This window comes from Pristis pectinata, chromosome 37, assembly GCF_009764475.1.
Source record: "Pristis pectinata isolate sPriPec2 chromosome 37, sPriPec2.1.pri, whole genome shotgun sequence".
Classification (NCBI taxonomy): domain Eukaryota; kingdom Metazoa; phylum Chordata; class Chondrichthyes; order Rhinopristiformes; family Pristidae; genus Pristis; species Pristis pectinata.
In genome coordinates this window covers 11,685,036-11,741,441 of record NC_067440.1, presented here as the reverse complement: position 1 = coordinate 11,741,441, position 56,406 = coordinate 11,685,036, and the positions used below count along the sequence as shown (strand labels likewise).

The following is a 56,406-nucleotide window of genomic DNA, read 5'->3' as shown; positions in this document are numbered from 1 at the left end:
AATCCTCTGTTACGCAGCTGCTGGGGATGAACCGTGACAAGGACCCTTGCATCTTTCGCCACACCCTCCTCGCAAACCCACAGCCCGCAAAGAGGTGGGCGACCATCTCGTCTCCAGCGCAGTCCTCCCGGGGGCAGCACGCGCTGGGAGTGAGGTTCCGACCATGCAGGAAGGATCTGACTGGGAGGGCCCCTCTCACCGCCAGCCAAGCGAGGTCTTGGAACTTGTTGGTGAGTTCTGGCGATGAGGCATTCTGCCAGATGGTCTGGACAGTCTGCTCAGGGAACCACCCCACAGTATCCATTGAGTCATTCTCCTGCAGTGTCTGAAGGATGTTCCATGCTGACCACTGCCTGATGGACTTGAGGTCAAAGGTGTCGGTCTGGAAGAACTTCTCCACGAAGGACAGGTAGTGCAGCAGTGTCCAGCTGACTGGGATGTTGTGTGGCTATGGGGCCAGGCCTATCCTTCGCAACGGCAGGGACAGGTAGAACCTTGGTACGTAGTGACACTTGGTGCCCACGTACTTGGATTTCACGCACAGCCTGATGCAGCCACAGACGAAGGTGGTCATCAGGATGAGGGCGACACTGGGGACACCTTTACCCCCATTGTCCAGGGACTTGTGCATGGTGACCCGTCGGAAGAGGAATAGATAGAGTGGACAGCCAGCGTCGCTGTTTGTTTCAGTGAATCAGTTTGGCAGGCATGGTAGTGTAGCAGTTAGTGTAACACTTTACAGCACCAGTGACCCAGGTTCAATTCCTGACGCTGTCTGTAAGGAGTTTGTACGTTCTCCCTGTGTCTGCGTGGGTTTCCTCCAGGTGCTCCAGTTTCCTCCCACATTCCAAAGACGTACAGGTTAGGAAGTTGTGGGGATCTTATATTGGTGCCGGAAGCATGGCAACACTTGCAGGCTGGCCCCCAGAACACTATGCAAAAGATGCATTTCACTTTTTTTTGGATGTACATGTGACTAATAAAGATCTTTGAACTAAAGTTTAAAATCTGTGCCTTCTGTCCTTGAACTGCTAACTTCTGCGAAGGTCCTGACATTAAGTGGCATCTTTTTAGATTCCTTAAGACAGAAAGTCATCTTTGTCTACCAGTGGTAAACATGTACCAGAATACAGACTACTGGTTGTAGTCTCCTCCTTTGCTTTAACTGAGCTTCTCTCTCGGCAGACTACAGGAGATATAATATAGTTATCAGCTTGAGCTGTGAACCACTTGAGAGATTTATTGAGCAGTAAAACCACAAAGCAGAGGCAATAAACACAATCAACATAATTACAAGAGTTAGTCACTCATTTATTCCTGATAAAGGCACCAATCACTATACATAACAGATAAAGAATATTTGCTTATATCATATTTTGTGACACCATGCATTTTACTCCCCTCTCTCTCTCTCTCTCTCTCAAGCACAAGCTACCTTACAGAGCTACCTTACATAAGCAGTGAAGTAAAGCCTGATGTTTTGAGGCGTGGCATAAAATTTACAATTCAGGAACAGGCCATTGGCCCCATCTAGCCCATGTTGGTACTTCTGGTTCACATAAGCCACTTCCACTCTCCATCTCCCTCAACTCCATCTCCTTCTCTTCCTTGCTCTCGTGTTCGACCAGCCAACGCCTCTCTGGGGAATGTTCCAGATTGCCGCCTGGTCTCTGGGGAAAGAGGTTTCTCCTAATTTCCTGACTGAATTTCTCAGTAACCATCTTATCTCCATGGTCCACCAGTTCTACTCTCGCCTGAGGCAGGAGATGAGCAGTCCTGGGCCCAGCACATAGATGCAATCAGAAGGAAGGCACACCAGCATCTTTAGGTACTACCAAAGGTGGGGATGGATGTGCCCGTGATGTATTGGGCTGAGTCCACTGCTCTCTGCAGCTTCTTATGTTCCTGCGTATTTGAATTTCTGTACCACACCATAATGCAACAGTCAGGATATTCAACAGTACATCTGTAGATGTCTGTTCGAATGTTTGGTGACAAACCAAACCTGCTTAACCTCCCAAGAAAGTACAGGAAGTCCTCAAGAAGGCAATATCCATCATCAAAGATCCCCATCATCCGGGCCACGCCGTCTTCTCACAGCTACCATCGGGCAGGAGGTACAGAAGCCTGAAGTCCCACACCACCAGGTTCAGGAACAGCTACTTCCCTTCAACCATTCGGTTCTTGAACCAACCTGCACAACCCTAATCACTACCTCAGTACAGCAACACTGGGACCACTTTGATCGATTTGTACTAAAGTAGACTTATATCCTAATTGGACACTTGACCTCACGATCTACCTTGTTGTGACCTTGCACCTTATTGCACTGCACTTTCTCTGTAGCTGTGACACTTTACTCTGTACTGTTATTGTTTTTACCTGTACCACATCAATGCACTCTGTACTAATCCAACGTAACTGCACTGTGTAATGAATTGACCTGTACAATCGGTATGCAAGACAAGTTTTTCACTGTACCTCGGTACAAGTGACAATAATAAACCAATACCAATACCAATGGACTTTGTTTTTTTGTTCTAATTGTGTTTTCTTGTAAAAATCGTGTATAATTTATGTTTAATTTATGTCTTTCTTGTGAATATTGCTTTATGATGCTCTGTGCCTGTGATGTTGCAACAAGTCAGTTTTTCACTGCACCTGTGCACACGGGTGCATATGACAACAAACACAACTTTGACTTTGAAGTGGAAACATCTTTGTCTAAATCCTTTCCTAGTTTACTGATATGTATAACCTGCTAGTTCTGGGATCACTCCTGTGAATTTTCTCGGTATCCTTTTTATATGCTGACTAGAAGTATACTCAGTGCCCCAAGTGCAGTCTGTGCAATGATATTGTCCTTCAAATCAGTAGGAAAGGAAAGCTAAGGAAATCGCCAATGTCTGGGATGGGGCAACAGTGTCATGGAGTCATACAGCACGGAAACAAAGTCCTTTGGCCCAACTCGTCCATGCCAACCAAGTTGCCTCACTGAGGAAGTCCCACCTGCTTACGTTTGGCCCTTATCCCTCCAAATCTTTCCTATCCAAGCACCTGTTTACGTGGCTTTTAAATGTCATAATTGTACCCACCCCTACCAATTCTTCTGGCAGCTAGTTCCATCTACCCACCAACCTCTGCATAAAAAAGTTGTCCCTTTTAAATTTTTCCCCTCTCACCTTAAACCTCTGCCCCCTAGTTTTGGACTCCCCTATCCTGGGAAAAAGACTTTGACCACCCACCATATCTGTGCCCCTCGTCATTTTATAAATCTCTACAAGGTCACCCCTCAGCCTCCTACGCTGTAGGGAAAAAAGGTCCCAGCCTATGCAACTCAAACCCTCCAGTCCCGGTAACATCCTTGTGAATCTTTCCTGCACCCTCTCCAGTTTAATGACAGCCTTCCTGCGGCAGGGCGACCAGAACTGTGTACAGCACTCCAGATGTGGCCTTACCAACGTCTAATACAGCTGTAACAGGATGTACCAGCTGAAAGTCCCAAGTGGGGGAGGTAAGCTTACATATTTACTAATTATGAAGCAAAAGGAGGACATTCAGCCCATTAGATCCTGGTCAGCCTCATCAGTGCTATCCCCCTTTCATTTCCCTGTAACCCAGCACCTTAATTTCTCTCTCTTTCATGCAAATTAACTCCCCTTTTGATTATTTTTGCCACCTATCTATGCTAGAGGGGCAATTTACAGAAGCCAATTAACCCACCGACCCACACGTCTTAGGGCTTTGGGAGGGAACCGGAGCACCCGGGGAAAACCCGCGCAGTCACAGGGAGGACGTCCAAACTCCACACACGGACAGTGCCGGAGGTCGGGATCAAACTGGGGTCTCTGGGGCTGTGGGGCTGCAGCACTAACCACTGGGCCGCTGCAACACTCAGTGCTGCATGCTGAAAGTTTCCTTTATTCATTCACAGGGTATGGGTGTCATTCGTAAGGCCCAACCCTGAGCTTTTACTGAGTAGCTTGCTGTCCCATTTCAGAGGGCAATAAAGAGTTAACGATGTTGCTGGGTCAGGAGCCACACAAAGGCTGTCCTGACTACAATGGCAGATTTCCTTCCCTGAAGGATGCTCATCAACCAAATGGACTTCCACGACATTCCCTTAGTTTCCATTGTCTCCATTATTGATGCCAGCTTTTTATTCAGGTTTATTTAAGCTCCCAAGATTTTGTGGTCTGTGGAGCACTAAAACAGATCAGGAACATGTTGAGAATACTCAAGGGGTCAGGCAGCATGCACGGGGAGTTGATGTTTCTGGTCAATGACCTTTTATCATAACCCTTCTAGGGCATGAGTCCAGTGACAGAACCAACATGGCACTCTTTTGTATTATGTATCATGGAAGGGGTAATGTAACATATGGGTGACCATTAGTGGGCTAAATGGCCTTTGATATGACCTCTGTTTTGTTATGTTGACAGTGGTTATACTTATGTTAGTCATTCTCTGGATAGTGGGCATTGCATGTTGCCTTAAGGCATGTGTTATCCATTGGAGTCCACCTGCTATTGGGATGGGAGATCCAACACCCACCAATGATGAAGAAACAGCCAATGTATTTCCAAGTCAGGGTAGCTTGTATGACTTTTAGAGCCCTGGGTTGCAATGGGAAATGACATCAGCATTGACCAGCTCATGAATTTGACCCTTACCCTTTTCATCAGTGTGTTAAATAATTTTAACTGCGTAGTGTTCAGTTGACACATCTACATTTTTGCTTGGTCACAGAAAGACCGGTCCAACAAATGAACAACAGTTACTTTTCTACCATTGGTCTTATTTTCTCTTTTACACAGGATTGCCATGGCAACCTGCCTTCCTTTGATCTTTGGATCACATCCAGCCCAGTAAGCTCTTGTTCTCTGGCTGATCTTCACTTTGTAATGGAATATCTTAAGGTTAATGGGACCTCAATGACCAATTTTTATTGTTTATCTTGGATAATGTTTATGAACATCTTCAGCAAAGGCACAAGGCAGCATGGGGTGGGGATATTATTAACCCATGTAGTCCTTAAGGAGGCCATATGGCCCAGCATGTTCATTCTGCACTTTCCAATCAGCTCCACCTCCCTAGTGCACTTACACCATTGCGCCCCCCCAACACACACACACACACACACACACACACACACACACACACACACACACACACACACACACACACACAGCGCCCGAGGTCAGGATCGAACCGGGGGTCTCTAGAGCTGCGAGGCAGTGGCTCTACCTGCTGCACAATTGTGCTGAGGTGTGCATTAGAGGGCAGAGGAACCAGATTCCAGCCAGTCATGATGGCTCAAGAGAAATTGAGGGCGCAAGGACTTTAAAGAACCAAAGGACGCTGTGCGCTCTCCTGAGGGATCCACCTTGGTTCTCATCTACAGGTTGCCCCTTGGAAATGCAGCCAGTTCCCACAAAGTCCAGCTCTACATTAACCCCTTCTCTCTCTGTGGTCTCCAATTTGTCCAACTTGTAGTCCTGGATGAGAGGAAGATTCCTCCAATTAAGTGCTGGGAATTCCTAAGTCCCCACAACAACTGCAACCCCACCAGACCCCCTCCCCCTTCACTTCATCCCTCTCCAGGGTACCAGTCTGAGGTTGTTGGATTGTGCCCAGTCTTGGTCAGTTAATTGGCTGCAGTAAATTGTCCTTTTTTGTAGGTGAGTGGTAGAATCTGGGGGTGTTGACGGGAATGTGGGGAGAATATGTAATAAGGACAATTAGTGAGGGGAGTTGGATTGCTCTGTGAGATTCAATGGCACAAATGGCCTCTTTCTGTGGATAATTGGTTTGCAGGTTTGACCTTGAGGTGAGTTTTGCACCACACGTCAGTGGCAGCACCAGCACCACCTCTGTACCAATAACTGTCTCCATACCTGCTGCTGCTGCTCTGCTGCTGAAACCCTCACCTATGCCTTACCTCCACACCTGACCCACCTCTGTAAGAATAGGAGCAGGAGAAGACCATTCAGCCCACCATTCAATAAGACCGTGGCCATCCTAACTGCAGGTTCAAACTCCGCTCTTCTGTCTTTCTTCATTCTCTGACAGTTCAAAGATCTCTCTCCCTGAGCCTTGAATAAACTCAATGACCCAATATCCACAGGGGAGTCTGGTGGAGGAAGATAGATCTTTGAATATTGTTAAGGCAAAGTTCGATAGATTCTTGACAAGGAGGTGAGTGGGGCTGGGCGGGAGTGTGCTGACAATCAAATTAGCCAAGATCTTATTAAATGGCAGTGCGAATGACCCACTACCCCTAGTTTGTATGTTAAACACCCACTGTTCTGCTTTCAATGTTGTTTAGAGTCAACGTATTTAGAGTTGTTGGTGGGAATTCTTTCTCAAGCTCAATACTGAGCATCACCACAAAGGGTGGTCACAGGTTCAACGCTGCCCGCATTGGGCGGACATGTTCATCGAGTCATAGACTCACGAGTTATACAACACAGAAACAGGTCCTTTGGCCCAACTCGTCCATGTCGTCCAAGGTGTCTCCCTGAACTAGTCCCATTTGCCCGCATTTGGCCCATATCCCTCTAAACCTTTCCTATCCATGTACCTGAGACACAAGAGATTCTGCAGATGCTGGAATCTGAGTCCTGATCAAGGAGCTCGACCCGAAACATCGACCGTTTATTTCCCTCCATGGATGCTGCCTGACCCGCTGAGTTCCTACAGCATTTTGTGTGTGTTGCTATCCATGTACCTGTCGAAATATCTTTCAAACGTTGTAATTGTACCCGCCTCTACCACTTCCTCTGGCAGCTCGTTCCACGTACCCACCACCTTCTGTGTGGAAAATTGCCCCTCAGGTCCCTCTTAAGTCATTCCCCTCTCACCTTAAACCTCTGCCCTCTAGTTTTAGGCTTCCCTACTCTGGGGAAAAGACTGTGATCATCCACCTTATCTGTGCCCCTCCTGATTTTATAAATCTCTATAAGGTCACCCCTCAGCCTCCTACAGTGCAGGGAAAACAGTCCCAACCTATCTAGTCCCTCCTTATAACTCAAGCCCTCCAGTCCTGGCAACATCCTTGTGAACCTTTGCTGCATGAATCAATAAACCAATTGACCAATCACATCCAGCTTAATCACATCCTTCCTATAGTGTGGTGACCAGAACTGCGTACAATACTCCAGGTGCAGTCTCACCAACGTCCTATACAGCTCTTGGAGGCTACATCACACGAACCTTCTCCTCCACCCAAACGCCTCAACCTCTGGAGCACAGCATCCATTTCAGAAGCCAATCAGAACACACGGAGATGCTTCCTTACCCAATCAGATGATCTTCTGTTGGCAATCAGACACCCCTTTCTCCAACCCACCCACCCCCAATACTTATTATAAGGGGAAATATTCATAGAAAATGAAAATAATTTGTTTTCCTTAAGTGCAAAGATTTTGTTTTGTGCTAGGTTTTGGAACGAGGGTAGAGTAACGTTTTGTTCACAGTGCAGGGTGCTGGTGAGACCCTAGCTGCAGCACCTTCTGTAGATTTGGTCTCCTTGTTTAAGAGGGATGTGCTTGCAATGGAGGCACTTCAGAGGAGGTTTACTGCAGTGATTGCCGGGAAGAGGAGGTTGTCTCATGAGGAAATGTTGAGCAGATCAGGCCCATACTCACCGGACTTTCTAAGAATGAGAGGTGATCTTATTGCAGTGCAAGATTCTGAGGATGGATGATTCTCCTCATGGGAGAATTTAGAACTAGAGGGCATAGTTTCATAATAAACAGTCTTCCATTTATCTTTCTATTTTATAACAACACAGAAGGAGGCCATTTGGTCCATCAGGTCCATGCCAGCCATCAGTCCCATTCCCCCTCTCCTTATTTCTCCGTATCCCTGCATCTTGTTCTCTCTCTCACACGCTCATCAACTTCTCTTTCTTTTCACCGTCAATCTACAATTTACAGCGGCCAGTTGCAGGACTTCACCTGTCACCTGCCAGCCTGTGTCCCTCCCCCTCCCCCTCCCCCAACCTGCTTCTGCCCTCTTCCTTTCCAGTCCTGATGAAGGGTCTTGGCCCAAAATGTCGACTGTTCATTTCCCTCCATAGATGCTGCCTGACCTGATGAGTTCCTCCAGCATTCTGTGTGTTGCTTGTACACGCCAACCACATTGTCAACCTAAGCTAGTCCCATTTGCCTGTGTTTGGTCCACATCCCTCTCAACCTTTCCTACCCATCCAAGTACATCCGTACTTGTCCAAAAGTCTTTTAAACATTGTAATTGTACCCACTTCTACAGCTTCCTTTGGCAGCTCGTTCCATATACCCACCACCCACTGTGTGAAAAACTTGCCCTTCAAATCTTTCTCCTATCACCTTAAACCAATGCCCTAGTTTTAGCCTCCCCTACCCTGGGAAAAAGACTGTGCCCATCTACATTACCATTGCCCCTCTTGAGTTTATAAACCTCCATAAGGTCACCCGTGGTCCAGGGAAAACAAGCCCAGCCTCTCCTCTGCTCCTGATTGTTAGACCTGAGCTGAGTTGGGTGGGATGAGTCTCAGCTGTGATGCCTTCCACAGGCAAATAGCTGCAGCTGCAAAGAGCCTTACCATAAGATATTGGAGCAGAATGAGGTCATTCAGCCCATCGAGTCAGTTCCACCATTCAATCATGGCTGAGTTTTTTTCTCCACCTCATTCTCCCACCTTCTCCCCATGACTCTTAACCCCCCTCACCAATCAAGAACCTGTCAATCTCTGCCTTAAATACACCCAATGACTTGCCCTCTGTGGCAACGAATTCCACAGATTCACCGCCCTCTGGCTGAAAAAATTCCTCATCTCAGTTCTAAAGGGACGTCCCTTCATTCTGAGGCTGTGCCCTCAGATCCTGGACTCTCCTACTGATGGAAGAATCCTCTCTACGTCCACTCTATCCAGGCTTTTTAGTATCCGGGAGGTTTCAGCGAGATTCCCGTGCCCCCTTGCCCCCCCCACATCCTGAACTCCATCGAGTCTTGGGGCCTTGTGGAGATCAGGAGATGGAATAACATACAGCAAACAATGCACACTACATATCCCTCTTTATATAACACTTAGATTGTATGGCCATCGTTATAATACATTTGTCTTTCAGAACGTGACAATTAGATCTCCACAAGGTAAGTATTTCAGAAATCAAAATGGATAGTGTTCCATTGAGCAGAGGACATCTGCTTCTGGTTTAGGTGTGCACCATATTAATGGCCCAACTCTGGTTTTAGGATCCCCATCCCTGTGACCCAGTCCACGTGTCAGTGGGTGAGGCTGTGAGCTAACCAGTTCAATGATAAACAGTAACAAGCAAATAAACATGTGGAAGATGAGAGGCACAACCATTGAGCTTTGAATCCATGACAGTCAATGAACCAAGAGTCCAAGGCTCTGCTGACTTTCTCTCTCTCTCTCTCTCCCCCCTCTCTTATCTGAGTCACAAGGTCAAGCCCCCACTTCAGAGACTTGAGCACAGGAAAATCCCGATGACCTTTCCCGAGGGAGTGCCGCACTGCCTGAAGATGCTGCCTTTGGAGCGAGGAAATAGTCTGAGGATCCGTCCGTCCTCTGGGGATAACGAAGCCCATGATGTCTCTCTGAAAGCAGAGTTGGGGGAGCGGAGGGCAGTCCTCTTTGAGCTCCTGGTCAACTACCTCAACCAAAAAAAGGCCACCGGGAAGGAAAGCAGATCATCTGTTTGCCAGTTGCGGGAGCTTGCTGTGCACAAGTAAGGACCATCCCCCCACCAGCTCATGCGGTTGGCCAGGAAATGGCAGAAAACAGAATGCCTCCTAACTCTTTAAATAATGGCTTCACGTTTAACTGAGCTGAGACTTGTTTTGTGATGTCCTCCAGTTGTGAGAAGCTCCACAACGCTCTGAAAAAGTCATTGGGGGTGGGTCAGGGTGGGGGTTAGGGGGATGGTGTCGGGAGGGGTCGGAGGTAACAGGTCCAACCAATCCCCATGAAGCCGCCTCCTCCCCAACACAAGAACGCGGGTCCCAGTAAGACTGCGGCACTTCACGCACTGCGTCAATTAAACAGCAGAGAGTTCCACAAAGTCAATTTTTCACGTTGGATAGAAAACAAAGAGGAATATCGGACGGGATGGGGCCGGGGAACCACTCAGGAGGAAGTCGTCCGTCCTCGGGAGGGGCAGGGGCAGGGGAGGGGTGAGGGGACAGATTCCCTCCGGAGTTCTCCTTGACAGGCCCAGCTCAGGCTGGCGACGTCAGATGGTTGAACGGTTTGAAGATGTTCCACGAGGACTTAGAATCATCGTTCTTCTTGGGCTTCAGGCAGTTCTGGGGCCACTTGTCCTTGGTGAGAAAGTAGAGGAGGGCATTGAGCCAGGCGTTGAAGCTGGCCAGCGGCCTGGTGACCTTGTAGCAGATGGTGACCACCCTCTTGGTGGAACAGGCCACGTCCGGCACAGCCTTGTTGATCAGGAAGATGGTCTTGGTCACATGGAACGGCAGGAAGCAGAGGGCGAAGAGCAGGGTGATGGTGAGGATAGTCTTGATGGACTTCCTCCGCTTTTCCAAGCCCGGCACAGCCGACTTGAACTCCTCGTTGTTGATGGTCTTGAAGATGGTCTTTATCACACGGGAGTAGCACCAGGCGATGATGGAGAAGGGCAGGAAGAACCCCACCGAGTGCAGGATGATCCCATAGGGGACGTAGTGCGGGTATTCGGTGTCGAGGGCGTCATCCCAGCAGTTGGTGGCGTTGTTGGAGTCTGCCGTCTTGGCGAAGTGGAAGATGGGGCTGGTCAGGGCTAGCACCACCAGCCACACCAACACGCACACCACCCTGGCGGTCTTCTTCGTCTCCATGGTGATGGTCTTCATGGGGTGGCAGATGCCCAGGTAGCGGTGGAAGCTGATGCAGGTGAGGAAGAAAATGCTGCAGTAGAGATTGAAGTAGAAAAGGAATCGCACCAGGCGGCAGGTGAAGTCACCAAAGACCCAGACATCGTGCATGATGTAACTGGCAATGAGGAAAGGCAAGGACAGGCCGTACATGAAGTCCGTCAGGGCCAGGTTGAACATATAGATCAGCGAGCAGTTCCACTCCTTCCGTCTCTTGAGGATGCTGCACAGGATGATGGAGTTGAGGGCCAGGCTGAGAATGCACGTGTAGGTGTAACACACGGGCAGGAAGACGTACTTGTAGGACTCGTCGTTGTTACAGGAGTTCGAGGCGCTGTGGTGGAGGTCTTGGCTCGACCCATTATCAACCAGCGGGCTTGTGACATTCTCGTACATCTTCTAGGTGCTGCCGCTGGTGGTAAGCATCGCCCAGCGGGTGATGGCAGGTGGCAGGTCAACGGGACACCTGTGGGCAGAGAGGAGAGAGGTCAGGGGGCATTTCCACCACTTGGCCCTTCCTGGCCGGAGGTCAGTGTTGCGAAGGAGGGGATTCGGCAGCCAACTGGGGCTCAGGAAGATCCCACAAACAGCAAGGTGGCAATGCCAGGACCTCCTGCCTTCAGGGACCAGGTTCAGGAACAGCGACTTCCCTTCAACCATTCGGTTCTTGAACCAACCGGCACAACCCTGATCACTGCCTCAGTACAGCAACACTGGGACCACTTTGCACTACAATGGATTTTTGGTTTTTTTTTGTTCTAATTGTGTTCTTTCTTGTAAAAATTGTGTATAACTTATGTTTAATTTATGTTTTTATTGTGAATGCTGCTTATCTGATGCTCTGTGCCTGTGATGCTGCTGCAAGTAAGTTTTTCAATGCAGCTGTGCACACACGGACTTGTGCAGATGACAATAAACTCGACTTTGACCTTGAGCTGCCAAGATGGCCCCTCTCACTGCCAGCCAAGTGACGCCGAGGGAGGGGTAACTGTCAGTCCCAGGGCCCTCAGGAGAAAGATGCAACTCCCTTACATCCAGAGCAGTCCGAGCTTTAATTCATTGTTTCACAGGGAAAACAGCCCCTCCCACAGAGCAGAGCTCCCTCCTCACCACCGGTCCCACAGTGTGGTGCTCCCTCATCACTGCCCCTCCCACTGTGTGGTGCTCCCTCCATCCTCTCTCTCCCTCTCCCTCCCTCCCTCACTCTCTGTCTCTCACCCTTACTCTTTCCCCCCTTTCTCCTTCTCTCCTTCCTACTTTCTCTCTCTCCCCCTCACCCTCTGTCTCGTTCATCCCATCCCTCAGCTGCCGAGGGACCTGGGGACTGCTCATGCCCCAGCTTTACTGTTGCACAATATTCAGTGATGAATAACAGGTGTATTTCACTCAGTTTGAACACGACTGCAAACTGTTAAAATGTAACCCAGTAACTGTTCAAACTCGGTGGTGAGTAACCAAACAAAAAAAATTACTTCTAAACCCTGCTTTAAAATGAGTTTTGTTTTGGACCAATATATGATATGCAGGGAAAGTTGGTTCAAAGTTTGTGGGGTCAACACCAGTCGAGCTCTGTGAAAGACACGTGTTACTCATCACTGGCTCACTGAATATAGTCATGGAGAAAGGCCTTTCGGCCCATAGGTGTCCATGCCGACCAAGATGTAAACTCAAGCTAACCCCATTTCCCAGCACTTGGCCCATATCCTTCTAAACTCTTGTCACCTGTCCACAAACTTGTTAAATGTATCTACCAATAATCTTGCTCTGGCTCCACCTACCACCCACTATGTGAAAAAAGTTGCCCCTCAGGTTCTTAGTAAACCTTTCACCTCTAATCTTAAAACGATGTCCTCTAGTTTGCAATTCCCCAACCCCAGAAAAAACACCGCCCACCCTATCCATGCCCCTCATGATTTTATACACCTCTATGAGATCACCCCTCAGTCTCCTATGCTCCAAGGAGCAAAGTCCCAGCCCGGCCAACCTCTCCCTATAACTCCGTCCCTCAAGTCCTGGCAACATCCTCGTAAATCTTTTCTGTGCTCTTTCCAGTTTAATCACATCCTTCCTAGAGCAGGGTGACTGAAACGGAACACAATACTCCAAGTGCGGCCTCTTTACAATTGCAACATAACCTCCCAATTTCTATATTCAGTGCTCTGGCTGATGAAGGCCAGCGTGCCTTCACCACCCTGTCTACCCGTGACCCCACTTTAAGGGAACTATGCACCTGTATTCCAAGGTCCCTCTGTCCTGCAACAGCACCCAGGGCCCTTCCATTCCATTTAAAAGTCCCAGCTTGACATCCTTCCAAATGTAACACTTTGCATTTATCTGAATTAAATTTCGTTTGCCATTTCTCAGCCCACCTACTCCGCTGATCAAGGTCCTGCTGCAACTCTTGATATTCCTGTTCACTGTTTACGACACCTATTTTAGAGTCATCAGTATTGCCTGATAGTATTGCAAGGAATGGTCAGTTCCTATCTCTTCAGCGGGACAATGAAGGCTAAGAGAGAGTGTGAGGGAGAGGGAGGAGGGTGAGACCGAATCCTTTTGTAGTCGCTTAGCTCAGTGGCTGCGACCATAGTCTGATGTTAGTGGGGTGAGCAAGGTGGGGTGTCTAAAGCACCAGGGGTAGAACACAGGGCAGATTCCACCCCTTTCTGTCACCGCCTCCACAGGGAAGACAATTCTCTTTGCAACCAACAGCGACTCACAACAACCAACTCACTTCTCTGGGTTATGGGTTTGGACCACACTGGAGGTATTCGATCACAAAAACCTAGGGTGAAGTATCGTGTTGAGGGAGCGCCACAGTGTGGGAGGGGCAATACTGAGGGAGGGTCACACTGTGGGAGGGGCAGTACTGAGGGAGGGTCACACTGTGGGAGGGGCAGTACTGAGGGAGCGCCACACTGTGGGAGGGGCGGTGAGGAGGGATGGAGAGCCGCACTCTGGGAGGGAACATTATATAGAGCATTCTATAGTGTTATCCTCTAAAAGAATGGGGCAGATGTGCCTGAGTCCTAAAGCTGATATTCATCTCTCAGCCTACGTCTCTCAATCGCTGTTGCAGTTTGTGGGAGCTTGCTGTGCACCAGTTGGCTCCTGTTTCTTACATTGCAGCTGTGACTAAACCTCTTGTGCTGGGATACACTTTGAATCCATGTTTTTCGAGAAGACCTGAAGCCATTGTCTCAATCCTGGCCACACGGATACATGGCCTTTCAATCCACAGCCATGAGTTCAAGTCCTACCAGGGATCCTAAATTCAGATAACTAAATAAATCCAGCAAATAAAACTGAAAGAAATAGACTTTAATTAAAACTGTCACCTTTCTTCCAAAGTTAAAAAACACCCAGTCTGGACAAAGAAATAAACAGCTGGAGGAACTCAGCGGGTCAGGCAGCATCTGTGGAGGGAAATGGACAGTCAACATTCCGGGTCGAGACCCTTCATCTGGATTTTCCCTCCTCAGATGCTGCCTGACCCGCTAAGTTCCTCCGGCACTTTGTTTTTTGCTCCAGGTTCCAGCACCTGCAGTCTCCGGTGTCTCCAGTCTGGACAGCCTCTTGTCTACCATGACGCTTGGTTCTGGCAAGGCCCTGGTTAAACCCCCCGCTGTAACCCCTCTCTCCAGTCCTGTCTCACCCTTCCTGGAGAGTGTGGTGACCAGAACTGCTGGCCTTACCCGGTCTGGGCCTAGTCGTGACTCCACAGACCACAGCCATGTCCTCTGCAATGGGCTTGTAGACAAACAGACACTGGGCAATTTAGGGACGGTCAATAAACTGCCTTGCCCCGTCCTGTAGCTCGTCTCCGTGGGTGCAATCTCCCCCTCCCAGACTGAGCACAATGTCACAGAATCAGGCCCTTCAGCCCATTGAGTCTGTGCCGTCCATCAAGCACCCATTTATTCTACACGTCCTATTTTACCCTCACATTCCCTTTCATTTCCCCCCAGATTGTTCCACTCACCCACACACTAGGGGCAATTTACCATCCACTCTCTGACACAGCCTTACCCCAGCATCCGAAAATGTTTCCTATTTATCTTGGCCTTTCCTTGGGCAACGGCAATCCTCCAGAATTGTCCTGGGAGCCTCCAACTGTTAGTCTCCAGTCTACAAATCCCAGGGCATGAATAAAACTGGCCCTGACACCACAAAGCTAAGTGCTTTTTTAAAAATTTTCTTTACCCAAGCGCAGTTAGCAATCCTGCCTCCACCCCATGCCTAACGTGACAGGAGTTTTGTGAATCATTTGGCAAGCGGCAGGAGGGCAGAGATTGCCGTCTCCCCAGGTTGTCCAAGCTCCCCTGGTTAAATGGCTAATGGGAATCCATGGCCTCTGCTGGTTAGGCAGTAACTCGGAAAACATCCCTAAGGAACAAGGGTCTATGTCACAACAACTGTTTTAACTGCCTGGCTGCCCAAGGTCGTAGTACGTGTGGAACACTTGTATTGACAAAACACGCACTGTTCCTTCAGCGAGAGTCAGCTCAGACAGCCAAAGATCAGGAGTTAGTCCTCCTCTTCTCACATCTGTCAAACCCTCAGTGCCAGCAACCCGGGATCAATTCCCGCCGCTGCCTGTAAGGAGTTTGTACGTTTCTCCCCGTGTCTGCGTGGGTTTCCTCTGGGTGCTCCGGTTTCCTCCCACATTCCAAAGACGTACTGGTTAAGAAGTTGTGGGCATGCTGTGTTGGCACCAGAAACATGGCGACACTTGAGGGCTGCCCCCAGAACATTCTATGCAAGGATGCATTTCACTGTGTGTTTCAATGTACATGTGACTAATAAAGATCTTACCTGATCTTATCTCTCTCTGTCCCAGCTTTGCCCTATATTAAGGACACTAAAAAATATACCAGGAGTCAGTCTCTCTGCCATAGATCAATCTGATCTTCTCCTCAAGCCATTGAGTCATAAAGCACAGAAACAACTGGTCCATGCTAAGCAAGATGTCCCACCCAAGCTTGTCCCATTTGCCGGTGTTTGGCCCTCAGCACTCCCTTCCCGCCCAATCTCTTGCACTTTCGATTCCCCAAGTGGTCAGAAATTTCCGCCTTGAATATAATCAATGACTCAAGGGGTTGTGAATCTTGGACTCCTCTCCCCTGGATTTATTTAATTGATTGCATTTGAGTTCCCCATCTGCCAGGGTGGGAATTGAAAGGCAAAAATTCCAAAGATCCACTACCCTTTGAGAGACAAAATTCCCCCTCATCTCCCATGAAACTATGGCCCCTGGTTTCAGATATCCCACCAGGGGAACATTCTCTCAGTATCCTCCCTGCCAACCCTTCAGAATCTTATATCTTCACCCCTCAGACTCCTGGACTGCAGTGAGACGTTCAGCTGTTCCTCATAAGACATCTCACTCACCAGTGAGAGATTCACTGGAGTTACTCGCCCAGGACAGCACCTCCCGAAACTGCCACCCCTCCCACCAGGAAGGACGAGGGCAGCGGACGCAGGGGAACACCACCACCCGCAGCTTCCCCAGCAAGTCTCACGCCATCCCGACTTGGAAATATATTGCTGCCCCTTCAGCATCTAAATCCCGGAACTCCCTCCCCACCAGCACCACAGGAGCACCTTCCCCAGAAGGACTGCAACGGTTTGAGGAGGCGGCGCAGTCCCCCCTTCTCAAGGGGCAGTTAAGGATGGGCAATAAATGCTGGTCTTGCCAGTGAGGCCCAGATCGTGAATCAAAATAAATAAATAAAACACAAATGAAGCAAGTGAAATTTCTTTGCTGTACGTCAGAAGTAGCTTCACTTAACACAAGGCCATGATCTCCCCTCTGCCTCACCAGCTGCACGTTGGAAGTTAAGGATTCTGACTTGAGGACTGAGACAAACCAAGGGTCTGGAGGACCATCAGAGAGCTCCCCAGATACAGGGGGTGGGATCAGCCTTGGCCTTAACATAGGGAGAAGGAAGGAGGGAGACTTTGCACAAATCCTCAGAGCACAAGCTCTCTGCGTTTCCTGCCTGTCTTTCAATTATTTAACTCATATTTTATAGTAATAGCAACACACAAAGGAGCTGGAGGAACTCAGCGGATCAGGCAGCATCTTTGGAGGGAAATGGACAGTTACGTTTCGGGTCGAGACCCTTCATCTGGGCTGTCCATTTCTCTTCATAGATGCTGTGTAACAGGCTCATCTCGTACTCTTTGTCCAAGTTATACCAAACTCCTTCCCATTCACTTCCAACAGACTCCCATTGGACCGATCCTTTCCCAGCCACTCCCAGGTTCAATCGTGACCCCTCTGGCAGTGTGTGTGTGTGTGTGTGTGTGTGTGTGTGTGTGTGTGCGTGCGTGTGCGTGCGTGTGCGTGCGTGTGCGTGCGTGTGCGTGTGTGTGTGTGTGTGCGCGTGTGCACACATTCGTGGAGTTTGCACGTTCTCCCTGTGACCGCGTGGGCTTCCGGTTCCCTCCACGTCCCAACGATGTGCAGGGTCAGTGGGTTAATTGTCCCCTAGTGTGTGGGTGAGGGGTAGAATCTGGGGGGAGTTGCTGGGAATGTGGGGAGAATAACATAGGTTAGGGTAGGATTAGTGTAAAATTGGATGCTTGATGGTTGGTGCAGACCCAATGGGCTGGAGGTCCTGGTTCTGCGCTGGATCTTTCAATAACAGGAGCTCCTGAACTCACTGACTGGAGGAAGGTGGGAAGGTTGTGGCAACTGTGTTAATTGGCACCCTCAAGAGGAAGAATAACCTCCAGGGCTCTGGGAAAAGAGTAGGGGAAATGGGATTAAGCTGGCATCGCCTCGATGGGCCGACTGGCCTCTCTATGGGTTGCAACCATTCTCTGCTTAGATTTTATGGTGCTCATCAATCATCTTGCAACCTTTTATTTGCAGGGAAAACCCCCTGAATGTTTCCTACCCTTATTGCAAATGAAGCCCCCTCTTCCTTGGTAACATCCCAGTAAGCCACCCCTGCTCCCTTTCCAAGACATCTACACCTCTCCTCAGGATAGAGGAGCAAGTGGAGGCCATTTGGCCCCTCAGTACTGTTCCTCCATTCATTAAGGTCATGGATCATCCCAATCCTCAAGCCTTTCTTGTCCAATCCCCATGTTGCTCTGAATCCTTTGGCGCCCAACAATCTACTGGTCTGGGCTTGAACACACTCAACGGACTGGGTGCCCAGGGCTCCCTGGGAAAGATTTACAAGCCTCCAGGTGAAGAAATTTCTCTTCCCCAAAGGTCAGCCCCTTCCCATCAAAGGGACGCTGATCCATTTTTGGATATTCCACAAATCGAGGGAAATGGGGCCAGTGCAGGGAAGTAGCACTGGGGTAAAAGCTCAAACTGTGATCCTATTGGATGGTGGAACAGGTGGGAGGGGCCGAGTGGCCTACTATGTCCTTAAGATAGGTATAACTTCCCGTCTACACTTCCCGCTGCCTTGGAAAAGCAGCCAACATAATCATGGACCCCTCCCACCCCGGTCTTTCTCTCTTCTTCCCCCTCTGATCGGGCAGAAGATACAAAAGCTTGAGAACACGTACTACCAGGCTCAAGGACAGCTTCTATCCCACTGTTATCAGACTCCTGAACGGACCTTTCATACGGTAAAGATGAACTCTTGATCTCCCAAGCTACCTCGTCGTGGCACTTGCACTTTATTTGTCTGCCTGCACTGCACTTGCTCTGTAACTGTAACACTTTATCCTGCATTTCTATCCTGTTTTCTTTTTTACTACCTCGATGTACTTATGTACAGAATGATCTGCCTGGACAGGACGCACACAAAAGCTTTCCACTGTGTCTCGGTACTCGTGACAATAATAAACCAATTACCAATTCCAAACTCTTAGAAAGGGAGCAGAGGCAGTTTATTGGGATATTACCGAGGAAGAGGGGAACCACGTCTTATATTATTATCTCTTTACACACCAGAAGGCTTTGTTCTTGGCTCTAGATCTCCAACCACTCAGCCCTTCAGTCATCTATAATTTCCGTCCAGAGCGCTCCTCAAAATCCGTGTGGTTATGACAAGCTCCCTTTGGTCTTGCATCAACTTATGAAACAAAGGCACCTATCGGGAGTGGGGTGGAGGGGTGGGTCAGTTGCTAATCCTCACTGATTGCCTTGGGGTCTGCAGGGGATTAAGGATATTTCCATATGACATAGAAAGAGGCCATTTCGGCCCATTGGGTCTATGCCGTCTCGCAGAACAGTCCCATTCCCCCACGAATTTTCCCTCTTCTCCCCACATTCCCACCAACTACCTTCTGGATTCATCCTACTATAGAGCAACTTACAGCGGCCAACTAACCCACCAACTCAGCACGTGGTTGGGATGTGGGAAGGAACTGGAGCACCCGGGGGAAACCCACGCGGTCACAGGGAGAAGGTGCAAACTCCACACACACACACACACACACACACACACGCACACGCACACGCACACGCACACGCACACGCAGTGCCGGAGGTCAGAATCGAACCTCTGGAGCAGTGAGGCAGCAGCTCTACCTCTCTACCTGCTGCACCACTTCCCAAGTTTCTCCGAGCCACTGTTGGGTTCAGAACCCATTGTAAAACAAGTTATCCTTTCCATTATGTTCTCTGAAAACTTTCGCTTGTTAGATTAACGGACTTCAAAGGTGAAAGGTGGGATGATTGGATGGGGGGCAGGTGGGGGAGGAAGCCACGTGATCGACCCTCCAGGAGAACGCCCAACCAGAGCTGGCAACCGCGCAGGGGTGTCGATGCGGGGCTTTGACCTCAGAGGTGTCTCTGTCAGGGCGGTCCGATGTTACCAGGAGAGCCTTGGCAAAGCGTGGCCTTGGTGTGTGCTGACTGCGAGCAGATATCTTGGGTCCCAGCACCAATAGGAAAGAACTCACTTCCACTTCCGTAGCACCTGGAGACTTCACAGCCAATGGACTGTTAAGATGTAGGACATGAAGGAGAACCTCGGTCTTCTTCCAATAAGGACCACCGAATCTTTTACAGGGGGCTCAGTTGAAATTTTCATCCCAAAGGCAGTCTCTCAAGTCAGAATATGCCCGAATTCTGTGCTCAAGTGTCCAGAGTGGGATTTGAACCCGCAGCTGTGAGAAGGCGCTCTCCACGTTGACAGAAAGTGAGGGTGGTGTTGGATTGACACTAATGCCCAGAGTGAGCCTGGAGGTTAGTTCACTGGCCCCTTTCACAGGGATAACCACAGGGGCACTGTGCTGAAGTGTTTGTCACTGGATTGGGATCCAGTCTGCATTCATGATCCGGAGATGTGAACTCCAGTCCCACTATTCCCATACTTCCTTATGGTTTACAAGGAGACTATTACACAGTGGGAAGCACGGTGGTGTAGCGGTTAGTGTAATGCTATTACAGCGACCGGGTTCAATTCCCGCCGCTGTCTGCAAGGAGTTTGTACGTTCTCCCCATGTCTGCGTGGGTTTCCTCCAGGTGCTCCGGTTTCCTCCCACGTTCCAAAGACATATGGGTTAGGAAGTTGTGGGCATGTTATGTTGGCGTCGGAAGCGTGGCGACACTTGCGGGCTGCCCCTAGAACACTCTATGCAAAAGATGCATTTCACTGTGTGTTTCGATGTGCATGTGACTAATAAAGATCTTATCTTATCTTATTTGACCCATTGGGTCTTTACTGGCTCTCTCCCATTCTACCCGTTACCCGTTCTCCCCACAATGACACCAGGAATTACGAGGAGACCAGAACCCACCCCCCCCCCCACATCACTGAGGGAAAGAAACCAGACTGCCCTATATGTGACTCCTTCCCGCAGTGATGGACTCATGAAATGGAGCAGCGGACCATTCATTTCACTAGGAGTGGGCAGCAAATGGGGGATTTCCCAGTGACTTCCATGTTGTGTGATCCAATGAAAATGAGATGGTGATGACGGGGCTCAGAGCTTCTGGGGGGGGGGGTGGTGCAGGGTGAAATCAGAAAATGTTGGCAACACCCCTTCACCCCAGCACCATCGCTGGGCTGGGAGATCCAGACATCCACCCCACCCATGGGCAGCTGGTTGCTGTTGAATGTCTATGCCTGTCCCTCTCTCCCCCTGCTCTATCTCTCGCTCCCTCTCTCTCCCCTCTCTCTCATTCTCCCCTCTCTCTCTCCCTCTCCCACTCTCTCTCTCTGTCTCTTTCTCTCCCTCTCTCTCTCCCTGTCTTGCTCTCCCTCTCTCTCTCTCACCCCCTCTCTCCCTCCCTCCCCCTCTCTCTCGCTCCCTCTCTCCCTCCCTTTCTCCCTCTCTGTTCTCTCTCTCTCTTTCTCTCTCTCTCCCTCTCCCCCCCTCCCTCTCCCCCCTCTCCCCCTCCCTCTCTCTGCCCTTTAAACACACCAGTGCAGCCTGTACCTGAGGGTTCAGTGCAACCTGACTGAGGGATCGTCTCATAAACTTCACCAGTGCTACTGTTTTCCCTGTTGTGGAGATTGTGCCAATAATTTGGACAATTATTTCCTCTGTTAGTGCATTTACTGATTTGGGGCAAAGATGTGCAGACACAAGTTCTTTCTGTCCTCTACTGCAGCGGCGGGGCTACAGCACGCTTGAAGCCTGTTCCAGTGACAGACTGCATTGATATAGCATCCACTTCGGAGTGAGCAATTTTCTGGGACCCTTCCCAAGAGTGACATCAGACAAAATCAGGAGATGTTGGGGGAATTCGGTCAAAGAGGAGGTTTTAGGGAGTATGTTAAAGGAGGAGGGAGAGGGAGGTTTAGGGAGGGGATTCCAGAATACAGAGCCCACAGCCACTAACTGTGCATTGATTTAACTGGGGGATGCAACATCAGACAGGATTGAGGGGGTCTAATCATCCTGTGGGAAGGTACAGAGAGAGGGGACGGGTTGGAAACAAAGGATGAGAACTTTTCATTCGAGACTGGAGCCAAGGTAAGGTAACTCAGTGAACACAAGGGGAGCCAGAACTTGGTGCTAGTCGGACTCGAGGGGCTGAGTTTGCTTACAGAGGTCAGGAGGAAAGAGTCTGGTCAGGGGTTTCTGGAGTCACAGAGAGATGCTGCCTGGTAACAAGCCCTTTGGCCCACTGAGTCTGTGCCGACCATCGATCATTTACACCGATCCCATTTCATTCTCCCCCCCAGTCCAATCAGCTCCCCCCAAGATTCTGCCCCTCACCCACACACTGGGTCGGAGGGGGTGGGGGTAATCTATAGCGGCTGACTAACCCACCGACCCCGCACGTTGTTGGGATGTGGGAGGAAATGTGCGCATGCGAACACACACACGCACACACACACACACACACGCGCACGCACACACACACACACACGCACGCACACACAAACACACGCACGCACGCACGCACACACACACACACGCACGCACGCACAAACACACACACATGTACGCACGCACGCACACGCGCGCGCACGCACGCACGCACACACACACACACAGCGCCAGAGGTCGGGATCAAACCTGGACATGGAATAGTTCATGAGGAAGTATGAACCTTTCTTCCCTAGTCCTCCCTCACTGCGCCTCCCATGGCACACCCTCCTCACCACCCGTCCCGTAGAGAGGCGCTCCCTCCTCACCGCCCCTCCCACAGAGAGGCGCTCCCTCCTCACCGCCCCTCCTGCAGTGCTAAGCTCCCTCACTGTGCTGGGGTTGTCAGGCTCTGTCCAATGTCTGTGCAGTCAGAGAACCTGATGCATTTTCCCCATCACACCCCCCATCACACTCCAATCACTCCCCCTTCACTGCCCCATCACCCCCTTCCATCACACCTCCCATCATTCCCCCCCCGTCACTCCATCCGTGGTCGGGGGAAGGATTTTCGTGACCCAGAGGCACCCTACAAGGAGGTTGTCTCCTTGGGGAGGGGTGTCTGTGACCCAGGCTTGCCCCCCACCCCTTCCCACTGACCTACAGTGGCCTGCCTTCTGGGATCCTGCTGTGTGCGAATGGGTTGCAGGCGAATGGCTCTTAAGGCACAGGAAGATTCCACACGTGGTCAAAGTTCCAGCCCAGTGCGAGTCAGGTGGTGGGAGCCTGGGTGTGTGGGGTAGGAACTGTCAGAGTCACATACTCAATGTCTCAGGGGCGGGGGCGGGGGGTGAGGGATGGTATGGGGGGGTTCCTGCTCCCATCTCCCCCCAGTGTCAGCACTGCCGGCCAGGACACCAATCCCAATCGAAGGGGCTCCACTGCAGTGACCAATCAAGGGCAGCCTTCTCTCCCCATCCCAGGCCCTCCCTGGACAAGAGCTGGGACCCACATCCCACAGAGGTACTGAGGCCAATCACCCACAGGCAGAGTGTTAAAGGATCTTACAGGAGCGGGGGGGGGGGGGGGGCAGAGAGGTTTACACTGGGAATTCCAGAGCCTGGGGCCCACTCAGCTGAGGACACAGCCACCAGGGAGGGATGGATATTGGGAATGTGCCAAGGCTGGAATTGGAGGCTGGAGGAGGGTTGGAGAGAAAGTGAGGTGTGGAGGAGGGGATTATAGAGGTAAAGAGGGGCATAGTACATGGAGAGGGTTCTAGAGAAAGGGAGGGGTGTAGGGGTTACAGATGGAGGGGTGTAGGAGTTACTGAGGTAGGGAGGGGTGTAGGGGTTACAGATGGAGGGGTGTAGGAGTTACTGAGGTAGGGAGGGGTGTAGGGGTTACAGATGGAGGGGTGTAGGAGTTACTGAGGTAGGGAGGGGTGTAGGGGTTACAGATGGAGGGGTGTAGGAGTTACTGAGGTAGGGAGGGGTGTAGGGGGTTACTGAGATAGGGAGGCGTGTAGGGGGTTACTGAGATAGGGACGAGTGTAGAGTGTTACAGGTTTGGAGGGGTGTAGGGTTACAGGTTTGGAGGGGTATAGGGGTTACTGGGATACGGAGAGCTGTAGGGGTTACTGAGGGAGGGAGGGGTGTAGGGTTACGGGTTTGGAGGGGTGTAGGGGTTACTGGGATACGGAGAGGTGTAGGGGTTACTGAGGGAGGGAGGGGTGTAGAGTGTTACAGGTTTGGAGGGGTGTAGGGTTACAGGTTTGGAGGGATGTAGGGGTTACTGGGATACGGAAAGCTGTAGGGGTTACTGAGGGAGGGAGGGGTGTAGGGTTACAGGTTTGGAGGGGTGTAGGGGTTACTGGGATACGGAGAGGTGTAGGGGTTACTAAGGGAGGGAGGGTGTAGGGTTACAGGTTTGGAGGGGTGTAGGGGTTACTGGGATACGGAGAGGTGTAGGGGTTACTAAGGGAGGGAGGGTGTAGGGTTACAGGTTTGGAGGGGTGTAGCGCGTTGGGCTGTCCCTATCTCACGGGGTGAGTGGTCCCTGGCAGGAGCTGAGCTCCCCTCCTCTGGGACGAGTCATCTCTGCTGCTCCCTGACGGGTTCACTCACCGCAGAATCTGCAGTCCCATCCCTGCCGAGGTGTCAGACCCCCCCAAACCCCTTGCACCCGGAACACCGGTGGGTGTGCTCGGCGGGAGCTTGGATGCCGCAGGAGGCCGATGTTCCGACAAGTCAGAAATCACTGCCACCTCCCGCTCAGTCAGGTGGGCATAGAGGATACTGGGGAGTGGATTCTGTCCAGAGATCTGGGTCCACAATCCAAACCCTCCCTCACTGCCACTCGGAACGGGCCATCCAGTCATTCATGGATCTTGCTGTGCCTGCGTCCCTACATCCCCCAGGTAGTGGGGTGGTGACAGTCGCTACAGAAATGCACGTCCGTCCTCCTGCTTGAGCAGGAAATTGCCGCTCCTCATCCCGGGCCAGGGGTTTCCGTGACTGACAGGTGGGTGGGATCGGACTGTGCATCATAGAACCATACAGCACAAAACAGGCCCTTCAGCCCACCATGTTGTGCCGTCAATCCTGGGTTTTGGTAGTGGGGGGGGGAAGGAGGGAGCAGAACCAAAGCTTCCTCTCCCTCCCTCCCCCCCGTCTACCCCGGACATTGGTTTTCAATCCCAGCTCCTCCCTTCCCCTCCACTGCCCCATTCCCACCCCCCCCGCCCCCCCCCCCCCCCACACAATGACACCTCATGGGAGAGGGAGCACACTGGCAGAGGATGCAGTGTCCTGGACATCCTGATGCAACATTCCCGGGAGACCAGGGGGCAGAGACTGGGGAGAAAGGGGTGGGGGGGAAGTGGCTGATGACGAGGGAGGATTGCGGGCAGTGGGTGGCGGTGGTGGGAGGGGGAGGGGAGGGAATTTTGGCCCTTCGACCATTGACCACCCACTCCGAGAGGCCAATTCCAGGAGCCACGGACGGACCTCTCCCAGGCACCCGAGGATCCCGCAGGCGGAGACATACTCACGGGTCAGGAGCGAGGGCCACCCCCGCGCGGGCTTCTGGCAGCTTCCACCACTCTCCCCCTCGCCTCTCCTCGTCGCAGAATTCCGGGGACCAGCTCCCCCTTTTCCAACGCCTGTTCTCTTGCCTCGCAGTCGCAGCTGCTCGCTGTTGTCCCAAAGATAGCTGCGTCAGCTGATGCACCTCGTTACCCCGGGTTAATAAGTGATCCGCCTGCGTCTCCAGGCAACCAGTAACTGGAGGCTTCAACTCCCAACCTGTCGACCATTGCATCCCATCACTAACCCCTCCCCTGTCTCTTCAACCTCAGAAGTAAACCCCTCCCACCATCGCAATGTCTCTCTGCTGCTCCATTACAATCAACGCCAGATCCTGTCACGATCAAGCATCTCCCCAACCCTGGGACGCAATGACCGATCCCTCAGAACCCTCAGGTTTGCTCACCCTGCTGTAGGAAAGATGCCACTGAGCTGGCAAGAGTGCAGAGGGAGATTTACGAGGATGTTGCCGGGACTCGAGGGACTGAGTCATGGAGAGAGGTTGAGCAGGTTGGGTCCTTAGTCATCGGAGTGTAGGAGAATTGAGGGGTGGTTTTATAGCGGTGTATAAAATCACGAGGGGCATTCACGAGGTGAATGCACACTTTTTTTCCCAGTGTTGGGGAATCAAGAACTGGAGGGCACAGGTTTAAGGTGAGAGGGGAAAGGTTTAATAGGAACCCAAGGGGAAACTTTTTCACCCAGAGGGTGGTCAATATGTGGAACGAGCTGCCAGAGGAAGTGGGTGAGGCAGGTACATTAACAACATTTAAAAGACACTTGGACAGGTACATGGATAGGAAAGGTGTAGAGGGATATGGGCCAAACACGGGCAAATAGGACTGTCTTAGATGGGCATCTTGGTCAGCATGGATGAGTTGGGCCGAAGGGCCTGTTTCTGTGGTGTATGATTCTACAACTTTCAGCTACAGCTCCCTTACCTCACTGGAGGTTGGTGGTTCAATCCCAGTCCCGAACCTGTCGATTGGTGCTCCAATGCTGAGGGAGTCAGGCACTGTCAGAGGGGCTGCTTTACAGCTGAGGCCCCTGCTCCCTTTTGTGGTAGGCATGGAAAGATCCCAGCCACACCTTCTATTCCAGGAAATTTCCCCACCCCATCCCCAGCTGTAATGTCACCCACCGGTATCACCAAAACAGTGGCGCAGCAGGTAAAGCCGCTGCCTCACAGCTCCAGTCCCCAGTTCGATCCCGAACACCAGCACCGTGTGTGTGTGTGTGTGTGTGTGTGTGTGTGTGTGTGTGTGTGTAGTTTGCACCTTCTCCCCGTGACTGCATGTGCTCCCCCCCCCCCGTGCTCCAGCTCCCCCCACCCCCACATCCCAACGACGTGCGGGGTCGGTGGGTTAATTGGCCACTGTAAATTGCCCCCCTAGTGTGTGGGTGAAGGGTAGAATGTGTGGGGGTGGTTGATGGGAATGTGGGGAGAATAATTCAGTTTGCACAACTGTTTGTGGAATTTGCTTGGCTGCTACATTTTGAACGGTGACCACTCTTCCATTGTGTTATAGAGATAAATGTACAAGGTGAGGCACATCAGTGAAGGCGGGAGGATTCAGCCTTCTTCGTTAAAAACTATTTTCTCACTATTTAACCTTCTTAAAATCCGTGTGAGGAGCAGATGCAGACAGCTCCCTGAGTTCATCACCGGACTAGCTTTTGAATCAAACCCAGGCCATCTTCTGCTGTTGTCTCATCAACATCTGAGAGCCTCAGGGTGTTTCCAGAGGTGGTGGGTGTCACTCTGGCTCGTGGACCTCAGAGGGGTCTGATTTACAATCCACGCTCCACTCCTGTAGAAGTTGAGCTGACCACCTATCACCGACGTGATTGTTGTTTCAGTCAGTCCCCCTTACAGTCACGTTTTGAAGCATTTGATTTTAAGGACTCTCTCCGTTGGTTGAATACTTAATTGCATTTCTTTCTAAATGAAATCCTTTGCAAAAGAACATCCCTCCCCACCATCGGGAGTGTCTACAGGAGGCGCTGCCTCAAGAAGGCAACATCCGTCATCAAAGATCCCCACCATCCGGGCCGTGCCATCTTCCCGCAGCTCCCATCGGGCAGGAGGTACAGAAGCCTGAAGTCCCCACACCACCAGGTTCAGGAACAGCTACTTCCCTTCAACCATTCGGTTCTTGAACCAACCGGCACAACCCTAATCACTGACTCAGTTCAGCAACACTGGGACCACTTTGTACTACAATGGACTTTAATTTTTGTTCTAATTGTGTTCTTCCTTATGTAATTTGTGTATAATTTATGTTTTACTTGTCAATGTTGTGCCTGTGATGTTGCTGCAGGTAAGCTTTTCATTGCACCCATGCACACATGGACTTGTGCAGATGACAATAAACTCGACTCTGACTTTGAAATCTTCCACCACAAACTGCAGTCAGTCAGACAGTTTGTGTACCAATGGCACTAATTACAACCTTGCAGCATTCCAGAGTTCTCACAAGCAATTCACAGTGGGTGGCACAGTTAGGCAGGGGGTAATGTTGCTGTCTCACAGCTCCAGAGCCCTGGGTTCAATCCCGACTTCCAACGCTGTCTGTGTGGAATTTGCCCATTCTGCCAGTAACCACATGGATTTCTTTCAGGTCTTCCCACATCCTGAAGACATGGGTTTGTGGGTTAATTGGCTGCTGTAAGTTGCCCCTAGCGCGTGGGTGAGGGGTAGAACCTGGGGGGAATTGGTGGGAATTTCAGGACTTCAGGACATTGTCAAGACCCAGGAACAGGCATCAGAGATTAAATTCAGGATGAATGTAGAGGCCAGAATTAGAGGAGTGCAGTGATCTCAGGAGCTGGAGGAGGTTATGGAGAGAGAGTCAGACCACAGAGGGGTTGGAGGAGAGACTGGTGCGACTTGGTGTGTCGGGACATGGGGCAGCATGGGTTCTGGGTACGTTTCCCCTTTTAACAAGTCCGGGAGAGAAGGTCCAGGCAGGGGAGGGTTGGAACAGTCTCAAGGGGCAGGTGCATAAATGAAGACGTCAGTGGGATTTTGCCTGAGGTAGGGGCAGAGTGGAGCGATGTCACGGGACTAACAAACCAGGAGGTGCCCACTGTAGTTTTCCGATATCCCTACTAATTACCCCAGGAGAAAGTCGATTCCCTTTTGAAAATTCCTACTCCTTCATCCTTCCAGGCAGTGCACTCCGGAATCCAAAAAAACTTTGGAAAGAAAATTCTCCTCAGCTCCCTTGTTGATCACCTTCCACTTCCATCCTCCGATTCCTGGCCAGTGATTATATATATCGTCACCACCTCAAACGTCTCGATTAAATTTCCTCTTAACCTTCTGGTGAGGGCAACCTCGGTTTCTCCAGTCCACCAGGAACAGAAGTCCCTCATCCCTGGAACCAATCCCCTCCGAGACTGTGGCACCTTTCCTGCAATCTTCCAATTTCATTCCGACTGAGGACTGAGAGATCTGGAGGTGGGATTTGAAGCCCATCCCACACCTGGTTAAGTTTCAAATGATCACCAGGAGGGTGGGGATGGAGCAGGGGGCTGGTGGGACAGTGTCTGGGGAACCGCCGATTTAGGAATTCCCAATGCTCATTTGGAGGAGGTTCCAGCCCAGCAGAAGACCAGAGACAGCAGGAGCGATGAGAATGCTATCATTGGGATCATGCACTCTGTAATAAAACATCCCCCAGTATCAAGGAAGGGCACGTTAATGAGGGACAGCTGGTCTGCTGTTGCTTCATCAACAGATTTTTGACGCCAAACTGTTTGTTCTGAGGAGAAAAACATACCCAAAGGACAGTACGGTCAAACACGAATTAATCAGGCAAGCAGATTACACAGAGTACGTGGCAGCTAATCGAACCCATTAGGACGGTCTGTCAAGTGATAAAGGAACAACAGTTGTCAATTAACCTCTCCAGCTGGAATATTGGAGACGGAATAATGTCAAAAGGCACAGGGAGATTGTGTGCACGCCACCCATTGCTCCACACCATAGCCCTGTCTTCGAGAATGAAACCTTCATCCAGGCACTCTCCAAATCCGTCTCCCTCCTTCCAGCCTCCGCAGCCTCCAGGCTTGTCCAGATCCAACTCCTCCCAAGTGAATTTGTGCTGTGTTCGCTGCCTCACACCGTTCCCAGTTACTATAAAGCTCTCATCCTTGTTTCCCCAACTTATTGCACCGGGCAAGGAGACCATTTGGCCCACTAGGACCATACTGGCTCACAGGGGAGCTATCCCATCAGTCCAGTTCTCCCAGTCTCTCACACATGCGCATCAACTCTTGTTTGATCCTTTTTACCACTTGATGGGCAATTTACAGCAGCCAATTAACCCACCGACGCCACAAGTCATTGGGATGTGGGAGGGAACTGGAGCACCTGGGGGAAACCCATGTGGTCACAGGGAGAACGTGCAAACTTCACTCTCTCACACACACACACAGGCGGAGGTCAGGATCGAACCGGGGTCTCTGGAGCTGTGAAGCAGTGGCTCTACCCACTGCACCACCTTCTTCTGTTGTTTCTGTTCTGACCCCGTTGAGAGGTGGAGGAATGTTGGCCCAAACTGTGGAAAAGTGAGTGTCTGTATTTCAGTGGGATTCCTGGAGTCCAACTTAAAAGTCACATGACAACCTCAGAAGGCTGAGGAAATTTGGCATGTCCCCTTTGACCTTCACCAATTTTTGTTTTACAGATGCACCAGAGAAAGCATCCTATCCGGCTGCATCACGGCTTGGGACGGCAACTGCTCTGCCCAGGACCACAAGAAATTGCAGAGCCGTGAACATAGCCCAGTCCATCACGCAAGCCAGCCTCCCCTCCATGGACTCTGTCTACACTTCCCGCTGCCTCAGGAAAGCAGCCAGCATAATCAAAGACCCCTCCCACCCCGGTCATTCTCTCTTCTCCCCCTTCCCATTGGGCAGATCGGAGTTCGATTCCTGCAGCTGTCTGTAAGGAGTTTGTACGTTCTCCCGTGTCTGCGTGGGTTTCCTCCGGGTGCTCCGGTTTCCTCCCACATTGCAAAGACATATGGGTAGGTTAATTTGGGTTTAAAGTGGGCGGCGCGGACTCATTGGTCCAGAAGGGCCTGTTACCACGCTGTAAATAAAATTTTTTAAAAAAACGAGAACACGTACCACCAGGCTCAAGCTGTCCCGCTGTTATCAGACTCTTGTATGGACCTCTTACACAATAAAGATGAGCTCTTGACCTCTCAGTCTACCTCGTCGTGGCCCTTACACCTCATTGTCTGCCTGCACTGCACTTTTTCCTGTAACAGTAACAGGATATTCTGCATTCTGCTTTCCTTTTATACTACCTCAATGTACTGATGTATGGAATGACCTGTCTGGATGGCACGTACACAAAAGCTTTGCACTGTGTCTCAGTACATGTGATAATAATAAACCAACTTCCAAAAGGTGGTCGGTATGGTGTTCGCTCTGCAACGCCCCTCTCACCCTGGTCTCTGTGTTGAATCTCCTGGAGGGCAGCTTGAACAACAGAATCGAGAGAATGGGTGTGATCCACAGAACACTGTCATAAAGAAAGAAAATCCTTTGTGGCGTAAAACTTTATTTTTGCACTGAATAATGTTTCTTTACCTCAGCGGCTGGGTTAACATGAAGGAACCAGTAACTTAAAAAAAATATACATTTCAGTTTAAACATCACAGTCTGAACAAAACACAGGCGGATGGTCCTGGACACACCTACATCACACTCACGCTCCCAGTCCATTGTCCATGCGGTGTTCCGGATGTGGCATCCCATGGGATTCTCTCGAGAGGGCTGGGAGTGGGCATCCGTACGGATTTCTGCAGATCCCACTGCCCCCCTTCCTCCGACCCTGTCGCCGTTTCCCCACTTTCTTGGATTCTTGTGCACATTCCAAAGCAGATCCCCTATTCCTGGGACAATCCCCAGGCTTGACTGCTGTGGTAGAAGGGGTAGTCTGAGCCAGGCCAGGAATCAGACACAGAGAGAGAGAGGGACACAGGAGACCGCAGAATCTGGAGCTACACACAAAAGGCGCTGGAGGAACTCAGCGGGTCAGGCAACATCCGTGGAGGGAAATGAACAGTCAGCGTCCAGCATCCAGCATCCAGACTGACTCGCAGTACAACTCACTTCTTCACCCTGCGGCCCCTGTTCCCGCTCTGCCTGACAGGCTCCGACCTCAGCACCTTCCCAAATTACCGGAGCCGGGTCAAGTTAAGATCTGCAGCCAGCAAGGTGGGGGCTAGTACAACCTCAAGGAGGCCGAATGGTCTGTTTCTGTCTTTATGCAGGCTCCAGGCTTTGCAGAGGGGAAGGGGGAAGAGGGTGTTCCTGGAACCCGTTCAGCCACGCGTCCTGTGAAGTAGCGCCCACCTCATCCGGTGTCGGGAGTCCGAGCTGGAGGTTCCCAATCCCAGGACAAAATTCGCCGCAATTAAAAGCGTCCATCATTGAACTCTCCAAGTTCCCCACGGGTGCAGTCACACAGAATCTGAGGGGGAAAGACATGTACTCGTCAGCCAGGCCTTGCTGCAGATCCCTCTCCCAGCACGCTGCTCCCTCCTCGCCAGCCCTTTTTTTTAATAATAAACGTTTATTCACTAAAAGCACTACAAAAGACAACCAGTGTCAAAACACTACATCTAATACAGAAAAGAAGAAACTACGCAACGACGTACTATGGTAGAGAATGCAAATTAATACTACCGAAACACACACGCGACTCCACACCCGTCAACGCGACACTTCAAATAAGAATCGCGTCTGTACCGTCCACGACACACACGATCCCCTGAGGGGCCCACCGAGCGCGGAACTCGGCTAGGGTGCCCGCGGGAACCGCGTGCTCCCTCTCTAGACGCACCCGCGCGCGCACGTAAGCGCGGAAGACGGGCAGGCAGGCCGACCTGCCGGGACCCTTGGCCGCCCGCCGACGCGTCCCGTGGATGGCCAGCTTGGCCAGGCCCGGCAGGAGACCCACCAGGAGATCCGCCGCGCGCCCCTCCCCGCGCCGCACCGGGTGCCCGTAGACGAACAGCGCCGGGCTGAAGTGCAACCAGAACTTCAGCAGCAGCCCCCGCAGACACTCGAAGAGGGTCTGCAACCTCTCGCACTCCGCGTACGCGTGGTACACCGTCTCCTCCCAGCCGCAGAAGTGACAGGCGGCCAGGCTCCTCGCCACCCCTCCCGCAGTGTGACGCCCCTCGGCGTGGGATCTTCCCCGGCCCACCACACCTCTCGCAGAGCTCCCACCTGCCTCTCCACATTGTCTTGCCCCACCTCTCTCTCCATTCCCAATGCACCTCTCTCCTCCTCGAGGATCCAAGCATCGGAGGGTCACAGAGACAGGGAGTGGGCAGGGGCCGGAGAAGGTCACAGAGACAGGGAGGGGTGTAGGGGCCGGAGGGGGTTACAGAGACAGGGAGGGGTGTAGAGGGGTTAAGGAGGGTTGTACAGGGAGTACAGAGGGGTGTAGGGGTTACAGATAGGGTGATCCCTGTCCATGTTAAGAGTAGACCACTGACACCTGACCCCTTTAAGAGATGTCAGCACTCACCCAGATTTGGATTCAATGCGTCAAGTCCCCTATTTCCACCAACATGGCATCCTGCTCCGTCTTCAGGTCATCCCGGACTTCCAGAAGTTCCATCAGCTGGGTGTTCAGGCCTGAGGGGAGAGCCAGACCAGGTCAAAGGTCAGCGCTGACCATTCACAGGGAGACCCCAGGGGCCATGAATTGGCTTCCGTCATGAACCCCCCCCCAACCGACTCAAAAATTGCTGGAAATGCTCAGCCGGTCAGGCAGCACCTGTGGAGACGTGTCAATGATCCGTGAGCAGATCTGGGAGAATGGGACAGCCAGTTCCACCATGGGTACAGCTCTCCCCACCGTCTACGAGAGGCAATGTCCCAGGAGGTGGCACCCATCATCAGGGACTCCCCACTATCGAGGACGTCTACAAGAGGCGACGTCTCAGGAAGGCGACACCCATCATCAGGGCCCCCCCACCATCCGGGCTGTGCCCTCTTCTCCACGCTGCCATCAGGCAGGAGGTACAGGAGCCTGAAGACTCACACCTCAAGGTTCAACAACAGTTTCTTCCCCACTGCCGTCAGGTTCTTGAACCCACCTGAAAAACCCCAACACCACCATGGACGAGATTTCTTTCTCTCTCTCTCTCTCTCAACTTGCACTGGTGTTGTTCTGTTTATTTTGTCATTTAAATTATGTATAATTTATGCTAATTTAAGTTTAAAATAGAACTATAGAACAATACAGCTCAATACAGGCCCTTCGGCCCACCATGTTGTGCCGACCTTTAAACCACACCTAAGACTATCTAACCCCTTCCTCCCACATATCCCTCTATCTTAAATTCCTCCATATGCTTATCTAACAATCTCTTGAACTTGACCAACGTATCAGCCTCCACCACCGCCACAGGCAGCGCATTCCATGCACCAACCACTCTCTGGGTGAAAAACCTCCCTCTGATATCTCCCTTGAACTTCCCACCCATTACGTTAAAGCCATGCCCTCTTGTATTGAGCATTGGTGCCCTGGGAAAGAGGCGCTGGCTGTCCACTCTATTTATTCCTCTTAATATCTCGTACACCTCTATCATGTCTCCTCTCATCCTCCTTCTCTCCAAAGAGTAAAGCCCGAGCTCCCTTAGTCTCTCCTCATAATGCATACTCTCTAAACCAGGCAGCATCCTGGTAAATCCCTGTACCCTTTCCAACGCCTCCACATCCTTCCTATAATGAGGCGACCAGAACTGGACACAGTACTCCAAGTGTGGCCTAACTTATGAGTGTCGTGCTTGTAATGTGGTGTGTTGCTGCTGCCAGGAGTTAACTTTCATGGCATTTATACCCTGGGTGTGTAAGACTCCGATAATAAATGTGAACTTTTAAGTTGGGGGGTGAGGGGGGGAAGAGCACAGAAGGAAGGCCTGTGATGTGGTTAAACTGGACAGAGTGCAGAGAGCATTTACGAGGATGTTGCCAGGACTCAAGAGCCTGAGTTACAGGGAGAGGTTGGCCAGGCTGGGTCTTTACTCCTTGGAATGTAGGAGAATGAGGGGCCGACCTTATAGAAGTGTTTAAAATTATGAGAGGCAGAGATAAGGTGGACGGTAAGAGTCTTTACCCCAGGGTAGGGGAGTCCAAAACTAGGGGGTATAGGCTTAGGGTGAAAGGGGAAAGGTTTAATAGGGACCTGAGGGGCAACTTTTTCCCGCAGAGGGTGGTGAGTGTATGGAACGAGCTGCCAGAGGAAATGGGTGAGGCAGGTACAACGGGATCATTTAAGAAGCACTTGGATAGGTACATGGAGGGGTGGGGCTTGGAGGGATATGGGCCGAACGCCGGGAATTGGGACTAGCTGGGTGAGCACCATGGTCAGCATGGACTGGTTGGGCCGAAGGGCCTGTATCCGTGCTGTATGGCTCTATAGGGTAGAGACCAGGAGAAACTAAATGGCACAGGAAGATGCTGGTGCCTGCTGAGAGACGGTGGGGGAAGGCTGGTTAATCGCAGCTGATCTATCTGAGGGAGGGGTAAACAGCGGGAAATGACTGAGAACAGAGGTGGGGGGGCTGAGAATGCATTGGGACAGAGATATAAAACACTGCAGATGCCAGAAATCTGAAATAAAATCAGAAAATGCGAGAAGCACTCAGCAGGTCAGGCAGCATCTGTGGAGAGAGAAACAGAATTAACATTTCAGGTTGATTATCTGTCATTACGACCGGGTTACAACTGATACCAGCTAGAAAGATAGGTTGCAAAGGGGTCCAATAGAGGTATTTAAACTAATGAGGGGGAGATCTCATTGGCGGAAGGGTCAAGAACCAGGGGACATGGAGCAAAGGTCAAAAGAATCAAGAAAGGGTCATACAGCATGAAGGAGGCCCTTCGGCCCGTCGAGTCCCTGCCGACCATCAACCACCTGTTTACACTGATCCCATTTTATTCTCCCCCTGTTCCCCATCAACTCTGCCCAGATTCTACCCCTCACCCACGCACTTAGGGGGGCAATTTACAGCGGGCGATTAAACCACCGACCCCCACACGTCGTTGGGATGTGGGAGGGAACCGGACCACCCGGGGGAACCCACGCACACACAAACACACAGAGCATCGGAGGCGGGGGTTGAACCGGGGTTCTCTGGAGCCCTGAGGCAGCGGATCTACCAGCCATGCCGCTGTAACGTTAACCCTGTGTTTCTGCCTCCACAGATGCCGTCTGACCTGCTTAGTATTCTCAGCGCTTTCCGTTTTATTTTGGGTTTCCGGCACCTGTGCAGTACCTGACAGTTCCAGTGTTAGTTTTGCCAGATGTCGTTCATTTCCCTCTATTTACCCCTCCCTCAGACAGGTCAGCTGCGATTAATCAGCTTTCCCCACCCTCTCCCAACAGGCACCACCCCTACTTGTGTCATTCAGTCTCTCTTGGTCTCTACCCTACCACAGATACTTCCCTGTGCTCTTCCCACCCCTTCTCTGTATCTCTGAACTTGTTCAGGTTCTTTCTCTGAGCCCAGTGGAAGGTCATCGACCACCTTCTGTTTCTCTCTGCAGGGATGTCCAAATAAATCCAGGGCTCAACTTCTGTGGCCAACCCTGGTCCGCTCACCAAGGCAAGGCACTGTCGGAGGAGCGCTGCTGACAGCGCAGCACTCCCTCGGTACTGTTCTCCGAGTCGGGGTTCGGTCCCACGGCTGCCTGAATGAGAGACCGGGAGCCACCAGCAATGCCAGGACCACCTCTCTATTCTTGCCCCCCCCTCACCCCCGCCCACCAACTATTGCCCTTACAACACCCCCCAAAAAAAAGCCCCTGGTGCAGAGTGGACCCACAGTTCTGAGCTCCAGCCAGGACAGAGTTTGAAGGAATGAGAGAGAACTCCCTCTGGTGGTTAAACCACCAACAGCAGCACAATAGCCAAACGTGGGAAGTCTGCAGAACATTCGACCCAACTGCTCCACACTGGCCTCCTACCCCTACCCCTCGCCAGTCCTTTCCCCACACCCCCCCGTGACTTTAAACAACTTCCCCCACAATCATTCACCCACTCCTCCTGTCTGACCAGGTCCATTCCCTATTCAAAGGACTTTGACTCCACTACTTCCTTCAAATGAAAGGGTGTTGCTACAGGCAGGGACCGTCCCATCACACTCCTGGGATCAGACACAGGGTGAAGCTCCCTCTACACTGTCCCATCACACACTCCCGGGGTCAGACACAGGGTGAAGCTCCCTGCACACCGTCCCATCACACACTCCCAGGGTCAGACACAGGGTGAAGCTCCCTGCACACCGTCCCATCACACACTCCCGGGGTCAGACACAGGGTGAAGCTCCCTCCACACCGTCCCATCACACACTCCCGGGGTCAGACACAGGGTGAAGCTCCCTCCACACCGTCCCATCACACACTCCCAGGGTCAGACACAGGGTGAAGCTCCCTGCACACCGTCCCATCACACACTCCCGGGGTCAGACACAGGGTGAAGCTCCCTGCACACCGTCCCATCACACACTCCCGGGGTCAGACACAGGGTGAAGCTCCCTCTACACTTTCTCAATGATGCTCCACAGAACCCAAAATTGCAAAGCTTTACTTTAGTCGGCACTGAGCTGTTAGAAATCCATCCCACCACTGAGTGACTGGGGCTGATCTCTATGCCTTCAGAAGTGACCTAAACAATGATTTTTTAAGCGTGTGGATTTGTGAACATTTGATGGAAAGTCTTCACATTATTGTGTCAATCAGTGGCATTACGAAACACTGCCCAATAGCAAAAACACACTCCCCTCCTTGACCTTGCGCTCCTCGACCCCTTACCCCTCCTTCCCCACCTCCCCCCACCCCCAGCTCCCCCAACCTTGAACTTACGGTGAATCTGGGAGAAGACGCTCGTTTGCAGCTCCTGCAGCTGTAGCACGGACATGTCCCACAGGTCGCTGGGGTCCAGGGTTTGTCCTCTCCCCAGAGCACCATTGGACTGAGGACACAAAATCATAAACTCCGTCGGCGAAGACAAAGGGAAAACATGCTCGCAGAGCACCCCACACAACTCCGTATGTCCTAAACCTTTCCACTGGCAATGGTAGATAACTGGCTCAACCCGAGCCCTCACAGAGAGGATACCCCAGTGACCCAGAGATGGTTCGTGAGGGGATAAATGTTGGGCCTCGGAAGTTGGGGAGAATTCCCCTTCTCTACAATGTGGTGGCATTGGGATCTTTTGTACTCGTCTTTGAAAGCATGTCTCATCCATCTCCCACAGCGCGGCGCTCCCTCCTTGCCACCCCTCACACAGCGCTCCCTCACCGCCCCGCCCGCGGCGCAGTCCTCCCTCCTCACGAAGACTGAACCAGACTTTGCCACTCGAGCCTCCGAGTTGGGATTTGAACCTACGATCCCCTGACAGGGAGGAGAACTCACCCAGAGGTGCCCTTCCCCCATGAGGTTACCTGACCAGAGGCTGGGTGGGGGTCCTGGAGAGGGGTCTTGGTGGGGGGGGGGGGGGGGGGGTGCAGGCAGCTCTCACTCACCGAGGCTGTGATCTCTCGCTGGCGCTGCTTCTCCTGGTCGAGCTGCCTCTTGACCAGGGCGAGGCTCCGTTTGGCCTCTCGCTCCAGCTCCTTCCTGCGAGCGGCCAGAGCTCGTTCGGCCTCGGACGCCTCTCCTCCTGCCAGCTGTGGAGGAACCACACATATCCGGTCAACACAGCTACAGGGCGCGATTCCAGCCTGGCGCCCACAAAACCCCCTCCTCCTTCCTGCACCATGGATTCCCCTCTACCTTACCTTGCCTCAGCTATCGCCCGTTACAGATACACCACAGAAAGCATCTGATCCGGATGCATCACAGCTTGGGACGGCAACTGCTCTGCCCGGGACTGCAAGAAACTGCAGAGAGTTGTGGACACAGCCCAGCACATCACTGAAACCAGCCTCCCCTCCGTGGACCCTGTCTACACTTCTCGCTGCCTTGGTAAAGCAGCCAAGACCAATCCCACCCCGGACATTCTCTCTTCTCCCCCCCTCCCCCACCATCAGGCAGAAGATACAAAAGCCTGAAAGCACGTACCACCAGGCTCAAGGACAGCTTCTATCCCGCTGTTCCCTAGTACGATAAGATCTACCTTGTCGTGGCCCTTGCACCTTATTGTCTGCCTGCATTGCACTTTCTCTGTAACTGTAACACTATATCCTGCATTCTGTGATTGTTTTCCCTCGTACTACCTCGATGTACTTAGGTGTTGAAATTATCTGTCTGGATGGCACGCAAAACAAAGTTTTTCACTGTACCTCAGAACATGTGACAATAATAAACCAATTACTAACTCTCACCCCATCTCCTCCAGGACAGAGTTCCCTGGTCCTCACCTTTCACACTACAGCCTCCGTGTTCAACAGATCACGATCCACAATTAACACCAACAACATTCCAGCACCAACCACAGACTTCCCTCCCAAAAGGTGGATGCCCTTTGTGACTTGCTGGTGCACCTCTCTGCCCCTGCCCACCACACCCTGCCCCAAGGCACTTCTCCGTGCACCAGCAGGAGATGCCACCCCTGTCACTTCACCTCTTCCCTTGCAGGGACCCAAAGACTCCTGATGCAGGAATCCGACCTGAAATGTCAACCATCCCTCTGCCTCCACAGATGCTGCCTGACCCACTGTTCCTCCAGCAGTTGAGCAGGTTGGGACCCAAACAGTCTTGAGTCTCAGAGTCATACAGCATGGAAACAGGCCCTTCGGCCCAACCGGTCCATGCTGACCAAGATTCCCATCTAAGCTGGTCCCATTTGCCTGTGTTGGGCCCACATCCCTCTAAACCTTTCCTATTCATGTACCTGTCAGTGTCTTTTAAATGTTGTTAACGTACCTGCCTCAACCACTTCCTCTGGCAGCTCGTTCCATATATGGACCACCCTTTGGGTGAAAAAGTTGCCCTTCAGGTTCTTATTAAATCTCTCCCCTCAAACCTACACCCTCTAGTTCTTGATTCCCCAGCTCTGGGAATAAGACTGGGCACATTCACCCTGTCTATGCCCCTCATGATTTTATACACCTCTAGGTCACTGCTTGGTCTCCCACACTCCAAGGAATAAAGTCCCAATCTGCTCAACCTCTCTCCAACTCAGTCCCTCGTAAATCTCCTCTGTACTCTTCCTAGCTTAGTGGCATCTTTCCTACAGCAGGGTGATCAAAACGGAACACAATATTCCAAATGTGGCTTCACTAACGTTTTGTACAACTGTAACATTACATCCCAACTCCTGTACTCAGTGCCATGACTGAAGGCCAGCGTGCCAAACGCTTTCTTCACTGCCCCGTCTACCTGTGACACCACTTTCAGGGAACCGTGTACCTGTACTCCTAGGTCCCTCTGTTCTACAACACCCCTGCCATTCACTGTGAAAGTCCAACCCTGCTGTTGCAACCGTTCCCCTTGAAGCAGCAATGCACGTGCTGCATTTGTTGTTTACAACATGGTCCCCGATACACTGGATAAACTGAGCCCAGATCGGGGGGCCGACTTTGCAGGGTTCCTGTGTTCAGTTGTGGTGGGACCCCAAACCCACCCCTCCCTCCCTCGAGCCTTCAGTTCACTTTCTGTGGCAGGGACATCCCTTCTTGGGTCAGGAGAGCAGAACTGCACACAGTACTGCAGGAGAGCTCTCATCAGAGTTTCTCCATAAACACCACAGCGAGACATCTCTGCTCCTGTACGCAGACCTTCTCACGAAAGCCAGAGACACCAGAGATGGCAGACGCAGGAATCTGGAGCAACAAACAAACTCAGCAGATCCTCCATCTGTGGAGGGAAGATCCTTGAACATTTCAGGTCTAGGACCCTTCATTCAGTTCAGCTGCGGCCTGATACAGGGTCTTGACCCGACACACAGGCCATCTCTTTGCCTCTGCAGATGCTGTTTGACCCACTGAGGTCTTCCAGTAGTTTTGCTTTTTGCTCCACTATAGACGACATTTACTCACTGAACTTAAATTCCACGGTAGGATTCAAACTCAGGCCTCTGCCACCAGAAGTCTGCATTGGGGTCTCTGCGTTGAGACCAAGAGGAGAGGCAGGGACCCCTCAAGCCACAACTGACACAGGGATAACCCCTCGTTAGAAGTTCAAGGGTGCCCTCCTGAGATCAACGAGGGATCTCCTGGGTCACTGAGATGACAACGTCTGTAGGGGAGTAACTGTGAGTTTGTAATGGGAGCGGATCAGACGTCCTACCTGGGGTGTGGGGTCTTCTGCTGACACTTCATTGCTTTCCTCAGCATCACTCTCGCTGCTGCTGTCATTGATGAAGCACAGCTGTAGGTTCATCCGACTGTGGAATCTGCAGAGGGAGCGAGACCGGGCACCGGGGTCAGTCCACGGCTCAGGATCTGAACCTCAGTTGTGACTCACAGGCAGTGATCGCCCTTCCAGAGCAGGGAGCCTGGGGAGGTGGTCAAGCCCCACTCCTGGGATCGGAGAACAGGAATCCCATCCTACGCCACCCCTCCAGTGCAGGGTAGCGGGACCCTCTCCCATTCCATGAGACTGGTGGTGAGGGAGCTCACCCAACCTGGAGGAGGGAGGTCATCCTTTGGATGAACTTCTAAACCAAGCCCTCGTCTGTCCTGGACCGGGGAGGGGGGATGTTTTCCATATCACAAGGCAGGACCTGGAAAAAGTAGACTGGGAGCGGCTGCAGGTAGGTCAACATCCAACAGGCAAGAGTCAATCGTAGGTGGAACAGTGGGAGTTCGGGGCCAATGTGTTCCTGCAGGAGTGAACACAGAACATAGTACAGCACAGGAACAGGCCCTTCGGCCCACAATGCCTGTGCTGAACACGATGCCGAATTAAACTAATCCCTTCTGCCCGCACGTGCTCCATATCCCTCCTTTCCCTGCACATTCATGTGTCTGTCTAACAGCCTCTCAAACACTGGCCTCCACCGGCACCCCCGGCAGCCCGTTCCAGCCACCCACCGCTCTCTGTGGAAAAAACTTGCCCCACACACCTCCCTTAAACTTTCCCCCTCTCACCTCTGTAATGGTAACTTGTACACCAATGGGAAATATCTCCACGTACAGATCGGTCCCCACTCTGTTCCCGGTTACCTCAATATACCGATAAAATGCTTTGGGAACTTTCTTAATCTCATCTACCAGTTTTCCTTTAGTGTCTTCACCATAACCATATCATACAAAAGGACTTAAGGAAAATTTTAAAAAAGGAAACTGATATTTGATGTCGGGATGGATTCTGCTGGTATTTGCCTGCAGCAGTTCCCGTTGGTTCCCCAAGGACAGGTGACCATTGAGAGTCCTGCTTCAAAGGATAGGGCTCAGATACGGGGGCCCCTCCCCCCCCACCGGCCCCTCCCCCCTGCCGCCCCTCCCTCCTCATCGACCCTCCCTCTCCACCGCCCCCTCCCTCCCGCAGTGGGATCCTCCCTCCCCACCGCCCCTCCCCACCTCTGAATGGGATTTGAATCGTCGCCCAGTGGGGATCGGGAGACAGGTCCCACCACCCAGTCCCGAGACCACCCCCCCAAACCCTCCCCAGAGGACGGGCAGCTCTTGGCCCCGGACCCCCGACCCCAGACCCTGGACCCCACAGCCCCCTGACACCCGACCCCACGGCCCCCCCGATCCCAGACCCCACAGCCCCCAATGATCCCAGACCCCCGACCCCCACAGTCCCCCCGAACCCCCTCACCTGGACTCACAGCCGATGCTGGTCCCCATGGCCTTCCAGGCAGTGCTGTCGGCACGGAGCCAGGAGACGAGGCGCCGCGCCCCGCCCGACCGGCGCCTGCCCGTGGGCTGCAGGGAAACAGGGGTCTCAGTATGTGTGGTGACGTATGGTGGTAACTAACCCCCACAACAACCCCCCTCCCCAAACACCCCCCACCCCACCTCCCCAACAACTCCCCCATCCCACCCCAGACACACTCCCACCCCGACACCCACCTCTCCCTCCCCAGACACACCCATCCCCCAACACCCCTCCCCCTCCCTTTCTTACCCTAGCCCGTAAATCCAGATAATCCCAGTGAAGTCTCCAATTCCCTGGAGAAACACTGTCCACCCCCAATCCCCCCCAGTCCCTTCCCCAACCCCACTCCCCCAACCCAACTCCCCCCACCCCCCCAGTCCGTCCTCCATCCCCCCAGCTCGTACCCCAAACCACCCCCCCCCAATCTGCCCACGTTTCACAGTGGCGAGAGCACAAACTCAGCCCTGATTCACCACCGAGCTTCAGGTGTGGGAGCTGTTATCCCCATCCTGCCCCCTCCATCACACCCCCATCACTGCCCTCCTCTGCCGGCCCATTAGCTTCTTGCCCCCAAATCCTGTTTGCCCCTCCCCTCTCCCACCCTAACCTCCATCTGCCCTCCAGCCTCTCCCACCTTGAGCTCGTCGACTCTTCTGTTCCCCCCTCCACAGATCCCTCCCGACCCGACGAGAATCTCCCCACCCCCACCATGTGTCCCAGTTGAGCACCTCCCCCACCGTGCGCCCCGGGTGACGTTTTGCTTGTCTGGGGGGCTCCGGGCCATTCCCCCCCCGTGTCACAGCCCTTGGGGGGGGGGCGGGGTCTCACCGAGGGAGGGGGTTCCACAGGTGGGACTCTGCCCCCATCTCGTGCCCTCCTCTCCGTCTCCTTCAGCTGCAGGCCAGCGATGTGGTTCTCCAGGGCTTCCCAGTCCATGATGGGCAATGGGTCATCAGCCTCCTCTGGCCCCTGGGACAGGGAACCCCCCGGCCCGTCCGTTCTCCGAGACCAGTGGTCAGTGTCCGAGCCCAACAAGTGGCCATTCTGTCCCTTCCGGGCCTCCGGAGTCTCACAAGAAATGTCCCGGTCCTGGGCGGCCTTCAGTCCACAGCCGGGGAGACCCTGGCCATCCCCGGTAAGTCCGGTCCCGCTCCCCGGATACAGGGCTCTCTCTGGAGTCTTCCGCCGGTCGGTGTCCAGGCGAGGTGGGGGACTCCCAAGGCAGGCCCCTCCTGCGTCCATGCCATCCTCCTAGAGCTGTCGGGGACAAGGAGAGGGGTTGTCAGGTCAGAGGGGGTAACTATGCCACAGAAAGCCCTCTCAAAAACCCAAACCCAAACTAATGCGAACCCTTAACCCCTAACCTTAACCCAACCTAACACTAACCCTAAACCCAACTTAACACTAACCCTTAACCCCAACCTTAACACCAAAACTTAACCCAACCGAACGCTAACCCTTAACCCCAACCCCTACCCTTAACCCCTAACTCAACCTGATGCTAACCCATAACACCAACCTTAACCCCTAACCCCAATCTCTAACCCCTAAACCTATCCCTACCACCAACACCAAACCCTATCCCTCACCCCGTCGCCTCTCCCCAGCCCCCAAGCAACACTCACCCTCCTCCTCACCACACCAACAGCCCCATCTCCTCACACCCCTGATCCCAGGCAATGCCCCACCCCCTCAAACACCACAAAACTCTATCCGCCCTGAATAAAAAGAAAATAAGCAATCGAGCAGGAATCCCAATAAACAGGAGTGGAACCAGGCCCGAGTGGTGAAGGTGTGGACTGGATAGTGGCTGGGTCCGGGGAGAGGAAATCTCAGGTACAGAGAACAACAGACATGAGAAGAATGTTCATCCCACTGCCCTCACACTGACAACATAACCCCAGCCCCGAACAACCCGATCACCTAACCATGACCCCTAACCACAACCCCTACCCCATCCCCTACTAACCCCAGCCCTCAGCCCTAACCCCTAACAATGCCTCACCCCTAAACCTAACGTTACCACTAACTGACCCCAAACCCTAACCTTGATAACCCCTGACCACCCCAAACCCTAACCTTAACCCCATCCCCACTAATCCCAGCCCTAACCCCTAAACCTGAGCCCTAACAATGCCTCACCCCTAACGTTACCACTAACACTGACCCCAAACCCTATCCATGCTAACCCCTGACACCACCCCAAACCCTAACCTTAACCCCTAACCCTGGTCCCAACCACCAGCCCTCCCAGTCAGAAGCTGTGTTCTACCCGTTCTAAATGGGCAACCTCCTGTGGCGCTCCCTCCCTCACCCCGCCCCTCCCGCGGCGCTCCCTCAACCCCTCTCTCAAGGCAGCGCTCCCTCAGAATTTCCCTGGGAGGGTCAGCCCGAATCCGGAGGGGGTCTCGAACCCGGGGAGCGGGGAGCGGGGAGCGGGGAGCGGGGTGTGACGGGCGGAGGGAGCCCCAGTCCGAGAGATTTACAAAGGGCTGACGCCGCAACTTGACAGCAAACTTTAAATCTCTTCCTCTCGTGCTCCCAACACGTTCCAATAAATGGCACAAACTAAACTTTAAATTCGCCCCACACTGAAAGTTTAGAGACAACTTTCCAGCTCTACGCCCCGAGTACTTTTAGAAAGTTATTTATGCCAACGTCTTTAAAGTTAATTTCCTCCGCTTCTGTCCAACTTCCGGGTGCGGAGTTTTACCCTGGATATTTTCAGGCTGAAATCTTACCGGAGACATTGTGGGTTCCAGCCCGCCTGTCACTGACTGTTCACCTCCCGGCACAGAGCAGCCACACCCGGCCGCACTCGCCCCAAACTCCGGTCGGGACCCCTTCCTCTGGAAATCTAGGAAATCAGATTGCTCAAGATCCTATCCAAATCTCCACGTCCGGGCCCCTCCCACCTCCCCGACCAGGGAATTGTCAGCTTTCCCTCTTCCCATCTGTTGCGCAGAAATTGCTTCAAGGCAGTCGGATCTGTGCGTGTGAGTGTGTGCCTGTGTGTGGCAGGGTCTGTGTGTTCCTGTGTGAGTGTGTGTGTGTCTGTGTGTGGCAGGGTCTGTGTGTGTCTGTGTGAGTGTGTGTGTGTCTGTGTGTGGCAGGGTCTGTGTGTGCCTGTGTGAGTGTGTGTGTGCCTGTGTGTGGCAGTGTCTGTGTGCGTGTGAGTGTGTGCCTGTGTGTGGCAGTGTCTGTGTGTGTGCAGGTGTGTGTGTCTGTGTGTGACTGTGTGAGAGTGTGTGTGTGTGTGTCTGTATGTGTGAGTCTGTGTATGCTTGTGTCTGTGTGTGTGTGTGTGCATCTGTCTGTGTGAGTGATTGTGTGTATGTCTGTGTGTGTGTGGGGGGGGGGGGTTGTGGGGGTAGCTACAGAACTGTAACCGAGCTCCTAACATGTGAAAGAGGTGGATTGGAGGGCAGAAGTGGGTTTGAATAAAGCATCAAAGGTCGGCCATTCGGCTCCTGCCCCCTCGTTCTACCATTCAATGATTCGTAAGAGTTACACAGCACAGGCCCTTTGGCCCAACTGGTCCATGAAAAACAAGATTCCCAGCTAAGCTAGTCTAATCCCCCTAAACATTCCTATCCACGTACTTTGTGAACTTCATGGAAAATGTTTATTCACCCCCTGGTGTTAGACAGAGGTTTCCCAGCATCATTGAAACAGATTTTGGGAATTGGCTCTTGCCCCTCTCAGGAAATTACATGGTAATGGGGGTAAGGATTCTATCTATTTATTTCTTTGTTTTACGTTATATCTTTGCTCTGTACTGCCGCTGCAAAACAACTAATTTCACCACATATAAATCAGTGATAATAGACCTGATTCTGGTTGTTAATGGTAGGTAGGTATGCAGTATGTTAGCACAGTAGGGACCTTGTGAAGCGGTGGTCCCACATATGTCCTGATGTGTCCTAATGCAGGGTTTTGACTCGAAACGTCGACAATTCCTCCCCCCCCCCCCCACAGACTCTGCTCGACCCGCTGTTCCTCCAGCAGACTGTTCGTTGCCCCATGTTCCACTGTCTGCGGTCTCTCAGCAAGCCCGCGTCCTGTTTGTAGGCGCATGGAACAAGTTTGGAAAGTTACTTACCCACAAGTGCCAGGTGTACACCTCAGAAGCTGAGAAGCAGGCCATTTGGACCACCTTGGCTTGCAAACCAGAACTGATCCCATCTTCCAGCACCTGGCCCACAACCTTCCATGTCTGAGTGATTCAATCGAGACACTTCTTCCCCGCTGTCAGTGGCTCTGCTTCCACTGAGGCAGTGTGTTCCAGGGGCTCTGCTCTCTGGGTGAGAGGTCCCCCTCAAACCCCCTCTAGATCTCTGTCCCCTTCTCCCCAATCTAAGTCCTCTAGTTTGATCTCCCTCTGACTCCTGAACTCCACCCTATTCATTTCCCTCAATTTTATATATATCAGTCACGTCCCCCCCCAAAACCTCCTCCACTCCAGGGGGAACACACCTGGCCTCTCCTCATCACTGAAACGCTCCATCCTGGGCAACACTGTCTTCAGCACGTTCACATCCTCACTGTAGTCTGGTGACCAGAACTGCCGTCAGTGCTCCGGCTGTGGTCTGACAGTCGACCCTTCATCTGGACTGGAAGAAGGGGGGGAGATACCTCAGTGTAAGGAGGTGGGGGGGGGCATCTTCTGTCTCCAAGGTTTTCTAAGCCTGGAGCATAACCTCCCTGCCCTTATGTCCAATACCCCAACTACAGAAGACTCCTTCACCACGTTCTCTCTCTGAGGATGGAATTGTGGCCAATACCAATACCAATACCAATACCAATATTTTGCCTCAGTACCATTTATCCATATCTCTCAGATTCCATAATATACAACAATCTATGAATCCTCAGTGACTGATCCTCTGGCAGAGAGAATTCCAAAGATTCAGCCCCTCCAGATGATGAATTTTCTCCCATCTCTGTCCTAAACAGCTGTCCCCTTAATCTGAGGCCGTGACCCCTGTTCTAGACACCCCAGCCCAGGGGAGCATCTCCCCAGCATCTAGTCGGTCAAATGCTGAGGCATTTTGTGTTTCACTGAGATCACCTCTCGTTTCTCTCATCAGCCGGGAGCGCAGTCCCAGTTTGCTTAATTTATTTTTAATTTCGAAAATAAGATCTCTTTATTAGTCACATGTACATCGAAACACACAGTGAAATACATCTTTTTGCACAGAGTGTTCTGGGGGCAGCCCGCAAGTGTCGCCACGCTTCCGGCGCCAACATAGCACGCCCACAGCTTCCTAACCCGTATGTCTTTGGAATGTGGGAGGAAACCGGAGCACCCGGAGGAAACCCACGCGGACACAGGGAGAATGTACAAACTCCTTACAGGCAGTGGCCGGAATTGAACCCAGGTTGCTGGCGCGGAAAAGCATTACGCTAACCGCTACACTACTGTGCGAGACGTTATTCATAATAAAAAACATATATACAAAGGAAGATACAGTGGAGAAAAACTTCTACATTCATGGTCGTTACATTCAGTGGTGTAAATGGTTAAAGAAAAGAAACATGAACAAACAGAGCACCATTGTCACTCACGTGGCCCCCTGGGGTGATACCCCTTTCATAGTTTGAGAGGATTCCCACCCAACACCGCCCCTCCGGGTGCAGTAGTGGAAGGGGCCCAGACTGTGGCCCTTCCCCACAGAGCCTCTGCACCCAGCTTCAGTGTGTCCCTCAGTACGGACTCCTGCAGCCTGGTCTGTGCCAGTCAGCAGCATTCCCCTACGGACATCTCGCTGGGCTGGGAGACCAACAAGTCTCAGGCAGACCAAAGGGCGTCCTTCACCGAGGTTGATGACCTTCCAGCAGCACTTGACGTCTGTCTCAGTGTGTGTGCCCCTGGCAACAGCCAGGAGATCAGAGAGTCCTCTGTCGCGCAGCTGCTGGGGGTGAACCGGGACACGGACCCTCACATCCATCTCCACACCCCCTTAGCAAATCCACGGTCTGCAAAGAGGTGGGTGACCGTCTCCTCCCCAGCACAGCCATCCTGAGGGCAGTGTGCGTTGGGGGTGATGTGTTGTCTGTAGAGGGAAGCTCTCCTCATAGGACAAACCAGGATCCTTTGTTCCACAGCCGCCATTGCAAGGTAGGGAGACCAGACCTGATCGCAATACTCCAGGTGCAATACCCGAATGCAATACTCCGGGTGCAATACCCGAACGCAATACTCTGGGTGCAGTACCTGATCGCAATACTTCGGATGCAGTATCTGGTCGCAATACTCCGGATGCAATACCTGAACACAATACTCCGGGTGCAGTACCTGGTCGCAATACTCCAGATGCAATACCTGAACACAATACTCTGGGTGCAGTCTCATCAGGGCTCTATACAGTAGCAATCGGGTAACATTACTCAAATCTTCTTGCGTTGAAGACAACATACTGTTTGCCTGGTAATTGATAATTGCTGTTAGTGATTGCTGATTGATTTTTGATTAATTGTTTGCTGTTAAGGCAAGGAAATGGGAGTAAATCTGCAATAATCTGTTATCCACTATTGGGAAATTACAATGGTTTAGCACCCAGTTCACTGGGTGCTGGTTTCTGTTGTTCCTCTTGGCCTCAGCTCCCGCACTCTCTCTAAACTTCAGTTCTCACACTTCCTGAAACAGATAGTCACACAGTCATCCAGCACAGAAACAGGCCCTTCAACCCAGTGGTGAATGCATTCTGGCTACAGTTCTCACTGCCTCAGGAAAGCAGCCGACATAATCAAGGACCCCTCCCACCCTGGTCACTGTCTCTTCTCCCCCCTCCTGTCAGATACAGAGCACGTACCCCCAGGCTCAAGGACAGCTTCTCTCCTGCTGTTATCAGACTCTTGAACGGACCTCTCACACACTGAAAAATGAACCCTTGACCTCACAATCTACCTCGCCCTTGCACCTTATTGTCTGCCTGCACTGCACTTTCTCTGTAACTGTAACACCATATTCTGCATTCTGTTGTCCTTTTGTACGGCCTCAATGTACAGAATGATCTGTCTGGATGGCACACAGAACAAAAGCTTTTCACTGTATCCTGGTACGTGTGACAACAATAAACCAATTCTGATTGGACACTCACTTAAACTAACCCCCACATTCCCAGCAACTCCCCCCAGATTCTACCCCTCACCCACACACTCGGGGCAAGTTACAATAGTCAGTTACCCCACTGACCCCACACGTCATTGGGAAGGAAATGGGAGCACCCGGGGGAAACCCACGCGGTAACAGGGAGAACGTGCAAACTCCACATGCGCACACACACACACACACAAACACACAGACATACGCAGACTCAGTCAGACACACGCAGACACACACACCACAGACACACGCAGATGCACAGACAGACAGACAGATACACACGCATGCACACACATACACACACACACACGCACTCACACAAACACACACACCACAGACACAAGCAGATGCACAGACAGACACACACACACGCGCACGCACACACACACACACACACACACACACACGCACTCACACACACACACACACACACACACACATAGAGGAGTCTCTGGAGCTCTGAGGCAGCAGCACCACCCGCAGCAGCCACACATCGCCTCTTCTGTTACCCACACTCCCTTGAATCTCACTGGGGTGTTTCCCACCGTCTCTTTAAATTTACTGGATTGACTGGAAATTATGTTGTTCTGCAATGTAACAACTAAATAAAAGTGAATTCAGAATCAGAATCAGGTTTATTGTCACTGACTTAGATGACATGAAATTTGTTGTTTTGTGCAAGGACATAAAGTTACAATAAATTACAATATAAGTAAATAGTGCAAAAGAGGAATAACGAGGGAGTGTTCACGGGTTCATGGACCGTTCAGAAAACTGATGGCGGAGGGGAAGAAGCTGTTCCTGAATCATTGAGTGTGGGTCTTCAAGCTCCTGTACCTCCTCCCTGATGGTAGTAACGAGAAGAGGGCATGACCTGGATGGTGAGGGTCCTCAGTGAGGGATGTGGCCTTCTTGAGGCACCGCCTCTTGAAGATGTCCTCGATGGTGGGGAGGGTTGTGCCCATGATGGAGCTGGCTGAGTCTACAACCCTCTGCAGCCTCTTGTGATCCTGTGCATTGGAGCCTCCGTACCAGGGGATGATGCAACCAGTCAGAATGCTCTCCACCGTACATCTGTAGTAATTTATAAGAGTCTTTGGTGACCTACTGAATCTCCTCAAACTCCTAATGAAGTAGAGCGGCTGGCGTGCCTTCTTTGTGATTGCATCAACATGTTGGGCCCCTTAAAAGTGTGTTAGAGTGGTAATTGGAATAACATTCACTAGTCTGGAAAATCTGCTAATCCGGCACCACCAAAATCCTGAGCGTGCCAGATTAACGGAGTTTTACTGTAATGGGACAACTGAAGATGTTTCTAGTGTGGGTGTAAATGGGAACAACAGGATTATTGTCCGAAATGGTTGAATTCATTGTTGAATCTGGAGGCCTGTGATATGTCCAGTCTGAAGATAAGGTGCTGACCCTTGAGGTTACCCTGAGATTCACAGAGACTAATGAAAGAGAGGTCAGAAAGGGAGTAGGGAGGAAGATTAAAGGGTCAAACGAGTTGGAGTTTGTGAACTGAACAGAGGTGTTCCGCAGAACATCTTGTCCACCCAACAAAACGTATTTGATTTAATTTTCCCAATTCTTATTTTGCTTTTATTTTCTTATTTTTGCTACTGTCGGGCAGGAGGTGCAGAAGCCTGAAGTCCCACACCACCAGGTTCAGGAACAGCTACTTCCCTTCAACCATTCGGTTCTTGAACCGACCAGCACAACCCTAATCACTACCTCAGTACAGCAACACTGGGAGCATTTTGATCACTTTGCACTGAAATTGATTTTTTGTTGTTCTAATTGTGTTCTTTCTTGTAAAAATTGTGTTTAATTTATGTTTTTCTTGTGAATCCTGCTTATCTGATGCTCTGTGCCTGTGATGCTGCTGCAAGTAAGTTTTTCATTGCACCTGTGCACACACGGACTTGTGCAGATGACAATAAACTCGACGTTGACTTTGACTTTTCTTGTTTTCTGAGTCAATGCATCTGCAGCAGTGTTACCGTACAGTAAAGTTTGACCATTTGACAACTTTGCACCAAAATTGACCTTTTTTTGTTGTTCTAATTGTGTTCTTTCTTGTAAAAATTGTGTTTAATTTATGTTTTCCTTGTGAATGCTGATTATCTGATGCTCTGTGCCTGTGATGCTGCTGTAAGCAAGATTTACATTGCACCTGTGCACACATGGACTTGTGCAGATGACAATAAACTCGACTTGATAAACCAATTTAAATGCAAGATGATTTTGCTGTCGCCTAGAGCCTGCATTTTCTCATCGTGACCACCAGACGGCGGTTCGTGCTCACATTTGACTGGACAAGTTGAGTGGGATTTATCAATGTACAGAGAGGCGCTGGGTGAGACTCACTTATAAGACTAACAGCATTGCCATTTGGCCCTTGAGTCTGCTCTGCCCAGCAGCAAGTTCATGTCTGATCTGATCTTGGCCTCAGTCTCCATAATATTCAATGCTCAGTGACTCAGACTCCACAGCTCCCTGAGACTTGAGAATTTCAAGGAAATTCTTCCTTGGCTGTCTATTCTGAAACTCTTGCTCTCGGTTCTAGTTACCCCCCACTAGGAGAAACCTCCCCTTGTCCTCCACCCTGTCAGTGCCCCTCAGAATCTCGAGAGTGTCAATGAGATCACCTCTCAATCTACCAAACACCAGCGTAAACAGAGGAGACAGCAGAGGCTGGAACCTGGAGCTACAAACAATCTGCTGGAGGAATTCAAGAGCGGGTCGGACAGCATTTAATGGGGGGGGGGGGGGGGGAATGGAATTTTGGGTCCTCATGCAGATTTTCGACCCAAAAGGTCAACAATTCCTTGCCCCCCCCCATTGTTGTGTTCAGTTCTGGTCACATTATAGGAAGGATGTGGAAGCTTTAGAGAGGTTGCAGAGGAGATTTACCAGGATGTTGCCTGGATTGGAGAGCATGTCTTATGAGGATAGGTTGAGTGAGCTGGGGCTTTTTCTTTGGAGAGGTGGAGGATGAGAGGTGACTTGATAGAGGTGGACAAGACGATAAGAGGCATAGATCGAGTGGACAGTCAGAGACATTTTCCCAGGGCGACAATGGCTAACACGAGGGGACATAATTTTAAGGTGATTGGAGGAAGGTATAAGGGGGACGTCAGGGGTCAGTTTATTACGGAGAGTGGTGGGTGCGTGGAACGCACCGCCTGCAGAGGTTGTGGAGGCAGATACATTAGGGACATTTAAGTGACTCTTAGACACATGAATGATAGAGAAATGGAAGGCTATGTGGGAGGGAAGGGTTAGATAGAACTTAGAGCAGGATAAAATGTCGGCACAACATCCATGTTGTATGTAGATGCTGCTCGACCTATTGAGTTCCTCCATCAGATTGTTTGTTGCAAACATAAACAGTGAACTCTCTTTCTCTCTCCACAGATGCTGCCTGACCTGCTGAGTGTTTCCAGCATTTTCTGTTTTTATTGCATTTTTCCAGCATCTGCAGTTTTTTATTGCTTTCTGGGGAATTTGCAGGCCAAACCCTTCCTTGTGAAACCAACCCCTTTCATTCCAGGAATCAACAGCTCCTCATCCAAACTGTCTCCAGTGCAAGTACCTCCCTCTTAAACAAGGAGCTGTCTCTGAGGCACATTATCTTCTTTACCTACCTCTCGTTGATCCCAAACTAACCCACCTCCCAGCAACTTGCAGCTACTGAGGGAGACGTCAGGGCCCGGGCACAGATGCACCGGGAGAGACTGACTGACGAAAGGGGTGGTGATGGAATGTGAAAAGGGAATGAGGTTGTTCTGTTCCCTCCCACCCACTCTTGTGTCTTCACTTCACTTCATCTTCAACTTTTCCCAGCTTTTAGCCCCCGACCGTACTGCTTGACCTTGGGATGGGAAACTCCCTCCAATTTCTGGGAATTACAAAGGCACAGCCTTCCATCCTGTTGCCAGACCATTCCCAGTCCCAGATCCACCCGTCCCCTGTGAGTGTCTGATACGGAAACAAACTGCAAGGCAGGCTGGTTAAGTCTGTGCTGAGTTTGGGACCCCACCTCTGAGTCTTCTCATTATCCAGCCTCAGGATCCCCGTCCCCAGGAACCTCACCCAGTCCCTTCCCACTGGTGCGGCAATCAGCGTGTGGACTTCCTCAGGCACCTGAGAAGATTCGGCTTGTCTACAAGGATTCTCTCGAACCTCCACAGATGCGCGATAGAAAGTATTCTGATGGGTCGCATCTCAGCCCTGGTACAGGAACTGCTCTGCTGTAGACGGACGGAACCTGCAGACAGCAGTAAACACGGCCCAGTCCGTCACAGGCTCGTCCCTTCCCTCCATCCAGTCTGTCTTCACCGTGCGTTGCTTCAGGAAGGCTGATGGTATCGTCAGGAATTCCTGCCCCCCGGCTGTTCCCTTTTCTCTCTTCCACCTTCTGGGAGAAGATACGAGAGCTTGAAATCCAGACTCAAGAACAGCTCCTTCCCCACGGCCATCAGACTCCTGAATCAATCCCCTCTCTCACATCCCCCTTCCTGGTGGAGCTGCCACGTTCTCGGACTCCTAAGTCTCTCGTTTATTATGTTATTGTCACTTTAACATTTCTTTCACAACTGTATTGAATATTGATCTACAACCCCATCCTATTACTGCAATTTTTGGGTTACCAATGATGGATTCTGGCCATTTATCCGCTTCTGTTTGCCGTATGATTGCTTTTGTTACATTAATGACCAAGAGATCCTTTCTATTTAAGTGGAAGGACCCTACACCCCCCCTACCGCACTTCAATGGTTTTCTCAAACAATAACATGTTTAAACTTTGAAAAAATTAGGAGTGGCATTGTCGATGCTGCACTGAAATCTGAGGAAGTTTGGTCCATTTATTCAGTATTTCCATAAGTTATAAGCTGACCTTTATCAAATCCCTTCCAATAACCTTTGAATACAGAGGAGTGGAGCTGACGACATGATGATGGTTTTTTAACTGGAGAAATATCAGTCCAGTTTTTTTTTTGGAAGATTTTACTTTGCTCTTGTTTATACTTTTTTTTGATTTGGGGGTTCTCTCTTCATATAATTAAATATTTTTTTCAATTTGATTTTGTATCATGCTCACTTAGTAAGAGAGTGGGAGGTCCAGATTATATATTTCACTCCCTGTGAGGGTCTATATCAACTGTTATGGTTGTTATCCTGATCTCTTTGCACTGAGTGTATAATTAATGTTATGAATATTAATTTGAATTAATTTGAAATTCAATAAAAAAATTGAAAAAGAAAGAACATTTCTTCCTACACCGCCTCAGGCTGCATGACAGTCCCTGCACCACTCTGCTGTTGTGGGCTGCCCGCTGTATTCATTGTGGCATTTATCATTGGTGAGCTTCACACGGACAAGGCATTTCTTTGCATCCTGGTGTATGTGACAATAAGCTCATCTGATAAGATCTCTTTATTAGTCACGTGTGCATCGAAACACACAGTGAAATGCATCTTTCGCGTCGAGTGTTCTGGGGGCAGCCCGCAAGTGCCGCCGCCCTCCCTCAGACTCAGCTCATCTCCTGCTGAAGACTTCACATCCGCCCTTGTCGTGTTCCTTCCCCAGATCTGCTCCCAAGTCCACCCCCCTCCCTCCCTGCTATCATACCCCACTTGCCCCCCAGTCCCACTTTCTCTCTGCCTTTCCACAGTGGAATCATACACACAGATTTAAAATTCACTTCGTCATTTGCACATCTCATTGCCCCCCCAACTCCCCCCAATCTCCGTCGCCTTCTCCCACCCTTCGACATCTCCAATCCGGATTCTCCATCACAGGATTCCCATCGCTGCATCACCCATGGCCCTGAGCTCCAGACTTCCCCCAATAATCCATCTTTTCCGTAAAACCCTCCTCTTTGACCAAGCTCCTGTCCAATATCTCTCTCAAGTCAACATCTCCGAGAAGCTTCGCCGAACGAGCTTTAAGGCATCTTTGCCACTTTAAAAGGTATTACATTTGTTTCCGTTCATTCACAGGTCACGGCATCACGGGGAATGGTCAGTCCCGTGTTCCCCTTCCTGGGCATTTCAGAGGATATTCCAGAGTTAACCACATCGAATCACATCCCTCCCCACCATCGGGAGTATCTACAGGAGGCGCTGCCTCAAGAAGGCAACATCCATCATCAAAGATCCCCACCATCCGGGCCGTGCCATCTTCTCGCAGCTCCCATCGGGCAGGAGGTACGGAAGCCTGAAGTCCCACTAGGTTGAAGAACAGCGACTTCCCTTCAACCATTCAGTTCTTGAACCAACCTGCACTGCCTCAGTACAGCAACACGGTGACCACTTTAATCACCTTGCACTAAAATGGACTTTATGTTACCTAATTGTGTTCTTTCGTGTATAATTTATTTTTCTTGTGAATGTTGCTTATCTGATGCTCTGTGCAGTTTTCCACTGCACACCTTCATGCATGAACTTGTGCAGATGATAATAAACCCAACTTTAACCCAGACTGAGAGAGGATGTCAGATTTCTTCCCCTGAAGTTGGGAGGGAGGGGCGGAGAGGGATTTGCCAGGATATTGTCTGGGGGGCGGGGAAAGGGGGGGTGGTCTGTGAGCGTGGGGAGAGATTGGATGAACAGGATTCATTCTCACTGGACCGTAGAGGGCTGAGGGGTGACCACGAGGGGCACAGATGGGATGGGCAGTCGGGACACTTTTTCCCCAGCACTGGGGAGTTTGGAACCAGAGGGCACAGATTTAAGGTTAGAAGGGAGAAGTTTAAAGGACGTCTGAGGGGTAAGTTTAAAGGACGTCTGAGGGTGGCAAATTTCTGGAACGAGCTGCCAGAATGGAGGAGGCAGGTACAATTCAGAATCAGATTTATTGTCACGGACTTGTTTGACATGAAATGTGTTGTTTGGCGGCAGCAGCACAGTGCAAAGTCATAAAAATTACTATAAATTACAAAATAAATAGTGCAAAAAGGAATAATGAGGTAGTGTTCATGGACCGTTCAGAAATCTGATGGCAGAGGGGAAGAAGCTGTTCCTGTGGGTCTTCAGGCTTCTGTACCTCCTCCCTAATGGTAGTATCGAGAAGAGGGCATGTCCTGGGTGGTGAGGGTCCTCAGTGATGGATGGCGCCTTCTTGAGACACCGCCTCTTGAAGACGTCCTCGATGGCGGGGAGGGTTGTGCCCATGATGGAGCTGGCTGAGTCTACAACCCTCTGCAGCCTCTTGCGATCCTGTTTACATTTAAAAGGCATTTGGACAGGTACATCGAACATAGAACAGTACGG

The 56,406-nt window shown here is 51.4% G+C and overlaps 2 protein-coding genes across 4 annotated transcripts; both read right to left on the bottom strand.

Annotated features, from left to right (window-relative positions):
* Nucleotides 1-9,072: 9,072 nt before the first annotated feature.
* LOC127586629 (P2Y purinoceptor 3-like) lies at nucleotides 9,073-25,315 on the bottom strand. Of its 3 annotated transcripts, XM_052044740.1 has the most exons (3): nucleotides 25,172-25,315; nucleotides 22,780-22,905; nucleotides 9,073-11,347 (listed from the first exon to the last, which is right to left on the bottom strand). In XM_052044740.1, exon 3 carries the CDS (start codon nucleotides 11,275-11,277, stop codon nucleotides 10,228-10,230), a length of 1,050 nt encoding a protein of 349 aa, XP_051900700.1. In that variant the 5' UTR covers nucleotides 11,278-11,347; nucleotides 22,780-22,905; nucleotides 25,172-25,315; the 3' UTR covers nucleotides 9,073-10,227. The 3 variants fall into 3 exon arrangements, with proteins under 3 accessions (XP_051900700.1, XP_051900699.1, XP_051900701.1); XM_052044739.1 differs by lacking the exon at nucleotides 22,780-22,905 and having other exon boundaries at nucleotides 25,172-25,308; XM_052044741.1 differs by lacking the exons at nucleotides 22,780-22,905; nucleotides 25,172-25,315 and adding an exon at nucleotides 14,911-15,007.
* Nucleotides 25,316-30,769: 5,454 nt separating this feature from the next.
* On the bottom strand, nucleotides 30,770-44,903 carry LOC127586666 (schwannomin-interacting protein 1-like). The gene is made up of 8 exons (XM_052044782.1): nucleotides 44,759-44,903; nucleotides 42,846-43,274; nucleotides 41,958-42,064; nucleotides 40,479-40,584; nucleotides 37,772-37,915; nucleotides 37,110-37,218; nucleotides 32,764-32,873; nucleotides 30,770-31,698 (listed from the first exon to the last, which is right to left on the bottom strand). The coding sequence occupies exons 2-7, from the start codon at nucleotides 43,257-43,259 to the stop codon at nucleotides 32,776-32,778; spliced, it is 978 nt and encodes a 325-aa protein (XP_051900742.1). The 5' UTR covers nucleotides 43,260-43,274; nucleotides 44,759-44,903; the 3' UTR covers nucleotides 30,770-31,698; nucleotides 32,764-32,775.
* Between the last annotated feature and the right edge of the window lie 11,503 nt (nucleotides 44,904-56,406).

Excerpts from the sequence above, each read along its gene's own strand:
- LOC127586629 (XM_052044740.1), bottom strand. The coding sequence starts at position 11,277 with ATGTACGAGAATGTCACAAGCCCGCTGGTTGATAATGGGTCGAGCCAA.
- LOC127586666 (XM_052044782.1), bottom strand. The coding sequence starts at position 43,259 with ATGGACGCAGGAGGGGCCTGCCTTGGGAGTCCCCCACCTCGCCTGGAC. Across the intron at positions 40,585-41,957 it reads AGCATCGGCTGTGAGTCCAG|ATTCCACAGTCGGATGAACC; the intron begins GTGAGGGGGTTC and ends CTCCCTCTGCAG. Across the intron at positions 37,219-37,771 it reads AGCGAGAGATCACAGCCTCG|TCCAATGGTGCTCTGGGGAG; the intron begins GTGAGTGAGAGC and ends TTGTGTCCTCAG.